We start from the raw sequence: 72089 nt of genomic DNA on the forward strand, positions 1-72089 counted from the left end.
ACCTGAATTTAGTTGAGATTACCATGTGCAATTCTCACCTCTACTGAATTAGCGAAGGAGATATGGACAAAAGGTATAAATAATTTTAAGGAAAACTTTGATGATTAAATGAAGATTATACCAACTTAAGGTAGAAGAACAACATTTTTGACAAGCAGATGGACAAATTTTGGATAGATTTTGACATTTTGACCTTTATCAGTGACGTCAAAGGGGGAGAAGTATAGATGAAAGTTGCTAAGATTATTAAAAGGAGAAGTATATTTAAGGGGAGAGATACAATAGGTAAAAATAATTGTGAAGTATATTGTAAGGGGGAGCATATGTAAAAATGGACAAACTGTAATAGATGTAGTATGGATATATTTTGTTAAAGTTTTTTTACTTAGCTGGTTTTCCCTATTTCATTGCCATCAATGCCAAAGGGGGATATTTTTAATGATTCGCTAATGGAGGTATATAATTTTTGTAATTTATGGAAACACATGATGTACATTCTTATAGGAAACCTTGTAAATAAAGATACTTAGTGTTTGGTAATCAGAAAATTGTCTAAGTATGAAATTTGGTATATAGCAGCATATTGTTTTGTTTATAACTTATTGGTGATGTCATAATATGACTAGAAAAGTTAGATGGAGATAGTATACATGTTAATGATGACATGTATAACCTTCGAAGTTAGCACAAACTGTACAGAAAAGAAATAATCATGTTTTAGCAAAATAAGAAAAAGGAATTGAAGGAAAGAATTATTTTGTTTATAAAACAATTACTTGTCCAATTAGGGCCAACATCCTAGATGGTTACTCTAAGTTGAAAAATTATATTGTGGTCTTAGCCAACCTAGAATTTTTTTTTGTAAAGACATGACATTTATGCAAAGGACATCTTGCGATGAGAAGTGGTGACCATATGTGCTAATTGTGATGTTGAGCAATTGTATGTGAAATTTTGTAAGAGCGATATATGTGAAGTTTTGTGAAAGATATTTTGTGATCCAAGATCAAGCTAAAGATTAGATATTAATAAAGAAATAATTTAGAGTACCTATACTCTAGAAGTCTGATTACTTGTTTGGGTAGTGAGCTCTTCTTGTAATTGGAAGTGCATGTTTGGGTAGTGGGCTCATCTTGCATCTATTGTACTACAAATCTAAGAGGGTTGGAATCTCCTAACAAGGATTCAAAGTCTCCTAATAGGGACTCTTTATACTAAATTTTCTCATTAACTCCTAACAAGATCCATCCTCTAACAAGGATCTTATATATCAGTATATTATCTAGTGGGTATGATCCCCACTAGGGTTTTCCTTTGGCTAAGGTTTCCCTAGTTCACAAAACATAGTGTTATGTGTTATCTTTGTGCATGGTTACTATTAATATTCAAAATTACTTTATTTCTTTGTTGTGTATGGTTTAAAGTAAGAAATAATATCTAGTTGGTGACTAAAGTTTGTAGGTTACTGATTCACCCCCACCAATAATCCCTATTTATAACAAGAGGGACCATGACAAGGGAAAGAGTAGAGGAAGTCAATATAGATAGAATAGAAATAGGGCCTATAGAGAATTATGTAGATAGTGAAATAAAAATGATGATAGCTTCAAATATTTCTAATTATTACCAAAAAATGGAAAGCCTACATGATTGTGTATTTTGTCAACTAGAAGAAGTAGTCATAGAAACACATCTAAGAGAGTTTTAAAAATGACTTATAATTTGTTATTACTAGAAATTTATATAAAGGATCAATTAGAAGTACAAGAGAAGTCACATTTAGATTATAAGGATTCTAATAAAGAAGAAATAATCAAGGAATAGAAAAGAATTAGAACATCAACCCAAGAAATAGAGGAAATGATACACTTCTTCAAATAGAGATAGATGAAGAAATTCTTACTAAGAAGTAAGGTAAGGAAGAATAGAGTGAGAATGGTAAGTAAGACCATATCGGAGACAAGTATATACTGAAAAGAGGGAAAGAATACTGAGAACAAATAGATACCATAAATAATTGTAAAGAAGAGGCTCTTAAGTCAATATATTATGAAGATCAATGTGATAAGGAAGCCACTATTCCATTAGCTACATCAAATTATTAGACTAATGTGACTATTAGAAAGAAGAAAAAGAATACAGCCCATAAATTCTGGAAGATGCCAAAAAATGGTGAGGATCGCTAGGTAAGTAATGATAACAAAAATCAAAAGGGGCAAAGGAAAATATTTGTAAACAAAGATATTCAAATGCCTATTGAAGTAGAAACATTCCTAGATATAATAAAGCCTGGGAGTGTAAATGATTAGAAAGAAAATGAGGAGAAAAGAATGGATATGAGTGGATAGATACATCAAACTATAAAAAATGGGAGGAATTTGGGGTTTTATCAGGGGAATAATGTTTGGAAAATCAATAGATTAGAGAAGAGAAAGAAAAAAATAGAAAAAAGGACTATGGATGTGACTAAAATTGAGATAGAAGAAAGGATTTAGAAGAAAATAGAAGAAGAAGAAAAAGATTCAGAAGAAGTTAATGAAAGAGAAGGCTTAATTAAGGACCAAAACTATTTGGATAACCTTGGAATAGAAATCAATCAAGAAGGTATGAAAAAACCTAAGTGTGGTAAAGAAAAAAAGAAGAGGGGGAGAAAATCACTCTAAGAGCTTAGATCATCAATAGGACGAGATAAGGATTAGAAAAATATAAAATTATGAAAGCAGGGAAGGGGAAGGGCCTTCCCATAGACCAATGAGGATTACATCATGGAATGATAGAAGATTAAATGACTCTAGCAAGAAATGTTTGTTAAAATGAAATCTAAATAATTTTGAATCAAACATAAGTTTAATACATGAAACTAAACTTAACAAAGAAGAAGGCAATGAATTAGAAAAGAAAACAAGTAATTAGAGTATGGATCTAATAGGATCTAATGAAGCCTCAAGAGGCATAGGGATATGTTGGTGAACATATTTGTCACTGTAAAAATGACCCAATAGAGTGTATGTGGAAAACTATTCACAATAGTTGGATAGGCCCTTGATATGCGACCTTCCTCTGCATTTAGAGGGGCAACTCCCTCGTATGATATAATTTTGAGGTTTTTCAAATAAATATGAAATAAAAATTTAAAATATAAATAGAAAGCCATTTATGATGAATGCACCACACAACTTCAAAGCTTTCCTTGACTAACTTAAAATCGCTAATAACAACAATCAAGATCTATGCTCTAGAACTATTACTAGCATAATGCCGATCCAAAGATTCATAAACATCTGCACAATACCATAAGAATGCTCACTCTAAAGAGAATCAACTTTTCTAACAATTTAGATTTGGGAGAAGAGAACTCAAATTACAAATTCCTTTATTTTCTTGCACCAAGAACTTGAGAGGAGTTTTTGATTACAAAGACAAAATTTGTACACACTTTCCAAATATTATCTTCTAATAAATTTTTTAGCATAGTGTTCCCTTTTTTCCAAAGTCCAAAAAATCTCCTTTACAAAGCCAAAAATGACTCCTTATATAGACATGGAGGTTAAGAACTACCTCTTCATGGTTAATAACCACCTCCAAAATATGTAGATTGGGTAAGGTTAATTAACCTTTACAAAATTAACCAGTGTGACCTGAAATTTAGATTTTGCACCTTTCGAGAGGAAGATTGGATAATCAATCCTTGTCAATATCCTTTTGATATTTGAATGATTTATTCAAATTACATCACTTTATTAACAAAAACATATCCCTCTTTTCATGAAGAGATCAAGAGCATGAGACTGTCAATATGGAGGGAACGATCAATTTGTGGAGTCCAAGATTACAACTCATTACATTGTATCTTCTACTCAAAAATTAACATCTATTTGGCACCTTCTTGTATTCTTCATCATCCTTATGCAAGGGCCAACACTTCCTCCTTTGATGAGAACATCTAACTAGACCCTACTTTAGTACACACCATGACTACAGTAGGTGTTGCAAGACCTAAAGCACAAGGGCAAGATATAACTACAATTGATATACCAAATTGAAGAGAAAGCTCAAACTCATCCATTTTAGATGGAATCCAAGACTTGGGGTATGAGCCAATACTTCTTGCTACAAACCATGTTATCCAGGTGATAAATGAAATTATAATAACCAAAGTTATAAAGAATTTTGAAGTTCTATCAGTAAATTTCTATACCAGTGCCTTAGCCATTTGTGTTGCTTCAACAAGCTGTACTCTTTTTGATAGAGTAGTCTCAGAGCCCACATGTGTAGCTCTTATGTGTAGAACTCCATTTTCATTGAATTTTCCACCAATAGCTTCATCTTCCATTCACTTGGAAATAGAGTGAGATTCCCCTATTATCATACTTTCATTGACATGACTCTGGCCCCACACAACAACTCCATTAGATGGAACTTTCTCACTAGGAATTTTTTTGATTTTATCATTACATTGGATAAACTGACTGCTAATTGTACATTTTGATACAAAATTCCCATCATTGTCATGAATAAGTAAAGTAGCTATGTCAAGTGCTAAATCCATTAGCTTGGAAATAGCTTCAAAGATTTTCCCTTTGGAAAGAACCTCCAAATACTTCCCAAGAAGAATGAAAGAAATCAACATTGAACTGGTTTCAAAAAAAATCAAAGCCTTTGAACTATGCATCAGTTGCAACCCTCAATATTGTGTAGATTGAGTAGAAATAAGTTGCATTTGTTTCTAAGGCAATCGAAACATCCATATTGGTAGAGCCATGATGAATAGCTTTGTATATGCTTGTATAAAAACACCAACCAATAATAAATTACACAGGAGTTGATAGTATCCACCTTAAAAGCACTCCAAGCATTAACATATTCACCCTCTTTAATTACCACACTCTTTTAATTCCTAGAATATACATAAAAACCATGGCTAGGACAAATACTAGTATAGTGGAAACCAAACTCCATAAGAAAGACTTATGGTACCAATTAAATTTCTTCACTTTTATTAGGGCCTCCTGACCCTCCATGCTAAAACAAGCTCACCTTGTAGTTTTCACATGTCTCATCAATCACCTCCATAAAATTTCTTAATCCTATCATTTTTGGATTGTATGACATAACTAGCTTCTCTAGTTAGATATCAAGTTCTATATCTTCTACTCCAGGTAAAGCTTTAAGAGAACTTTGAATCAATTTGATTTCACTATCCAAGAGAATTCTCTCTAGTTTGAGATGAACCTTATTTCTATCTTCCCTAGTACTAATCAAGGTAGCTTCAAAACCATTGTCACCAATCACATCAATTAACTGCCTATAGTTGACCAATTGGGGTTGTATCTAATTTTTGCTTCTTCTATTGCTAAAGTGATTGCAACCTTTTTCACTCCTTGGACCCTTTCTAAGGCAAATTCCACAGTACTAGAACATGAAGTGCATATAATTCCTTTTATGCAAAGTTGACATACATCTATAACAAATATTTCATCAACAACATCAATTAAGCTAGCTTTAAAGTTGGCATCTTGAATAGCCTCCTTGATTGATTCCTCTACACATTATCTTTCTTTTAGAATTTCAAAGAATCCATTGAATACTTTGAAGCAATATCTTCATTTTTTTTATGATAGACACATTTTCTATCATAAAGAGGCCTTTGAGATAACTCACATTTTGATTCTTATCTTTCAGGATTTGGAAAAAGGAGGTTAATAACTGCTTTAGAAATAAATGTTTGAGCCTCTAACCTTAACTTTTTTGGATGGGAGGTTAAGATTAATGGTTCAGAATACATGTTTTAGAAATTTATCTTAACCTCTTTTTGATGGAGAGGTTAATATTTCACAATGAAAAATGTGTTTTGAACCTCAAACCTTAACCTTTTTAAAGGTTAAGAAGTTAAAGTTAATGGTTTGGATTACGTGTTTTGGAATTTTATCTTAACCTCTTCAAAGGTTAATGGTTAAGATTTTGGTTAAAAATATGTATTTTGGTTCCTTCCATTAACCTATGACAACTTTTGACTCTAAAGCCAAAATTCAAAAATTTGGGTGAAGCCGGTAATTAGCTGGAGGATTTGAAATCATGAGACTACCAAGAATTGGATAAGTCTTTGAACACTTTAAAAATTGAATTTTTATGTCCTCCTTCACATTTTGATTGAAAATTTTGAAATTTGGGTATGATAAATACCAGGGTGACATAATAATATTGAACCCGTAGAAAAAAGTTTATACTAAGGTCATTATTAAAAAATTGGATGGGGAGCATAATCAAAAGTTTCAGACATAATATAAAATTTACAATCATCAATGTGTATAGGCCAATACAAAAAATAGAGAAGAAAGAGATATGGAATGAAATTAGTCACTTTATGGGAGGCTTTACCAATGAAAAATTTATCATTAGGGGTGATTTTAATGCTATCTTAAAACTAGAAGAGAAATATGGACGGATGCAATGAGTTAATTAGGTAATGACATCTTTCAAAGGTTAGGCACAAAACAACAACTTAACAGATACACCTAACAATAATGGGCTATATATGTGGAACAACAGAAGGAAATTTTTTGTTTTATAGAAAAAATATTAGACAAGTTTATTTTAGAGGAGACCTTAGTGACCTAGACTTGATTGACTCCTCAAGCATCCATTCTGCCCTTCTCAAGTTCAAACCACTTTCCAGTCAGATTTGACCTTTTAGAGTTTGTTAAACAACTAATGAATCCATTTAAGTGTGAAAAAATATGGCTCATGGATGAAAACTTCATGAATAATATAAGAAGGTGGTGATAAGTAGGTAATTGTAAAGGATCATGACTATTTTCTTTTGCCTCCAAACTTAAAATATTAAAAGAACATATCCTAAAATGGAATAAGAAAATTTAGAAAATGAAGAGAAGATTTAAAATAATGAGTAGATCATCAAAAGAGGTATGGATAATGAGAAATATCATGAAGAGAATAAATTATTAACAAAATAGACATCAATGCTAGCAAAAGAGGAAATCTACTAGAAACAAAAGTCCACAGAAAACTAGTTATAGGAATGGGACAAAAAAATAATATTTTTTTTTTCACAATAGTACCATTAGTAATAGATCTATTAATAGAATTCAAAAAATAAAAAACAATGAAGGAATTATAATAGAGGAACCTACCATGATAGTGAATATTTTAGTAGAATACTATTAGACCATTCTTAATAACTTTGATTACTCTAATCTAAAAGCTCAAGAAACTATGCTAGAAAATATTCTCCAGTTGGTCAATTTCAAAAACAACCTGATGTTAAAGAAACCTTTTACTTTAGAAGATATTAAATGAGATTTATTCACTATAAATCTAGATAAATCCCTAGGTCTTGATGGATTTCAAGCATCTATGACATGGTAGATTAGAGATTTCTTTGCAAAAACATTGGAAGCCTTTGGATTCTCTTGACAATGGGTCAATACCATTTTCAAATGTATATCGACTCCAAATATCTCATTGTTGATTAATAGAAATTATAAGGTTTTTTTGATCCTATTTTACCCTTTTTGTTTAGTATTATGGTAGAGACATTTGGTAGAGCAATAATGAAAGCACAATCAAATACAAAAATTCAAGGAGTGATGATAGCATAAAATATCCCAAAGGTCACACATTAGGAATTCACAGATGACAATATCATGTTAACATTATAGTCAAGTTTATTTATTAGTGAGACACACAATTAATCAGATGGTTAGTAACTACCAAGCTTATCTTGCAGTTTATAGTGTTAACCAAGCAATTCAGGCTCTACCAATTTCTATAGTTGCTACTAATTTCTAGGAACAATTTTCAATTTGCACGAACCAGTGTCTACCAAGTTGGTGATTATTAGTATAAACTAAGTTTCATAATGTTTACCAAGTTTCTCACTATAAACTGAGCCCTCTAGTGATTACTGAGTTTGAAACTTAAGTAATATGAATCTAGTGTTGGCTGAGCTATATAATGTCAACCAAGTGAGCCGGTTTATACAAATCTTGCAGTGATAGTGTTGACCAAGCTATGCAAAGTCAACCAAGTGATTCAATTTATATGTCGAGTTTCATAGTGTTCACTAAGTCACTAGTGCATACTAAGTTCAAACTACTTGAAAGTGATTAGTATGAGCTGGGCTTCTACATCTACCAAGTGCATGATGATGCCAAGCATTGACAATGGTTACCAAGTGTCAAAACCTCACCAAGTTTGTCTTTAGAACTAGAGTACTTGTAGTTGGGCCAACATTGTGTATTTTGGTGAAACTTGTGTTGTAGCTAATCTTGATGAATTTTAAATTGGATTGGTATATATGTAATGCATTGTATCACATACAATGCATGAATAATGGAATAATATAGAAAGATATATATAAGAGCAAAAGTGCAAAGTAAGAAGGCTATAAGCAGTATAATGAGTAGCAAAGATTTATCCATCACAACAAGGTGATCATTACACTCCAAAGGAATCTTATTCAGAAAAACAAAGTTGTAGAGCAGAGATCAGCCACTAGTTCATCCTAATAGGTGGAACAGTTAAATCCTTTCTCAAGGTAGACTTAGCAATCTTTTGTAAATCTCTTTACCAAGTGCACACTTCACTGCATGTTTGTAAATCCTTTTGCAAGGTGGACCTAGCAGTCCTTATTGCTCCTAATAGGGTAGATCATTAGAAGTGATCATTGTAAGCCTTAAATGGCTAGCTTTATACTACAATACTAAATCTTTTGGGTATCATACCCACATTTGTTTTACTTTCTATTTGGAAGGTTTCTAGGTTACCATATTGTGTCAAAGTGTTTTGAATGTCTTAATGCTTTCATTTTTTCATGCATGCAAATAGGTCAAAATACATATGAAGGATTAATTGGCTAATTAAGATTGAGTTTTATTGGTTATTGATTCACCCCTCCCCTCTCAATAACCTAGCCTATCTTGTATTTCCAACATATCCTACTAGGGGAGAGCACATTATCAAAAGCATAAAAGTTCAAACATATTATTCTTAAATAGACTGAGGCATCCAAACAAAAACTAAATGTCAAAAATTAGAGATATTCTTCATCAATAGAGAACAAGAGTTTGGAAGAAGAAATAAGTAGATAAATGTGATTTAAAAAAGGTACACTCCCATGCAAGTACCTAGGGATATATTTGGAAAAACACACTAATAGTACCAAAATGTGGAATAACATTCTAGAATCAATAGATTAAAAAATTGAAAATTGGAAGGGAGATGGTTGGCTAAGGTAGAAAGAAACCTAAAGATCAACTTAGTTCTTTCAGCTATCCCAACATACCATTTGTCATATCTATGTTTACCCAAAACTATGAACAAAAAATTGGAAGAAAAATTCAAGAACTTCTTTTGGAAAGGAATGGAAGAGAAAAAGAAATTGGTGCTCATTAAATGGGATAATATATGTAAACCCACAGAAATAGGAGGGTTGGGAATCAAGAACCTAAATTTTCAGAATGAAGCATTAGGTGGCAAACTAGTTTGGTGAATGTACCAAGAAAGAAATAGTAAATGGGATAAGATTTTGTATCATAAATACTTAAATTACCTTGACCCTTCATCAATATTCAGAGTTCACAATGCACCCAAAGGATTAGAGCTATGAAACTTTATGATGAAATGTTTCAAGATTATTAGTAAATTCTTAAGATGGTATATAGGAAAGGGGAACAAAGCCTTATTTTGGGAAGACTCCTGGAATGGGCATCCTCCCTTAGACTCTCTCAACCTCCCAGTCAGTTTGAAAAAATCTCTAATCAACCGATGTGGGAAACAATTAGTCAACTAGAAAACTCAAGAAATGGTAAATGGAGAGATTATATAAAAATGAAAAAAAATGAAAGAAATAGATGTAATGAACGAAGAAAATGAAATATTGGAAAAATTACAAAAGTAGAGATGGATCAATCATATAAATAGAGAGGATAGGCTAATATGGGGGGCCTCTAAAGATGGGAAGTATAAGGTAAAGAGAGGATAAAAAATTATAACCTCATCACAAAGATGGGTGAAATCATGTTTCCCTTTAAAGCTCTGTTGGGACTCATCATGTTTACCAAAAGTAGGATTATTTCTATGGTCAACAATTCAAAAAGGATTCCTACAATGAACAGATTTAGAAAGATGGGTTTTGAGGGACCATCTAGATGCCTGTTATGTAAAAAAAATTCAGAAACATTGGAACACATATTATATCTTTTTCCTTTTGCAAAATCTTTGCAGAGATGGCTTAGGAAGATGTTAAATTGGTCTTCAACACAAGGTAAGAATCTAGATCAACACTTAATGAACTCACCTACTAAAAATATTAGTTTGGTATGTGATAAGTTGTGGTATGTTTCCCCATCAATCTTTCTTTGGGAAATCTAGAAAGAAAGAAATAAACATATTTTTGTTAATTTTGAGCTCAACATCCAGTCCCTTCTTAACAAAGTAGAAACATGCATAACCAAAGTTATGATTAGTTATTTAAGAAAAAATGCTAAAGAAGAGGGATCCTTTTCAAATTATAATGCTAATATGAAAAAGGAGTTGGATAAAGTTATTTAATCCACCTTTAATTTAACCTAAGAAAAACTCTAAAGCTTGAAAGCAATGCAGATTGGTTCTGTATATGAGCAATGTTAGTATGCTAATAGAAACCAAATTTAAATAAAGCTTCTACAAACTAAAAAAAATTCATAAACTTCAAGATAAACTAAGATGAGCTCTCAATTGAGAATATGAGCCATTAATGGACTCTCTCAATGAGAAGCTCTCTTGTTGAGTGTCTTTTTCTAAATAGATAGGATGTATGCTCAAGCTTATGCTTCAAAAAGGGCTTCAAATGGAGTTGGAATTTGGGTGTGAGTGTATGGTTTTGATGTAAAATGGCTTCTTAAAATGGCATTATGACTTTACTTCATGGATTGTGTTAAAATAGCTTGGGAGAGGATTCCTTAAATAAGCAATGGGCTTGAGGGATCATGGGCTAGGATGCAAGGATGGGGAAAAGCTCATGGAGGGCTCAGATTGCATGAGAGGAGAGCACATGGATTGTGCTTCCTTACAGCCAATCAGGGAGTGACACATGTCACAGGGTGAGAGGATGGAGGAAAGGGGAAGAATGAGTCAAAAAAGGAGGCTCAAGGGATAAAATCTTCATAAAGACCCTCATAATGGCTTGTAAGAGCAATAAAAGGGCTTTGGAAGAGTCATTTATGGCCTAGTGGGCTTCATAAAGTTTTATGGTTGGGATATTTTGAGGGAGATGAGAGGAATTTTGACTTGGGCTTGATTAGGAAGGTTTTAAGCTTGCTTAGGCTTGTGCAAATGATTAGAGGATGGATTAGGATGGTTTAGGATTAGCTTAGGGATAGGCAAGTGGATGGCATTTAATGAGGGTGGGTGAAGGAGGAGATATTTGTTAACTTTGGCTTGGGTTAGTAAGTCTTAACCCATTTTTAAGGAATGTGACAAGGTTAGGAGGGGATTAGGATTAGGTCTAAAGACATCTTCTAGAAGAGTTTAGACTTTGGATGAGGATAAAGACTTTCTAGAATAGTCTAGAATTTCCTAGGATGAGGATGAAGACTTTCTAGAAGAGTCTAGAATTTCTTAGGATGAGGATAAATTAGATTTTTAGGAAATAAATAAAGTTTTATTTATTTCAAGGGTTTGGGTTGAGGAGATATTTATTAAAACTTTTTTAATAAACATGAGGATTAATATTTAATCTTAATTAAATATTTTGAGTTGGGATTAGGGGTAGGAAATGATGGGATTAGCCTTTAATTAAAATTAAAGAAGGATTAGAAGATTTTGGAAGAGGTTAGTGGTCTTAAGGAAATTGGCCAAGTTTTGGGCAAAAAATAATTTTTTTATTTATTTTGGGTTTTTTGGTCAATTTATTAATTAAATAATTAATAAATAAGGAAATAATGTTTAAATAAGATTTAAACATTTTTGGGAGGGATTTCTTAATTAAATATTTTTAATTAAGATAAAGGGATTTAATGGCATAAAAATAAATAAATTAATTAAATAATTAATTAATTAATAAATGATGATGTCATCATGAATTTTTCAGAAAATAAAAATACTTTATTTTCTAAAGGGTTTTAGGTGTCTACATTTTGCCCCTCTTTGATGTGATGCTGCAAGTGGCATGGCATCAAAGAAAAGAAAATAAGATGCCCAAGGCTAGAGCAGAAGAGGAGAGAATGGACTGCAAGATGCCCCCTCAAGAAGGTGGCGAGGAGAGAAAGCGAGGCTCGACGACTTCTTGAAAAGTACAAGAATCCGAGCTGAGCAAGAAGACTCAGATTGGCTTAAGAGAAGAGGTTTAGTTAGCTCAAACTCTCACTATTGGAGAATGATAAAGGGAGAATTAGAGGCACAAGAGGAAGCAAGCTTAAGTTCTCAGAGATTGCAGAGGATGAAGGAGTGGAGCGCTATAAAAGGAATCCAGGATGGGGAGATGGATGAGGGGATTAAAAAGTTCATGCAATAGGATTTCAAAGAGTCAGATTGGTGGAAGATGGGTTTCGGAGATCCCTAGGACTAGGATTATGGATCTCGAAAGATGAGGCTTGGTGGATTGATTTGGATTGGTGGATTCCTAAGACTAGGATTGTGGATCCCTAAAGCTAAAGGCGAGGAGTGATTCAAAGAGATATTGATGCATGAGCTAGGGTAGGAGAGATGAATGCTGGATATGGATGGGGGATAATGGAGATGAAGGAAAACCATTGAAGCTTTTTGAGCGGGGGGATACTTCAAAGAGAAGTACCACCATGTAGTTGAGCACTAGATTTGCTATAGGACTGTTGGTTAATCGCCAAGGTTACCAAGAACATCAAAGCCTTTTCACCAACTATCCAGAGGACTGACAAATTGACTCAAAACAAACACATAAGGATTGCCCCAGTATCACACATGAATCCCAGAGGAAGCAGTGTGGAAATGACACTGGGTAACCCACAAGCAGAAAAGAAAACAAGAAAACAACATGATCAAGACCTTACGCTCTGACTGCCCCATTCGTAGTGTACCATGATATGGAAGATTGTGGAAACCTTGAGGAGGGAACAAGGAGATTGCTTGGAAAAGATATTTCAAGATCCAATATGGAAGAGTCCAAATCAAAAGAAAGCAAAAATCCAAAAGAGAACCGTTTGCCAACGAGATGGGTAGGACGAGGCACTAACGGACCAAGATCAGACATGAGGAAAGCTATATCCTGCAAGGACCTATTGGAGAGCACCTAAGCTGGTGGATTTGGATGAGTGATGCATCTAGCAAGTTGAAATAAGAAAGATAACACTTTGGTGACAGGAAATCTAGCTAAAGGATGCATTGGAATAGCTAACCAAGATGTGCGATGGGTGCAAGATACTGATCAAGGATGAACTGACACAAACGCTGGATAGATACAATGGTACTAAGCTAAAGAGGATGTACAAGCTGACGAACCAAGATATTTACAAGCTGAAGCTGACCAAGATAGTTACAAGCAGGAAAAAGCTCAGGATGATAGGATAGCGGGATGGTTCGATGTTGTGAAAGATGCGAAAGCTAAGGGTGGGGTGATAGAAAAAGATATGGATTTGGCAGGATGCATCCAATGATGATGAGAGATTTTGTGACCAAGGATAGCTAGAGGATCAGGATGAGATGGCTGGATAGGATGGTAGATAGCTAGGATTATGATGGATATAAAGAGATGACATTGGGTTTGCATGAGGATATCCTAGAGCTAGATACCAATGACAAGGGAGGATGGAAAAGACAAGATCTCCAAGGAATATAGTGCCCCCAATTAGAAGATAACATGTGGAAGGAGGTCTTATGATGGATGTGATAGGATTGAAGCTAGGATGGAAAAAGCTGAAGGGGCTAGAGAGATGGATGATAGCTGGGATGGTTGGCTAAAGCTGCAGGAGATAAGTGGATGGTGTGAGATGGAAGATGGAGGGTGGAGGATAGGTGGATAGATTGGAAGATGGAGTTGGATGTCAAGAGATGACCAAAAGCATGAGGGTGATAGGCTAAGCTGGGGATGGCAGGATTATGCATGACACTTGTTTGCCAAGTTTTCATCATAGTACTTGTCCAAGGCGCTTGAATTGCCAAGTTTTCACTAGTGGACGCTTTATTTTTCTTTATTTTTTTTGAATTTTTGACTTTGGACTTAGCTAGAATGATTTTGGCTTTCTTCAGCTATTTTGGCTTTTTTGGGATTTTTCACTGGCTGTTGGAATGTTCAATTTTGTTGCTAGCTGTTGGTACACCAGATGTGTGATTTATGTAATAGATTGGATTAGATGGGATTGATGGTAGGAAATGGAGGGATGAAAAGGTTGGAAAGGAGCATGATATGGGGATGCTTGCAAGAGCAACATTGGAACATGTTGGGATAGGTGTGAAAAGAGCATATGGGGGATAGATGGTAGATGCGGGCGTGATGGAGGATTTGTGGAAGCGTGCTTGGGGATATAGGCACCCAAGATGGAGTTAGGAGATGGGGGACATGAGTCACTGGATGGAGGATTAACGATGGTGGATGCCATTATGCATTGGGTTTCAACTTTTTTCTTTGGGATCCACATGGTTTTGGATTTTCTTTTCATAGGATTTTGCATTATTTTGCATTCTTTGATTGGATTTTTCCTTTTTGGAGTATGTCTTTTAGAATAGACATATGATTGCCTAGGATGTGGATTTTTAGCTTTATGCATTTTGAAGTTGGAATTTACATTGTTGTAGTAAGCTTTGGGAAGATGGTTAGGAGAAGCTTTGTGAGATGGAGAGGATATGGGAGAGCGTGTAGGGGGATGGTGATGGATGATGTGCGTTGATATGTGCCTTTGCTGATCTTGCATAGGAATGGAGGGAATAGGATTTGAATGATGGCTAATAGGAGGATGGAGGACGGTAGATTTTGGGACATAGGGACCCAAAATGGATTTAGCGGATTAAGGGGGGATATGGTAGGTTGTTTTAGGTTGCAAAGATGGTGGAGGGGGGATGCCATAAGATTTCTTGAAGGAGTGATGGGAGGCTGGCATGGCGGGTTTGGAGATAGGCTTGGTTTGGGGGTGTGGTGTACCAACACCTTTAGATGGTGAGCCTTTGGATACATATCCAAGACCATGAAATCCTAGATTTTTTTGTGCAATAATAGGCTTTCTGATTCCTTGCTCTTGTGGTCCTAAACCTTGACCTTGATAATGCCATCGATTGAGCATTTGAACTAGTTGAGGATAGTTTTTGCTTGCAGAAAATGGTGGAAGTGCTTTATCAGATGCACTACAATAGGGCGATATTATTCTTAATTCTTTTGCTGAGAGGAGGCCACTATGGATGAATGTAAGTGAACCAAGAGGGTATATTATAGATGGTGAAATAGCTTGGATAGGTGGTAAGATGGAAGCATGGAGTGGAGGAGATGGTAGGATAGGATCTTGATTTAGCTGATGGGATGAAAAGATATCTTGTAGTAGAGGAGGTATGGCTTGAGGTTTTGGAGATGGAGGGGATAGTGACTACACTATGGATGGAAGACATGGTATGATGATATCTTCATTTATGCTTTGGGGGATGTCAACATGCTTTTGGGTAGGATCTTGATAGGATTGGTTTGGAGTGGATGGTGCGATAAGAGGTGAAGGGATGGACTCTTCAAAGGAAGTGGATGGATAGATGAGATATTTAGTAGTGGAGATGGGTGAGTAGAAGATGGATGCATAAGGGTCATTATGTTAGATTTGGGAAATGCTTGGAGGTGATGTGGATAGGATTTGGAGAGTTTTGACAGATGGTGGGATTTTGATGCTTGCAGAAAGTGGAAGGATTTTAAGCAATTTGATGGATGGTATGGGGATAATAGCTATGGGAGATGGAGGTGATATTATAGATGGGGAAGCTTCATTACTGACTACTTCACATGGTTGGGTTAGATGACATGGCTTATCGACTGCTGGAGGCAACTTTTCTTGTTTTTCCTCTAGGAGATTCCTTGGAGACTCATGTGTCGGAGGTGGAGGTGGATTGACAGGAATAGCTAGTGTGATGGGGGTGGAAGATTGGAAGCTTGGTTGATTGGGTGATGGAGGAGAAGTTGGGATATCAGATGGCATGACAAGATAGTTTGGAAGAATGCATGGATTTTTTGGGATGCTTGGGGGAATGTTTCTAAGGCTTTCAATATACCTATCATAGTCAACAAGATTTTCATCATCATTGGAATAGGAGGTGGTGGGAGCAAGGAAAATACGACCGAACACATCATGATAGGTTTGGGATTTCATGTTTTGATGATGAGTCAGATGGGGATGGGGTCTTGCATATGGATGAACACGGAAGCTCATGGTTGGATTTGGATTAAGCGCAAATTTTGGATTGGTTGATGAAGGATTTCCTAGGGAGAGTCAAAGCTGTATGATAGACCTAAGGAGGATTGATTGGAGATTTTTGGCTTTCCTGTGGATGGAATACTTCAAGGGCATTTGTCAAAAAGTGAGAGTTTTTCTTTCCTATGCACTGGATTGGTGGAGATTGTGTCAACTTAAGGATAGACTAATGATCTTATGGGCATGACACAAGATTGACCACTTGTAGATCCCAACCTTTAGCTCAAGGTGATGAGGGATAACAAGTGACAAAGCTAGATTACCCTAGACAAAACTCTGTCAAAGGGATAACCTTGGTGAGGCTGGTGGATTGGTCGGATTGATTGGATAGCGAATTCTAGCAGAATGACAACAACTATCTAAAGGCTTGGGTGTGATTTTGGATTGGGTTGCTAGTTGGCTAGGGGGGATGATTTGGAGAGACTTTGGATTTGGGATTGTTCTAAAGTAAGGAACTAGATAGATTCGGTTGCAGCAGGGGAGCTTGTATGATTTTCTGATGAGGCAGTGACTACGCTAAGTATGCCTTAAGCTGGGAGATTTTTACTTTTTTGGGATTTTGACCAAAGTTGGAAAACATTCATTCAAAATCTATGAACAAACAAGCAGACAAAATTTTGGAGCAAGCACATCAAACACACCAACATCCTAGGAAGCTTTGTACAAGGATTAAATTTGTTATAGCTAGGGAGTCCTCGATATACGCAAGGTACGTGAGGCCCAAATCCCTAGATGAAACCAAAAAGATGTCACACAGCTGAGAGGAGCGGTAACCCACTTCTCCTCTTTCACTTCTCAAGGGTATAAAGTTCCTTGAGGCTTAGCCCGAGTGACAAAAGCTTGATTCTAAGAGAGGTGTCTTTGGATTCACCTCCCAATTTTTATACTCCGCCGGAATGCTGGAGTTGAGGTCATCCCAAGGGGTGATGAAATCCCCAAGCAGGCCTCTTAAAAAGTGTAAAACAAGACCACATACATGATCTTGGGCTTCAAAAGACACGCGTTTATTCCAATTGATGATTTAGATTTTGTAAGCTATGATTGAAGACACTTGTGATTATGGCATACAATGTTCATTCCAATTTGACAACATCGTCAACATAATGAAAGTCGAGAGATCGTCAACATAAGAAATGCGAGTGTCATTGAAAATGCGTCCAAACCATGCAATGTTCATTGATTGTTAGGCATTCAAGATTGAGTGTGAGTTTTTTTTAACCGCAAAACAAAGATGTGTGAAACTCGATTGCCAAGCGCACGCCCGGAGGCCCTCCACGTCAAGATTTTTCCAATTTTTATGCCCAAATGAAGTGTGAGCAAGATTAATGCGCATTCAAGGAATTTTTTAACTTAGAAAAACCACTAAAGACCCAAGTGAGTGGAGTTTGATCTTTGTGGAGCACTTAACACCCTCTTAGGTAGACCCATCCCCATAGATGGCGCTGAGATTGCAACCAATGGTTAAATTGATGGGTGATTAAAGAGGGTGAGTCCAACTACAAACTTACTCAAAGCGTCTTTATTAGTTTTTATAACTTAGAAGATTTTAAAAATGTGGATTCTTTTTATGCCCCAAAAGATGATTATTTGATCTATGGCATTCAAGATTGGATTTGTTGTTTTAATCATGCATTCATAAAAAAAACAAACTTGATTTTAATCCATGGCACTCAAGAGTGATTTTAGCAACATGCATTCAAAAATAAGTGATTAAACATTCAAATTTTTTCTTTTGAGCATTCAAGATTGAGATTTTGTGTGTTGTTTTAAGAACTTTGAGGTGCTTTGTTTTAACCTTAGATCATTCAAGATTGTTTTGGACTCAAAAGTGAAAATGACACTTTGGACTTTGGTTTTCATTCAAGATTTTGTGTTCTAGTTTGCATATTTTAAGCCCAAAAATGATATTCCTAGATTGTTTTGATGCATGAAAAACCTAAGAAACATTCAAAATTTTGCAACAAGACATTTGTTTGGAACAAATAACAAAGCTTTTAGGACAATTTTTGGCAACCATTTAGACTCTTAGTTTTCATGAGATTTTTAAAAGAACTTTAAAATATTTGCAAATGAGGTTCATTTTATCCTTGATTGATGCTTTGAGTTTGATTTAGATTTTAGTGTGCACTTAGTGTTGATTTTGAACCTTTTGAAATGGAAACTTGAAGTTCTTTTTAAATTCCCAAAAATGAATTGTTCCTAACTTTGCATGAATGCATCTAAAACCTTAATGTTGCAAGGATGCAAATGATTGGATTGGTTTATTTTCACTTGTTAAAAGATTTTTTCTTTTCTGCAAACTTTTAATTTTTTAATGGATTTAAGTATGATTTGGGGGTTCATTTTAAGCACTAAAAAGAAGTGTGTATGATTTTGCTTCCTTAAAAAAAATGGCCAAGATCTCCCACAAGAAGAAGAAGAAGAAGTAGATGGAATAAGAAAAATATAGACAAGAAGAGGAAGAAGAATTCCAAGTGCTTTGTCCACCTATAAGCTTGAAAAATCTGCAAATACTAAGAGATAGACTATGAGTTCCTTTGTCTTCTTCATGCTCATGTGGACCTACAAAACCAATTTATACAATCCTACCAATCACAAAAAAAAAAAAAATTAGTCAAAATTAGCAAATGACATACAAAACTTGACTTAAAAAGCTAATGAAGATGACCCATGCGGGGTCCCACCGGGTGTGCCAAAATGTATATGAGCAATGTTAGTATGCTAATAGAAACCAAATTTAAATAAAGCTTCTACAAACTAAACAAAATTCATAAACTTCAAGATAAACTAAGATGAGCTCTCAATTGAGAATATGAGCCATTAATGGACTCTCTCAATGAGAAGCTCTCTTGTTAAGTGGCTTTGTCTAAATAGATAGGATGTATGCTCAAGCTTATGCTTCGGAAAGGGCTTCAAATGGAGTTGGAATTTGGGTGTGAGTGTATGGTTTTGATGTAAAATGGCTTGGGAGAGGATTCCTTAAATAGGCAAAGGGCTTGAGGGATCAAGGGCTAGGATGCAAGGATGGGGAAAAGCTCATGGAGGGCTTAGATTGCATGAGAGGAGAGCACATGGATTGTGCTTCCTTACAGCCAATCAGGGAGTGACACATGCCATAGGGTGAGAGGATGGAGGAAAGGGGAAGGATGAGTCAACAAAGGAGGCTCAAGGGATAAAATCTTCATAAAGACCCTCATAATGGCTTGTAAGAGCAATAAAAGGGCTTTGGAAGAGTCATTTATGGCCTAGTGGGCTTCATAAAGTTTTATGGTTGGGATATTTTGAGGGAGATGAGAGAAATTTTGACTTGGGCTTGATTAGGAAGGTTTTAAGCTTGCTTAGGCTTGTGCAAATGATTAGAGGATGGATTAGGATGGTTTAGGATGGTTTAAGATTAGCTTAGGGATAGGCAAGTGGATGGCATTTAATGAGGGTGGGTGAAAGAGGAGATATTTGTTAACTTTGGCTTGGGTTAGTAAGTCTTAACCCATTTTTAAGGAATGTGACAAGGTTAGGAGGAGATTAGGATTAGGTTTAAAGACATCTTCTAGAAGAGTCTAGACTTTGGATGAGGATAAAGACTTTCTAGAATAGTCTAGAATTTCCTAAGATGAGGATGAAGACTTTCTAGAAGAGTCTAGAATTTCTTAGGATGAGGATAAATTAGATTTTTAGGAAATAAATAAAGTTTTATTTATTTCAAGGGTTTGGGTTGAGGAGATATTTATTAAAACTTTTTTAATAAACATGAGGATTAATATTTAATCTTAATTAAATATTTTGAGTTGGGATTAGGGGTAGGAAATGATGGGATTAGCCTTTAATTAAAATTAAAGAAGGATTAGAAGATTTTGGAAGAGGTTAGTGGTCTTAAGGAAATTGGCCAAGTTTTGGGCAAAAAATAAATTTTTTATTTATTTTGAGTTTTTTGGTCAATTTATTAATTAAATAATTAATAAATAAGGAAATAATGTTTAAATAAGATTTAAACATTTTTGGGAGGGATTCCTTAATTAAATATTTTTAATTAAGATAAAGGGATTTAATGGCATAAAAATAAATAAATAAATAAATAAATAAATTAATTAATTAATGATGATGTCATCAGAATTTTTTCAGAAAATAAAAATACTTTATTTTCTAAAGGTTTTTAGGTGTCTACAGGTTCCACTTCCAAATGGATGGAAAAAATTAAAATTTGATGGAGCATGAAGAGGAAATCTAGGAGTAGCAAGGATAGGATGTGTCATTATCTTAGAAACAAATTAGACACTCGAAAGAAATAAACCTATTAGGATAGAAAAAAATAATATGGAAAAGTTAGAAGCACTTCAAAAAGGGATTTTTCAAAGTTTAAAGTTAGGATAAGAAAATCATAATAGAAGGGGACTCTTGAATCATTATCAATGCTCTCAAAAAGAGAATGACACTGAATTTGACCATTAATATGAAAATAGAGACAATTTTAAATATAATAGACAAATTTGAAGAAACAAATGGGTTTTGTCCTTGGTAGGCAGATTTTGGATTCTATCGTGATGGTACATGAAGTTATTCACTCTGTTGAAGTAGGAAAAAGAGAAAGTTTTCTACTTAAGCTAGACCTTTCAAAGGCCTATGACTAGGTGGACTAGACTTTCCTTGATTTTGTCTTCCAGAATTATGGCATTGATCAAGATGTTTGCAAGCTTATTTCTCAGCTTATTTCTACTTCATTGCTTGCCATTATGGTCAATGGGGCTCTTTCTAATTTCTTCAAACCTTCAAGAAGTTTAAGGCAAGGTGACCCTCTCTCTCCTATTCAATTCATTATTATGGCTAAGTGTATTGGTAGGTTAATTGAGAAGAAAAGACAGGAAGGGAGACTAAGAGAGATCATGCCCTCTTCTGGAAATGTTTCTTTTACTCATCAAAAATTTGTGGATGACACTATTAAGGGAGGGGAAGCTTCTTTAAGGAGGCTAAAGTGATGAAGGATCTTCTAGATGTGTATATTAGAGGATTAGGCCAGCTAATTAACTAGGAGAAGAGTTTAATTTTCTTTATCAATACCCTTATTTATAGGCAAATGAAGATAGCTAGGATTCTTGGGTGTGGGATTGGTAAGCTACCCTCAAGCTATCTTGGTCTCCCAATGGGATATAAGCCTCCTAATTCTCTCTGGAATGGGATTCTTGATAGGTTTAGCAAGAAGTTTTTTGGGTGGAAAGGAGCCACACTAAGCTAGTGTAGTGCTTGCCCCTAGTTTGCATTTATGTTATTTTTGTCAAACTCTTTTAGGATAATTTTATGTTTAATGATTAGTAGTATTGTTTGGTGATTATCAAATATTGTCTTAGATTCAGTTGATTTTTACTTTATATTTCATATATGCATGATGATTATACACTATTTTCAGATATTGATGGTTTATTATCACATGTGTTTTCTGATGGATACTTACCCCATACTTGCATATGTATGGTGTGCGTGTTTATTTTCTTTATATATGGTATTTATGATGTGGTTAAGGAAGGGAGTCGTAGTCACTTGCTAGTCGGGATCTACATGATGCACCACTTCCTGCCATTGCCTGTTTAGCTTAGAATATTGTGTCTGTACATGCGTGGATTTTATGCAGGTTGCAAGTACCAGGTATCGACTTCCCTGAATTGCCAGGATGAGTGCACCCTATCGCATTATCTCAATAGTAAGAGAGGGGAGATAAACTCTTAAGTCCAAATACTAAACCCTTTAGCCAATTGTCCTAATTGATAATTAGGACAAGTATCTGAGTTAAATACCCTTCGAATGCATCAAATGATGTAATTTCATGATTATAACCCTTTGTTGATTTAGTATGTGTTTGCTATGTTGGGTTTTTGTATGTTGTCTTTATTAGTCTTTGGTATATTTTTCCTATTAATTAAGTCTAATTAAAAGACTAATTAATGATTTAATTTAATGAGAAATTATTATGATATTTGAATATTTAATTATATTTAATTAATTGAGAAATTAATTAAATAAACAAGAATTAAATTTGAAGATAAAGTTATAAGTTTAAATTTAGAAATTGATAATATTTATTAAATTTAATAATAATATATATTTAGAGTTCATTTTTAGATAAATGCTAAATATTATTATTATTTAAGTTAATAAATATTTTATCAATTAAGTTTCTAAAATAAATTTAAAAGTGAAAAATATATTAATTAAAAGATTCCAGATCGCATGATGTATGCATGAGGTTAAACAAAAGAAATTAATTAAAAGATAAAATAAGTGAATATAATAATGTTATTTTAATTTCATAAAGTGCACATGTGATTAAAGTAATAAATTAATTAAAAATAGAAGTCAAGTGAAAATTAAATAAAGTAATTTAATAATTTATTTAATGTGCTTAAAAAGATAAAGAAAAGATTAATAAAAAAGTTAATATGGAGTTAAGGGTGGTGAACAAGAAGTTCTCCTGGGGTGAACACATAATCAGTGCCTCGAATCAAGGAGAGAACTCTTTATCACAATTAGGGGGTTCATTATTGAGGGACAGGAGGAATTGGAGATAAAAAAATTAGACTTGAATTTTGGGAAGAAATTTTTAGAGACACGAATTTTTGGAGACGAATTTTGAACACAAATTTTGGAGATGAATTTTGAGAAATGAAATTGGAAGTGAATTTTGAAAGGGAATTTCTGGGAAAGTTTTAGAGAGAGAGATTTCTAGATAGGAGCGATTTCTCTCACAATCTTTGGGTGGTTGCGATTTTAGCATCAGAACCAGGTAGGTTCTTGAGTTGCTGATTTCCCCAGTTAAAATTATGTTGTTTAGATAATCCTGTCTTCTTCGTGCCTGTTGAATGGCTATTTGGATATTTATGGTGATTGGTGCTTTCAATTCTATGAATTTTTCAGTATGCATGTTAATTTATCTTTATATGTAGAGGTTGAAAATTCTTAAGAAACCTTGTCCATTAATTTTGTAAATTAGATATTTAATCCGAGAAGGGTTGAGATTTAAAAAGAAAACAAATCTTAAATGTTTAAAATTTAACTGAGTAATTCGGGTTTTCCATTCTAAATCTGCATTGGAAAATTTTATTAAAATGAAAGAGAAGAAATTTGTTATATAAATTTCATATTGAAAAGAGACAATATTCTTTTAAAGAAAATTTTAATTTAGAATTCGAGTGGTTAGTTCTATCAGATTAAAAATCCAATCATTTATTATATATATTATGGGAAAGGAAATTGTTTAAAACAATGTTTATAAAATTAAATATATTTGAAAAGAATTAAATATAATAATTATTTTTTTTATAGATAAATTTTTAAAGAAATAAAAAATATTTTTTTTCAAAAAAATAAAATAATAATAATTTATTAAATTAACTTAAAACTTGATTGGGCAGGGATTAACCCGTACCCTGTCCCCACTTACCTTCTAACTCTGACAGTGTACATAGGCAGGTTTGTACCCGCATTAATTGCAAGGGGCATGTGCAGGAGGCTTTAATGCCGACCACCCTTTTTAAGGAGGGCGCACGGCTATCACAGTCATACACTTGCGATTATATTAAATCGCAATTGCTTTTTCATTATAGTTTGAATGTTACAAAGTTTTATTTTAATATTAATTATTATTAATTTTAATAAAAGTTTTTAATAATTATTAATTTAGTTATTATTACATTTAAGTAATAGTTATTAACAATTTTAATAATAAGTAAGTATAATTATAATATTTATTAATAAGATTTTTTTATTAAAATAGTGATGTATTGAAATATCGATGATGATTATTTTATTAATAAAATCATTATTAATTTTATTAATTAATAATTGATTGATAATTATTGCGATATTAATATAGCAATGTAATTTTAATTAATTAAGTTTTATTGACAATAAAGATAAAACTAATAGAATTGTAAATTATTCTACCAACAAGAATTGTTTTATTGACTTAAGTTAAATAGATTAATCTTAGGTTATTTTAGGACATTGATTCTAGCAAACAAGGGTAATTCTATAAACAAATGGGTTATTTCGAGAAATACATTGAGAATCTTATACACCTGAAACAAACTTTGAAACGTAAATTGAAACTTAAACTTTAACTCTGTATTTTCAAATCAACCAACTGCGAGACTATCTTGTTCTATGTGTTCTCTGTGTTTTGGGTTGATTTAGTTTGACCAGTCTTAGGGCATTTACCAGAGGCTTGGGGTTATGCAATTGTGATGTTGTGATGTCTTGTTTTCAATATTTTTAACCCAACCATGGTGATGTGTTGATATGCTCTATGATGGATGTTTTTACTGTTTATTATTATTTTCCAGTTTCCTTGTGTGGAGCTGAGGTGTATGTATTGAGTTTCCTGACTTAACCATTTTTGAGTCATCGATCAATTGTACTTGGGTTACTTTCAATCACTTTGAGAGGGCTGAGATGTTTTGGATGATTTGTTCTTTATGATGTCATGTTGTGACATGTTTTGACTTGACCATTTTGGAGTCTTTGATCAGTATTGTGATTTATTATTGGGATACTTTTTGGTTGCTCGTTGGAGAACCATTGGATATTGTGATTTATCATGGATGACTTTAGTTGCTGATAGAGAACTGTTGTGATCATTATGATTATTATTTGATGCTTTCTAGTTGCTCGTGGAGAACTGATGTGATTATTGTGGATTATATTTATGATGTTTTTCAGTTGCTTGTATAGGACTAAGGTGAGTTTATTATGATTTTTTGATTGAGATTTCATGAGCCTAGGGTAGGTTATCTATGTGTAGTGTCGGGAAGTGGCTTGCAATGGGGGTCGGGGCCCTAAGAGGTTTCCTGGAGAAATGCATTGTAAGTTGTTTTAATAAGTGATAACATTTACACTAAATGGGGATTAAAATGAACCTAATAAGATAATTGTATGTTTCTTCCATGCTTTGAGTGCTAGTACAGACTAGGATGGGGTAGAGAGAACACTTGGTTGCGACCTTGCATTTCGTAGTATGCCTCATCAGTACGAGAGGATACTAGTGGCCGCAGGAACACATGGGAACCGAGATTCCTAGTGGATTTCTCGGGTAACTTCCAATGTGATTCATGCAATGACACTTTCCTGCTTGCATAGTAGGTTTCCTACGTGTCTTTGTGTGCCTCTGGGTCTAGATGTCTATCTATGTTCGAAACTTTGAGTTAGTGTACTTTTAGGATTTTCCAGACTTAGAGAGTACTTGTGTTTTGTGTTTTGATATCTTATTTGGGACTTGAGACTATCTCCTTAGTGTGGTGGGAGTGGGCCATTTAGGTTCCACGCGGTCGGGTGGTAGTGCTTTTTACTCTTACCATTGAGATCCGTTCGTGGTCACTGTGGCTGGAGCTTTCTTGGTTGGCATTTACCTTCATTCTGTTCCTGGATTATTATGATGGATGGTTAGATCTTATGATGGATGTTTTATCATTGTGGATGTATGGATGTATCATGTATGGTGAATGATTTCATTTATTTTATTGTACTTTGTATCATGGATTAGAGGGTGATGTATTGCTACTTTAACAAATGTATATTCTTTTAAGCCTTTCATACCCTGTGACATGTACCGTGGATGAATGAGCATTCCCAACTTAATTTGCCAAGAGGCATTCGAAACAAATGTATATTATATGGACATTGGACTTTCTTATTATTCTTTCATGTGGATATGATAGTTTTTAGACTTAGGATTAATTATTTTTAAATGTGACTCAATGTCTTGGGATCCTTAAGGAATGTAACCTATTATGTATGTTTGTTTATGATTACATGTTATTGCTTCCGCTACTATGTGTTTGATGTGTATGTTATACTTTCTTACTTTAAAATTTTTTTTTTAACAAACTTAGAAAAACTTTAGGTTAATTCTTTTGGATCCCTTGGTGGGGCGTTATAGCTAGTTAGGTAAATGTCTTTTGGTTAAGTCCACTCTTTAGAATCTCTTGATGTATGCCTTGAGCCTCTTTGGGATACCAACCAAATTTACTGATAAACTGGAAAAGATCTAGAGAGATTTTCTATGGTTTGGTCTTGAAGAATGTAAAAGATATCCTCTAATGGCGTGGGATAATGTTTGCCTCCCTAAAAGCTATGGTGGTCTTGGTATAAGGAAATTAAAACTTCTTAATAAGGCTCTCCTAGCCAAACAGATTTGGTGCATTTTCAATAGCATGGGGGAACAAAGAGATATTTTAGTGGAGAAGTATATTAGAAGGCCTTCTCTAAAGTTCTTTCTCAATAATGTTGACATACCCAATGGTTCAGTCATTTGGAATGGTATCCTTAAGGCAAGAGATCTAGCCAAAGTTAAGACTAAGTGGAAAGTGGGTAATGGTGATGACATTCTCTCCTAGCATGATAACTAGTTGATTCAGGGTCCTCTAATTAATAATCCTATTTATGGTAATTCGGAAAATATTTGCATCAAGAAATTTAGATTAAAAGTTAGAGACTACAAAATTGATTAGGGATGGAGAGACTTGTCTTTTATCTTGAATGATCTCAAGTTGATAATGTTGATGCTAAACTCAATGATTCTTAATAATAAGAGGGATGAACTAATATGGGAATATAATCCTAATGGTTGTTAGTCAATTACTTCAAGTTATAATTCTCTTTGGAGATTGAAAGAGAAACCTTCTTGGCCAGGGCCTGGGTGCCTGGCCTTACTCCTAAGATTAATATGTTTTTCTGTCTAGTTTTACAAAATAAAATTCTTATACTAGAAAAATTGAAGAAGAGAGGCCACTATATCCCAAATAGATTTATTTTGTATAAGCATCAAGAGGAGTTAGTTAATCATATGTTTATCCATTGTCCTTATTCTAGGGAAGTTTGGGACCTTATTACAAATAATTTTGGTGTCAGTTGGTGCAAGCCAGGTAATGTGCTCGATTTGTTTTGTCAATGAAATAGCATGTAAAAAGGCAAAAACTTGCAGGATTTAAGCAACTGGTCTTTGCCTCACTTCTACTGGGGAGTTTGGAAGGAAAGAAATAATAGAATATTTAGAGATAGGGAGGAACTTGCTTATGTTCTGGTGGACAAAATCAATAATCATATGAAGGAAAATTACCAAATTAGGAAGAGGGGAGACATTGAAGATGGGGGTTAGAAAAAGGAGAAGGAAAAGGATAGGAGATCTAAAATACAAGAGGTGAAATGGAAGTTTCCACCTGAGGGATGGCATAAAGAAAACTTTGATGGTGTAGAAAAGGGGAATCCTAGTAACTTAGGGTGTGGAGGTATTATAAGAAAATGCTATGGTGAAGGGATTGTTGCTTTCTCTTACCCATTGGGACATAAGACAAACCATTATGTTGAAGCCAATGCAACTCTCCACATGGTGAAATTAGCTTTGGATAATGGAGTTAAAAAATTATGGTTGGAGGGGGACTCAAATAACATCATCAAATGCACTAAAGGGGCTCTCCAAACATCATGGACAATAGTTAACATCATTGAAGAAATCCATATAGCACTTGGCAAATTTAACAGCATCCACGTCAGTCATGAATATAGGGAGGCAAACTCGATGGCTAATTGGTTTTCCAATGATGTAATAAAGAAAGACATGGTGATGATTTGGAATACTGGTGGGAATATTCTAGTAGGTGCAAAAAGCCTAATTGAGTTGGAAAAAATCTAGGGAGGTACAGGGGAAATCTAAAGATACTTATAGATATAAATGAGAGTATGGCTGTAAGTAAGTGCAATAATGGTAATTACAAATAGAATAGGTCGATGATGTTATTAGTGTCAAATTGACATGTTTTATGGGTCAATTATTATATGTACCATTTTAGTGGTATTGAAAGACAAATAGATGAAAATGAAAGTGATTTCCATCAGAGTATTTAGAGAGTTGAGAAAGGGTTTCAGAGGACAAAGTTTATGAGAATAGTAAGTGTTGAGATTACAGAGATGGTGGGGGAAAGAAGTAGGAAATAACCAGTAGGTGAGGCAAAAAAATGGAAGCAAAGAACTAAAATGTGGAAGAAGTTAGAAAAGGGAGGAATCGCCAAATACCTAGACAAGCTCCATGGATACAACCCTACAATTACTAATCTTATGGTAAATTTGTGGAAGGATGGAAGGGTCAAAGTTGATGGGCTCTTGTATTAGGTGACTGTAGACATCATTTCTCATATAAATAAAATTTTGGATGAGGGACTGAAGTTTTATAGAGATAAGAAGGTGTCTACAAATGTTGTGAAAGATTTTGCAAAAAATATAGAAGAAAAGAAGGAAACGGTCAAAAGTGAAACATACTATGATATGGACTCGATAAAGAAACTATGGAGGTATCTTTTTATGGCTATTATTGAGTATATATCTTTGGATACAAGATTTGATAGGGTTAGAACACATCATTTTGTTCTGCTCAATCATTTTCATTATGGGATTAAGGTCTCTTTCCCTTTTTATTTATATACTTCCATGCACAAGAATATTTTTGTGCACAAGAAAAACCCTACTTCTAATCTGGACCTACATGAGGGTTTACTTCTTTTGATTTATGAGCATTTTAATGCTCAATATAGAAGCAAAAGCTCCACCCATGCAGTTGCTGCATCCAAGGAGATGGGGAGTTCAAACTTCTCAGCTAACACAAATGATGTTTAGAGTATAAGTTCAGAGGATGAAGATGTTAACCCTTCATCTGGAAAGAAGGCTAATGTTTTTGAGAAGATATCGCCTTCGTTAACTAAAGCCTTGTGTAGGAAAAGTCCCAGTGGGATTGGGTTTAAAATTGTTGGTCAAGGAGATGAGGAGTATAATGAGGAAGGGGATGATATGGATACTGATGAATAGAATAGAGAGAAGGAGGATGTTAAGAGGGAGGAGCCAGTGGCTAAAAAATAGAGGAGATCTAAGGAGGAGGATATGCCCCTAGAGGGGAAAATGGATCCTAGGCCAGAGATCACAACCATTCCACTTTCCCCAATTCCCCTTCCTTAGGAACGTGATAAAGAGAAGATAGAGGATGAGAGTGGAGAGATGGTTATAAAAGATAGGCACATGACCTAAATTTTTTTTAATGTTAGAACCTCAAAAATGGGAATTGTGAGAGAAGCCACGAACCCCCAAAACTTGAAGATAAAGAGGGAAAGCTCCAAATGGAGGAACTCATTGATTTGGTGCTAGTGGCTATTACTAATAATGTAAGGGAAATTGGCATGAATTTGATAAATAATGTTAGAAATAATATGATTGACAATTTTAGGTCAATTAAATGGCTCTACCATGAACTAGAGGAGGTTGAAGAAAGAATGGGTGAGCTAGAAAACCAAGGGAAGAAGTTAGAAAATGAAAATTTGATAGATCAAGGGGATGGCATTAGGTTGGTTGAAAAAAGAATTCAAAATCTATAAAATTACAATCATAATTTGGCAAACTAGATGATTTTAGTTCTGACTTCTCTTAATGAAAACATCTATTCTCTTGCCAGAAAGCTAAAAGCTAGGGGTTTCCTAGAGGATAATAAGGAAAAGGACATAGCAGGAGATAGGATGGATGAGGACATGACTATGGACATTAACTTCAAATGGATCAGAAGAAGTAGGAGCACATGGTTGAGGAGATCTAGAAAGCTATGTAGTAGCAAAAATGGTGTAGGAGTTTGAAAGAAAGGTGGAGGAGTAAAAGAGGTTTTTCATTACCTATCTTTTGGACTATTTAGTTTCTGTAGTTTTCGGTTTTTGGATTTTTGCCTATTTTTCATCTTGGCCTTTTGGTTGGCCATAGTATTGTGGTTGGGCTTTTGTTGCTTATTATCAGCCTTTTGATATGTATTAACTTTTGGGTTTTTGGATACTTGTAAAACTTGTTTTTCTTATCAATTTTTTTAAAACATATTTATTGAGAGGGAAATAAAATAGTATACTTTTTGGCCAAAAAGGGTGTGGATGGTGGAGATATCACTATAATGGTACCCAACTCTTAGTTTTCCTTCATCAATTAAGCATAGTATAAAACTAGTTTGCTTAAACTCTATTTATCTTTCCCACATATTATTATATGATTAGTTAAGAATTTAATGTAATAATAATAAATTAAGGACATCCCATTTAATATTCAACTTGTTATCCTTTGTTCCACTCCATCATGAATTAGCAAGGTTTGTTTTGTTGATGTGCTTTGCATGATCTCCCTCTAGAAGCATCGTGCCCTCTTTGATGTAAGATTTCTTTTAGGAGTTATTTAAGTACCCCTATTCACTCATTTATCTAACAATTTAGCCTATAGTTCTCTTTGTGAGAGTGAAGCAAAAGGAATTACTTGTGCATATGTTGCTAGTATTGATAAGTGAATCTAAGTAGAAGGCTTAAGTTTTGATGTAAAGGGGATGATTTCTTGAAGAGTTCCTGAGTGAGTTAAGAGATAGAAATGAAAAAGGGGAACTTATTAGTGAATCAAAACATTTAACAAATAGTGATATAAACCTATAAAAGTGAGTTGTAATCATATAGATCAGAACCCTACTATTTTCTTTCTAATAATTGTAAATAGTTTGCATTGAAATCCTTTTAATATAGATTGACCTAACAATAATTTGAAGGACATAATAGTCTATGTAAATCCTCTAGAAATGAAATTAATCTCATTGTTGTTTTCACTTTGTAGTGATAAGATACTTAGTCATTATCTAGCAAAGAATAGTGTGAGCCGAATGCATAGTGCAAGCCAAGTGAATAGAGTGATTAGTGCAAGCTAAGAAAACAAAGCATATTGAGCATAATTCTCCAAAAAATACATGCTAAGTAATATGATAATTAGTTTCAAGTACTAGTATGTGTCAAGTAATTAGTGTGTGCCAAGTCACTTCGGTGTTGAGAAACTAGAAGGAGCTGAGAAAATAGAGTGTGTCGAGTGATCCAGGTGTTGAGAAAAAGTGAGTACCGAGCCATTCATAAGTTGAGTATCAATATATAAAGAGCAATGAAGGTTGAGCATCAGAGCCTATTGATGTCAAGTGAACACTCTACATCATAGATGTTTATAATCGCACAAACTATTGACATTATGGTCAATTTTTCTATTAGTGTCTCAACACTTACTGAAATGGTTACATTGCTACTAAGCTCTACAATTGCTATCGAGAACCTGAGTTAGCTTGAAATGTTTACAGAGCTACATAGTGTTCACCAAGCTTCATAAACAAGGTACAATGCAAATTAAGCATGATAGAGGCTATCAAGCTATTTGATGGAAGTGAAGAAGATTGTAGTGATAACTGAGATATGGTACATTAACCAAGTTATAATGTATCTACCAAGGTTGTTGTGTTAACATATGAATCCAGTGTTGATCGAGTCATGCAATGTCAACCGAGTGATTCAATAGCTACTAAGTTTCTCAGTGTTCACAAAGTCACATAGTACTAATCAAGTTTAAGCTACTTGGAAGTGATTACTATGGGTTGAGCTTCAAGTTCAATAGAGTGCCAAAGATTTTTGAGTGTTGATAGTGTTTTTCGAGTATCAAAACATCACCGAGTTTTTTTTTACAACTTGAGCTACAATAGTTGGGCCAACTTTGTCAATTATGATGAAACTGGTATTATAGCCCACTCTAGTAAGTTGTGATTTGGATTGCTAAATATGTAATACATTTTATCATATCCATGTATGCATGCAAAGAGAATATGATGAGTAGAAGTGTGAATTGAAGAAGGCTACAATTAGCATAAGGGACAACAAAGATTTATCTATCATAGTCAAGTGATCATTACATTACAAGGAATCTCAACCAACAAATCAGAGTTACAAATAATAGATCAGCCACTAGTTTATCTTAATAGTTGTATCAGTTAAATCCTCTAATAGGGTAGACTTAACAGTCTTTGCTAAATCTCTTAGCCGAGTGCATACTTCATTGTTTGTTTTAAAATTCTTTGATAAGGTGGACCTCATAGTCCTTATTTCTCCTAATAGGGAAGATCACCAAAAGTAGTCAATTATAAGCCTTAATAGGTTAACTTTATACTGTAGTACTAAAGCTTGTGGGTATCATCCCCTCCCCAATTTTACTTTCTAATTGGAAGTTTTCTGGGTTGCCATTTCTTGTGTCAAAGTGTTATTTATGTTTAAATACTTTTATTATTTAATACATGCAATTAGATCAGAATATTAGATAGAGGATTAATTGGTGAAGTAAGATAAAGTTTTATTGGTTCCTGATTCACCCCTCCCCCTCTTCGTAATCTTGTCTACCTTATATTTCCAACAATTGGTATCAGAGTGTTGGTTCTCACATCAAAATTTTAATAACTTGAGAAAAATATCAAAAGCAATGGATGTATACTAGTTAGATAGGGCTATTGGAAATGAAAAGTTGGATATGAAATTGGCCACTAGACAACTCAAGAAAGAAAAGAAATGACTCTCTCAGTGATTGAAAAGAAGGAAAGATCTTGTAGTACAAATGAATGATAATCTCTATACTAAAGAAAGAATTGAAGACATATGTCCAGAAAAAAATTTAGATGAAGTTGATGAAGCAATTAAGGACCTATTGGAAAATAATTCCAATCTTCAAGAAGAAGTCAGAAAGATAAAATAAGAACAAGAAATCCAATCAGTCAGACTATGTGAAGTCATGGAAGAAAAAGACAAAGCCAAACAAGAGATAGAAGACAAGAGTAATGAAATTCAATAACTATCCCTTCAGCAAGAAGACCTCATTCATCAACTGATTAATACAAATGAAGAGCTTATAAATCTAAGATTAGAGAATGAAATATTGTAGAATGATCTTAATATTGAAAAGAAAACATATGAAAGAATGATGAAATATCAAGAAAGAATTGATCAATTGAATGAGCAAAGTTAGTAGAGACACAAAGGAAAAGATGGAATAGGATATACAGAAGAAGGTGAATAATCTAAGCAAGGAGCTCAAAAGAATAAAAGGCCTACTTGCAATCATAGTGGTAAGATAGGTTATACATCAAACATATGTTGGAGTAATGGAAAATTAAAGTTCAATAGAAAGTGTTATAGTTGCAATAAACATGGTCATAGAGAAGGTGAATGCAAAGAGAAACCTAAGTTTGAAGGTAAATGTCACAATTGCAAGAAAAAGGGACACAAATCCTTAGAATGCAAAACCAAGTAGTAGAACCTAGCAAAACAAAATTTTGAAAGAAATATTTGAATGGGATTACAATGCATGGTGTAGATTTCACTACTATGGTGAATTTGGGCACATTGGAGCCAACTATGTGAAACATCATATGAGGAAAAGAGATACTACAAAGAGATGTTTTATTTGTACAAAACCTCCACATCTTGCCAAGAATTGTATGAACATAGGTAGAATTGAAGATGAAAAGAAAGTAGGACCTAACAATATAATAAAAAAAATGAGACAATAATGGGTACCAAAATCTTCAGAGAATCCAAACCAAGATCAATAAGTGAATGACATCCAAGTCAATGAATTGGATGACTCAATCATTTCAACTTAGTTCCTTATGTAGATCACTGGAATTGTGATTCAAAAGAAGTAATATAATATTAGTTCTAGCCAACAAGAAGACAAATCTAATCAAAATTAAATATGCACAAGGATCACCAAGTATGATGGCAAGTAGGAGACCTTACCGAGTAAGGTTGGGTCACAAGACCTTATCGAGCAAGGTCGAGTTGCATATTTTTTTTGGTTATAGAGTTAGTAGTTCCTATCGAGTGTTGATGAATCTACCAAGTTATAGATGTCTCTCAAGCATTAAAGAATAAATTGAGTGGAGGACATCTTGTCACCGAAGGAGTATGAAGTATGAAACATTAATGGTGATTGAAGAGAATAAATTCATTAAAAGGGGAAGAAATCAATTGCATTTTTTAATTATGAATTTCTAGAGCTATTTGTGAAGAATGAATTCAAAGCCCCCAAGAAATTTAAGTAATTTTTGTTGAAGAATTCTTGATGTTTTTACTCTACTGAGCATGGAATCTTCTAGTAGCAAAGTGAATAAAGGTTATGAAATGTTAGTCCATGGAGTCGACTACAAGGCACCAAATTTTAAGTTGAGTCTAGCAAATGCAAAAGTGTTCAACCCAAAAGGTATTACTAGTACATGACATATACTCCTTTTAACACTTTACAATTTAGGAACTTGGAACCCTAGAGATGAATGAAGCATTCAATGAATTGTGTGTGGATGGTGCATTGAAACATGGACATCAACATTTGGAAACCAAGGGTTTGACATATATCTCACGTATGCCATGAGACTTTTAGGTCTAATAGATTAGATACAATCTAATCCATGTACACAATAGGAAGTTGTGATTGGACCAACCCATTCATATTATGAAGAAAATGAATCATCCAATCACTAGTCTTACCATTCTAAACAAGGCTAAAATGACCAAAACCCTAGGTCAGATAGAACTAACTAAGAAGACTCATACCGATTGGGATGGAAGAGGTATGAATCTAGGTGGAGTAAATGACATGAAGCTAAAGTTTTATATACATGTAATTGCATAATTGCATACAAGATATACAACTCTAGTCATTTAGACAATGTATCATGTTAAGCTATCGATCTTGCATACAAGATTGTGAAGAATAACCTATCCTTTGACCTTGCCGAGTTGTTGTTGAATTAGTTCAACAAGAACATGGAGAGCTTTAGTTGATCAAAGAATAATACATGTAAGTTTGGATCACTTTTGACATGTTTATTCTTCTTTGCTCAAAAATTTTTTCCCTTCCAAAGGTACAGTAGTATGGAGGAAAGATGTGCCTATTTTATATTAGATAAATGAGTATAAAGCATAAATGGGTAAATTTTTTGATAGCATCATGGATAACTATTTTGAATCATTCAAAGAAAAGATGCATAATCTATTTAATGGTAGACTATGACAAAATGTATATACAAGAAGTAAGACTTAGAGTGACATGGGTTAATCCTCTAGAGTATGAGATTAACATTGATGATACTAAGCATACAATTGAGGCTCTACTAAATGAGCCCATGGATCCTAAAGCGACCTATTTTGGAACTTACAATGAGTTAAAGGAAAGAATTGAGCTTTAGATCAAGCTACCTCAAGCAGTAAGTAAAGGAAGGAAAAGAGTAGAGAAGAAACTAAAAAGAACCAAGCAAGCAAGTTCTCCTCTAATGCTTACTGAGGGAAAGGTGATGACATAAAAGGCGATGATGAAGTGGATGAAGAAGAGGAAGCAAAAGCTAAGGAAGAAGAGCCTCTAAGAAAGAAGGTAAGGTTATTATAATTAGACCTGCCAAATCACCCCCTACTGTATTCACGAGAAGGGTAGACAAGTCAAGAAAGAAATTGAATTTAGGTGAAGATGAAGCTGAGCATGTTATCTTCAAGAGATTTTCACCTATACTTCATGAAATATTAAAGAAGATGGATGATAGAAATAGCATGGCACATTTCAAATTCCTCAAGTATGAGTCAAGGAATGAAGAAGATAAAAGGTATATAGAGGAAGTTATTATGAACAAGCTAGGTAAATGAAAGTATTCACCAGATGAGCATACATATCTAATTCCTAATGAGCATATGTAGGCAATAAAATCTAGATAGGAAAATGCATAGAAGACTTCTAAGGACATCTATGAGTAGACATTGAAGCAACTCATGTTGAATCTTAGTAAGAAGGAGATAAAAGAATCCTTAAATAAAATAAGAAGAAATTCACTCTCAAATTAAGCACATGCATGATACTACTTAAGGACATTGAATATGTGGTAAATGAAGCTACAACTACATGGAAAAACATCCATTAGTTGCATCAACCTAGTGACTTTGTGGTGCATGTTGATGACAAGGATGATGAAGATGAGGACGAAAATGTAGAAATAAAACATGATGAGTTAGATGATGTCAATATGGATAATGAGGAGGAAGAATGAGAAGATACTAGAGGAAGCCTTCTAGAGATTCAAGACATTGAGGAAATTGATGTAGGGAAAATTGTAACAGTAGTCATGACCTTTGCTCACTCTCCGAGCATAGCCTTAGTGCAATCTAGCTTAGAGAAAACTTCTACTAAGTTGGTTGTGGATACCACTACTATACCAAGCACCCAACCAAGCTATGAATATATTCAACTGAATGTTACATTGACTAAAGTTCCCTACACTTTTTCTACCAAGAAGCAAGGTCCTCCATCATCAAGCTTGAGTGAACATCAACAAGGTATTTCTATTGTTAGTTCTATTTCAACATTTCTTGCTAGTGCATCAATATCTATAATTTTTTCTATCCCAAGTATATCCATGGCTAGTATAATGATAGTTGAGAACCAGTCTCAACTGAGTATTGAAGTCCTTGACAAGGGAAAGCAAATTATTTCCACCACTATGAAAGAAAAGGGTAAAGAAAAGGGAAGCTATTGATCTAGATCACGATATAATTATTCCAAATTGCGATATTTCTACCCTCACCCTTGATCAAATAAATACCATGGGTGAACTACTGAAGAAGACAACTAATAAGGAAAAGCTTAGAGAAGAGAAGAAATAAAATCAAGTATTGGAAGACATTAAGAGCATATTTGTTGATGCTTTGAGTGTAATACCCCAAAATTGGCTCATTGCCATGACGACCAATTCTGGTCTATTTTTGATCAACCCTAAAGTCCTATTTTAATAGCCAATTCATAAATTTTGATTTTTGCTACTTGAATTAATTGTCAAATGTAGGAAACCCTAATTTGAATTAATCATATTACTTATTTATTTCCTAAAGTATTGACTTAGATTAGTTGCATTAAACCTACTAATTAAATTAAATTTAAAAACAAAGTGCTTATACTTTAATTAAATTAAATTATCTCCTAAGGCTAATGTAGAAAGGAATTAAATTTATTTAATTTAATAATGCTTTCATTTTAATTATTGAAGGTGATTATTCAATTGACTAAAATATGCATTTAATGAGGTCATATTTAATCTTATTAAATTAAATAATCTCTTCAATTCTTCTCTTCAGTTTCAAAATGGAAACTCTAAGCGAACTATTTCTTGAATTGGAATTAATTTGGTTAACATGTTCAAACTCATCATAAGCTCAGTTAACTACTCATCACACTTAGATCTGAAATAGTTAACTTCACCTGCACAAGAAAGTTTCCATTTCAATTGAATTTTCTCTTTGATCTTGATTGTTCATCCTAATTAATCTCATCATTGATGGATTTGGGGAATTTTATATAAGAGGCTTCTAATTCCTCATTATAGAGGTTAGAATTTGAATTTCTATTGGATTGAGCATTCATTTGATTTCTAGCTTCCATATGGCCTAGCATTTTAAATATCATCTAGATTACAATGCATTCATATAGTTTGAATTTCCTTTTTTTATTAAAATAAATGGAATTTCTCATTTAGATTAATTACATGATGATACAGCTGCATAAAATCCTTCGTACTAAAAGGTTTAGTTGCCTACTTCTTAATTTGAGAGGAAATAGGCAATATCAGGCAACAGGTCGCTTTGTCAGACCTCTCAAATAAACAATCCAATGTTTATTTCAGGATGATCTTGCAATTATGGACTATGTTGAAGTGTATGTGAGGATCAAAGGCCCTCAATTTCAGATATACATTTCTAGTGACCACCATGGGGCCGAGAAAAATTATTTTTTTGGCCTCATCTACTTTATTATCTAGCATTTTAATGATTCTGTTGTACCTGCACATATAGATTTTTAGATTTTTTTCACTGAAAATCTCATTTTTGTGTGAAGATTTGAGGATTTCACCTATTTCTTAGTAGTTCATCATGTGAAAAAGTGCCCCATTGCATAGTTTCTTGCACAACACCTCATTTTCTCGCATGAGTTAGTGCAAGAGTTTGCATGAAATCTTCTAACAACATGTGTAAAATGTAGACTTTCTAGAATTTTGTTTATCATTTCAGTTGACTAACTTGTCTTCTCTGAAGCACTTCCTTTCAAATTTTTTTTTTTTTTTTTGCAACATAACTATGGTTTGCAGGATGATTGATGAAGATTCCTTGTATACAAACATTTCAAACATGAACTGACTATGTGTTTGCAGGATGTTGTCAAAGATTCAAAGTTCAAAGATCAATTTTAAACCCACATAAAACATTGTGCCTTTTTCCTACTTTCTACACTAGTATAATTAGGACTTGTGAACTTCATAGGGTGCAAGACAAGGGAATAGGGGAGTATGCTCTTTACCACTTGGAGGTCATGACCAAGGGTAAATTAGAAACTTAGAAGCCTCTACGAGATGGCATCCAAGGGAGCCAAGCAAGTTAGTGGTTCTCTAGTGTGAGTCCTCTTCTACAAAGGGATGATGATTTCCTTTTAGGGAATCATAATCTTGAGAAAGGGATAAGTCTAGATTGATTAAGCTAACTTAGTGATTAACATGTTTTGCATGTTTGGTCAAGGTGACGAGGTAGAGGTGTATGCTCTTTCCCCTTGAGGGAAATCATAAACTTGGACCCTTAGATCTAGACTACTAGTTTGAGTTAACCCTTAGAGGGCTTTCAGAGTGATCCAACCTCTGGGAATGACCCAAGTGAGTACACTCCTTTCACCATTGATTCCAACTCACTATAATAAATAAGCTTTGTAGAGTGAAAGACTCCAAAGCCATATTTTTTTCCTCTTCTTCATTCTTAATATCGCATATCAAGAATAGGCTCTATCTATTGTACTGGCTGACGCCAACCCCAATCTTGCTAGTCAAGTGTGTGCACTTTCAGATGCTAGTGTTAGCTGCTGGTCTCAACTCCACTTGCAAAGCCACTGGGGATTAATATGAATGGAAGACAAGTAAAAACCTTTAGTTAGTTGCTCCTTGGTTCACCTTCGAAAGGAGGCATAATCTTTTTGCAAGGGGGAAGAATCTCTCCTGTAGAACTAACCATAGACATGCTACTGGGTGTTTGAAGGTGGTATATGCACTTGAAACCTTCCATAAGGATGTTCATTTAGTTTATATGTTATTGATACTTTTGAATACACCAAAAAAACAAACACCCTCTAGTGGGGTGACATGGCTATGTGAGGTGCACACATGCACATAAGTTGTGGGACAAAGGTTTTTCCTTCTATACCATTTTTGGTTTTAGGGATAAAGCATGTTTTTCATTGAGTCTTAAACATGTCCAAACCTATCTAAACAAACTAAAAGTCAAGACTCCCCCATCCCTTTGAGTTTCTTTGCCTTTGGTTGGATTGTATTCGACTATTGCTTGCTTCTCATATCTTTTTGAAAACACTTGTCTTGTTCAAAACCAAATGTTGTTAAAAACTTGAAAAGAAACCTTGCTATCTATCTAAAATATATAAAAATCAACAAAAAATCTATCTAGAACAATCTGATACCCTCAAAGTCTCTTCAAAATCTAGTTTCAGTTGTCAATTAGGTCTCTGTTTTCGCACCTAGTTTTGCTAAAAAAAATTGTGCGAGTTCCTTTTGACTCTGCATCTCTTCATGCAAGTAGGAATTTCTTCATGTGACCTTATCAAGTTCTTTGCATGTCCTAGTGAGAATCTTCATATGAGATCTTGCAACTTTGTGCTTTTGTTAGAATCTTGTTTTTCTTGTTAGTATAACACTTCCTGATGTGGCTCTATGAGAGTCCTTGTGCGAGATTCCAGGTTCAAAATTGTTGTTCTGAGTCTCCACTTTCCTTGGTATAGTTTCTCGCATGGTTTTTGTAAGATGTTCATCTAGAATCTTGAGTTAAAACTCATAATTTGGTCTATTAAAGCTATCTGTGCTCAAAGTCTAGTCAATTCTTGCAACTTGTTGTCTCTTTTCTATCTTCAAATAGTCCCAAATAATGACATCTTGCTTGGCTGATGACTTGTGATCTACACTTAAACTAGTCTCATTCTTTATTTATCTTGTTCTTGTCATTTAGTGCTTATTATACTTTGTGTCATGATAGTCATAATCTTTGGTTGTTCTAGCCCTTACTTAGACTACTTGTACCTTAGTATACAACACTCTTTTCTTGCTTTTTGAGACTACATTCTAGTATGATTCTTGTCTAGGTTTCTTGCTTCTTGTCCTTGTCTATGATTGTGGCAACAAGAAGTGGAAACATGTTTTATCCCCTAAGACTTATACAAGGTCAAGGTAGGGGTTGTAATCATGGTAGAGGTTGCCTTCTAGTTTGTACACGGTTTACACCCAATTCCTCTAGTAAGGAATCTTTACAATCTCCTTCACTTGTCAGATCACCTCGGGACTAGAGAATTTTCTCTATTAACTTATAAAAAAATAGTAACCCCTTATATCAAGAGGATCCTAAATTAGCAAAGGTCCTACATCTCCAAATAATACATCTAAATTCTTTTCCAAAGGACCTTTCCAATCAAAACATACTGAAACCAAACACATTCCTACAATGGTTGATCATGAACCTGAACACAATGAACATAGTAGAAACCAAGACCAACCTAGGAATGAGAAACAAAAAGACCTTTACACTTATGAAGATAAGACAAAGGTGGAAATACTTCTCAAACACATAGAAAAGTGTTGTAAAGACAAAAACTTACAAAAGGTCATGGAAATCCTGCTTAATGAAGAGAAAGAAAAATACTTTCTCAAGCTTTCTCAAGAGGGAGTTAAGCTACCTCATCCTTTTAATGTAGAAGCTATCATCATGCCTAAAGAGGAAACTAAAAGTTCCAAACTCCAAAAATTATTGAAAATCATGCAAGACCAATAACCCAAATGATGTGAGACAAAGACATGCCTACAAAAACACACACTTTAGAGGCTCTTTGTCCATTTCCATTTGACAAGAGTATAGACATGCCTCATTTTCCAAGAGGAGTGGATTTTCCTAAGTATAAAAAATACTTTGGAACTACTAATCCTCAAGATGATTTGTGGGAATTCGAGGCCTTGTCTATGGAATTTATGCATAATCAGACATACCTCATGCATTTATTCCCAAGAACTCTAGGTGGTCAGGTTATGGAGTGGTTTTCATGCTTACCTCTTGGTATCAAAATGTTTGATGAAATTGCCAACTTATTTGTCTATTAGTATTCTCAAAACATTCAACACCCTGTTAACATTTGAGATTTGTGTAATCTTAAACAGAGGGTTGGGGAACCTTTCCTCACATTCCTTTAGAGATGGAGACAACTGTATAGTAAATTTTCACGCAAGATTCCTGAAATGGAAAAGCTTGACATCTTCATTGATAATCTCCTACCTAATTTTGGGTATAGAGTCCAACTTCAAGGTCTATGCATCTTCAAAGACATGGTCACACAAGCTATCTACATAGAGGAATTCATGGTCAAGAAGGGTGAACTTACCCTTCAAAAGGACACAAAACAAGTGTCCACTTCTAATAAGAACAAACCCATGTACATGAACAAGAATAAAGAGGTTGTACATGATGGGGTTGTTGACAACATCACTCCTAAACCTACTCAGGTAGCCTTTACTCTCACAGATAATCTCAACACAGCGAAAAATGTTGAGAAATCTCCTTCTGACAATAAGGCATCTAAAAATAAACTAAGAAACTTTTGGGTCTCACACCCAAAATGAGAGTATACACCTCTTGGTGAACCTTTGGATGTGGTCTATAAGACCTTGCTACAAAAAAAGCTCATTTCTCCATTAGTTAACTCTCACCCTTATGATCCACAACCATGCCCAACATGGTGGAAGAAACTGCATTCTGTAAATACCACCAAAAAAATGCTCACAAAACTAGTAACTATATAAACTTGCATCACAAAGTCCAAGACTTGATTGAAAATGGTGACATTGTGGTGGAAAAACATAACAAGAACTTGGATCATATGGCTTTCAAGGAACCCTTCCCATCTTATGAAAAAGGAGAGAGCTCAAAACCAAAACCTAACAACAAGGTCAACTATACATACTCTAATGATGACAATGTGATCGACATGGTTGAACTTGTGGATTTTGAGTACTGTGACATTATTACCATCAAGGGGCAAGCAAGATAATAGTAAACCCAAGACTCCATTTGTCTTAAGAGGTCCTACTTCCCAACATTTGAAAATGAATGTTTGCAATCCTATGCCAATGCTGTTACACATTCTCATGCCAAGTTGGTACTCAAAGCCCCTACACTTTCTACTTCTAATCTTGAACATCAAAAAGATAAAACCCTTTCTAGTCCATCCAGTAAAGGTGCAAAAATTGCAACAAATTCAGCATCTACCAGCTATAGTTTTCTTGATTAGTTAAAATGAACTAATGCTCAAATCACGATCTTTGAGATACTTAAAATCTCACCTACTCATAGCTAGATTCTTGACAAAACCCTCACTAAGGAAAATGTCCCTTAAGATCTTGATCTTGAGTAGTTCCGATCTATGGTACATCATCTAACCTCACCTTACTATATGTCCTTCTCTAAGGAGGACAATAATTCACTAAGTCACCCACATAATCAACCTCTATACATTGAGGTCATGATACATCAAACACGTATTCATTGGGTGCTCATCAATAATGGAGTTGGGTTAAACATTATCTCTTCTACTCTACTTAGACAATTAATCTATTCTAAGGAGTCTATTGATCCTTGTCACAAGATCACTATCAAAGCATATGACAAAGTCGAGTGAAAGTCTCTAGGTCTTGTGGTGTTGCCTCTCCATGTTGGTACTGTAGAAAGGGATGTCACTTGTTAGGTCCTTGACATTCCCTTAGCTTATGATATTCTACTAGGAAGACCATGGATACATTAGATGTGTGTTGTACCATCCACTTATCATCAATGTGTAAAATTCCCATTTCATGGCTCTGAAAGCTGTTGAAAACTTTGTACCTACTAATAGGGAATCTTCCAATTATCATGATGACAAGCTAAAGTAAATTGAATAGTCACTCCATCTGAAAGAAACTGGAATGGGTCAATATCACATAGAACTAGTGCTATCATTGGCATCTCTTCCTGAGTCTCCCTATCATTATGAGAGACCATCTAAAGTGAAGAAGCCATTTTTGTTGACACCTCAAACCAAGTATAATGGTACTTTTGTCAAGGTTACAATTCCCCTAGAGGAAAAAAGTGAAAATAGAACCATTGATGTGTGGCTTTACAAAGAGGAGACTCTAGCTAACGTTATAGAACAAACTCATAAGATTACTCTTGAGAAATATGACCTTGGTCTTATACTCATCAAATGCTTTGGCCATAAGGGAATTGGTCCTATTGGATGTAACAAAAATAGTCTAATTGATCCTATTAAAGAAATAGCTCAAAGAAATAGAGACACATCTGGTCTTGGCTTTAAGAAGGTTCCCTTCCATTTATGGATTAACAAATTCATACCAAAACCTGAGAGTTAATCTAGAAATGAGCCACAAGCTAAGTTTGACGATCAAGAAGATAATATTGATGATGAGGATCCCTATCTTTATCATATTCCTCACAATCTTGCTAAATTCTTTGCTGAACCTAATGACTTTGTGTCATGTGTCAGTACTATGGATGGTACTAGTGATTTTTCTAAAGATACTACTGATTTACATCATGCTCATTCAAAACAGGGAGAGTCTAGTTAGGCTTTATGCATTGAGTACCTGTGAAAAAATCTAGGTGATGAAGGAGAGTATGTCCCTATCACTATTGGGGAATTCTATAGTCTGATGCTATGTAGCATTGATCCCAAGGAATATGAATTTGACTCTCTTTAAGAAGCAACTATAGATAAAGACATTGATCAAATTCATGTCTATAAAAACTAACTTGATGTAGGTGAAATGTCTAGGGTTAGGTTAGATGAGTATGATCCAACTAATTTCCTTGAGTCTTTAGTTGATGAAATTAGTACTCAAAGGCATTTGAACACACTTGTAGATGAAGCCACTCTAGGTCTTGAATTGCTTGTCCAAGCATTCAATGATTATACTATTACAATGCAATCAAACCTACCACTACTATTTCACTCACATATCCTGAGCTTATAGACTACAATTCTAATATATCTAGTGAAGTCCCTACATTCTAGAATGGCTACGCTCTTGCTTGCTACTTAAATGCTATCAAACTAGTAATGTCTTCCACTAGTAAAAAAAGCATCAATATGACTAAAGATGACATCAAATATCTCAATCATACAATCAAGAAGAAGAAAATAGGTGGTTTGATGGTGAAAACCACATCATGGCAGTGTTAGAACCTAAAAAAGAAAAAATAAAAGATGGTGCTTGTGGATGAGATATTTGATGCTCTTCCCAACCATTTTTAGGAAAGATCATTAGTGGTTATAGAGCCAACATAGTCGATCAACTTGAGAATGGAAGAACATCCTCACATGATACATCCTACACAGTCACTGTCCCTAGAGGAAAAAGATGAGTTCATTTCTTTCTTTTGAAAGAAAATGGTAAACTTTGCATGGACATATTCAAACATGTAAGGGTTAGATCTTGACCTCAATATGCATCCCTTATCTATTGCACCAGGTGTCAAACTAGTCAAACATAAACTTAGGAAAATGCATCCTCATGTTGTATTGCCCATCAAAGCTAAATTGGAGAAACTTCTAGAAGCTAGTTTCATCCATGCTATTGGTTATGTTGAATGGATATCAAACATTGTTCTAGTCTCCAAGCATGAAAAATTTATCAGAGTTTGTACTAACTTCTGCGATATGAACTTAGCATGTCCAAAGGATGATTTTCCACTTCCTAACACTGATATGATAGTGGAAATGATAAGAGGATATGAGATGTACTCACTCATGGATGGATTTTCTGTTATAATTAGATCAAAATTGTACCAAAAGATCAAGAAAAGATTGCTTTTAATTGTGCATGGGGAACCTTCTTTTGGAAAGGGCAATTTACCACAATAAGACCACAATAACAAGGAAAGGGCAATTTACTATCTAAGTCATACACTGATCTCTTATGAGATGAATTATAGTGTCATTGAGAAAGCTTGCTTGGTGGTCATCCTTTCTTCCCAAAATTTGAGACACTACATGCTTGCTCACACTATATGATTGGTGGCTAAAATTGATCCACTGAAGTACTTACTCAATAAGGAAGCTCTAACATGGAGATTAACTAAGTGGGTCATGATACTAAGTGAGTTTAACATCAAATATGTTGAACAAAAGGTTATCAAGGGACAAGCAATTGCTGATTAGCTAGTGGATACACCAATGCAGAGTCTTCTCCCACTAAACATTGATTTTCATGAGGAATCAATTCTAACGGTCAAACACCAAACTTGGGTGATGTTCTTTGATGGTTCCTTCATACAACATGGATTTGGTGCTAGATTAATCTTCATTACACCATAGAGATATTCACTACCTAAGGCATACAAGACTCTATTTCCTTGCACCAACAACATTGTTGAATATGAGGCTCAGATTAATGGCATGAAAATTGTAGCTGAATGGAGAGTAGATCAATTAAACATTTTTGGGGACTCCCAACTCATAATCAACTAGGTCAATGATGTATATCAAAAAAAGGATGAGAAATTGACCCCTTAAAAATGTATGGTTGATGATAGGAAGAAATGCTTTGCTCATATCACTTTTCAAAAAATTTCTCAAGTAGACAACAAAGTGGCTGATGCCATGGCTACTCTAGCCTCTTTGCTACAGATGCTAGAGAATGATCTTCGACATGAGTTCTTGGTGGAAATGTTACTCAACCCTACCTATGATACAACTGAATCTAGGATGATCTCTTCTATTGTAGGACAAGATTCATCCTACTACCACCACATATACTCTTATCTGTGTGACCAAACCATTCTGGACAGTCTAACCCAAAATGAAAAATGTTACCTTATTCGTAATGCTTCATGATATGTCATTATTGCTGATGGTTTTTTTAGAAGAGGTCTTGATAGAACACTCCTTAGGTATCTAGAATCTGAAGAGTCCAAATGTGCATTAATTAATGTCCATGAGGGTATTTGTGGATCTCACTCAAATGGCTTGACACTAGCTAGTAAACTTATCAAAGATGGTTACTATTGGTTGCATATGGAGCAAGGGGCAATCAAATATACCAAGTCTTGAAAATAATTTCAGCTCCATGGGAATTTGATCCATGCTATAGCTAGGGAGCTCATTCCATCTACTATACTGTGGCCATTCCAACAATGGGCCTTTGATGTAGTGGGATAGATTCATCCATCTTCTTTTGATGGGCATAAGTTCATTATTATAGCTACAAAATACTTCACAAAGTGGATCAAAGTAGTCCCTCTCTCAATAGCAAACTAAAAAATTGTAGCTCTATTCATCTTGAATTACATCAGATGTAGGTATGGTGTACCTTCCTCCATTATTACTAACAATAGAGGACAATTTAAAAATGAGGACCACAAGGAGTTATGCAAAAATTTCAAAATCATGCAACATTGGTCTTCTATCTATTACCCCCAGGGTAATGGCCAAGTAGAGGAATCCAATAAGGTGATCTTTAAGATCTTTCATCGTATAGTTAGTAAATCTAGGAGGGACTCCAATTCTGATGGGTACAATTCTCTTTGCTTTGGTCTATGGAGTGGATGTTGTTCTTCCAATTTAGCTTGAGATCCACACTCTGAGAATCTCCATGAAGGGCCTCATTACTAATGAAGATTCTAGAATATCTTGGCTTCAAGAGCTAGTATTATTAGATGAACGTTGACAAGTGGCATGCAATCATCTTTGATCTTATCAAAAACGTATGTCCAAAAGCCACAAAAAAAAAGTTAAGCCATGTGACTTTCAGCTGGGTGATCTTGTTCTAAGAGAAAATCCTAAGAATCTACAATAGAGTGTCCAAAAAGGGAAGTACAAACCAACTGGCTTGGTCCTTAGTCACTACAGTGTATGGGTCTAATGCTTATCAGGTTTCTATAGCTGAGGGAGAGGTGCTCAAGGAGCCTATCAACACTGTCCACCTAAAGTGGTTCTACAACTGATATGATTTTAGAAATTTTCAGTATATATCTAAATGTCCTGAAAAGAATTCTAAAAATTAGAAAAATTCCTAAAAAAATCATTACCTTGGTGAAAACCTAGCAATAGGCACCTTGGTAATACTAAAAACAACAGAGAAAAAGATTGAAAGAAAAGAAGAATATCTGCTAAGAAGGTGAAAACCTAGTAAATAGGCACCTCTTTTTCCAATGCTATATCTTACAATGCATCTTCAAGGCCATGTATAGTTGCTTTCCTAATTTAGTTTGGTTCTTTTGCTTATGTATCTATGGATTAAGTCTTGTCATAGCTTGGGGGCAACACCCTATAGTGTCACCTTTTGAGGTTCCCCTCATGGAATCTCTCTTGTGATAATCACCAATTGTTCTAACTGTATCTGTCTACAATCATTTTTGTCACTTTTTGAGGTTCCCCTCATGGAATCTCTCTCATGATAGTCACTAGTTGTTCTAAGTTTATCTGCCTAATGTCATTTTTATCACTTTTTGAGGTTCCCCTTATGGAATCTCTCTTGCAATAGTCACCAGTTTTTCTAATTGCATTTGCCTACTATCATTTTTGTCACTTTTTGAGGTTTCCCTCATGGAATCTCTCTCACAACAGTCACTAGTTGTTCTAATTGTGTCTACCTACTATCATTTTTATCACTTTTCAAGGTTTCCCTCATGGAATCTCTCTTGTGATTGTCACTAGTTGTTCTAACTATATCTACCTACTATCATTTGTGACACTTTTTGAGATTCCCCTCATGGAAGATCTCTCTTATGTCAGTCACCAGTTGTCCTGACTATGTTTGTCTATTGTCACTCAGTCCTACTCAGGTTCTTCCTATTGAAGATTTCTCTTGACTTCAGTCACCAGTCATCTTGACTGTGTCTATCTACCATCATCCTCGTAATGAAGAGATTTCTTTCAAATATGTTATGAACATTGACACTTGACATCAATCCTATAAACACAAATTTTTGTAATCAAAATGATGAAATTGTTTGGGATATGCTGAGTTTTTTTTTGTTTTTTTGGCTTCTGCTTTATCATGTCTCTTTGAGAAAATTGATGATGTCCTTTTTAACTAGAGAAGCAATGAATGGGGGCATGATCTTTTCTTTTCTTTCTATTTGTGGTTTAGTTCTAAATAATTTGAAGCATCCATATAAGAGGGGTGTCCATTATAAGAGCCTCCATCTTGTATTAGATGGCCATGTGTACCTCAACTCCTTTTATATTAATAAATCAGTTAGGTTGGTTTTTCTCCTTTCTTGTTGGAGTGAACTCTTCATGCTATAGTAAATACTAGTACTCATCCTCCTAAGTGAATGTACAAGTCACTATTGGTATACTAAGCACATTTTTGTCTTAGGTTACAAACACAACGGTCATTATGGATAGAATACTTACTGATTACTTAGCATAAGAAGCATCTCTCATGTGTCTGTGTGTCTGCATCCAAGCAACATTCTGGTCATTGTAGCATTTGTGCTCGGATGCTTATGTTAACTTGCTACATTAAAAGGGACAAATGTTCTGGTCATTCTAGCTTCTTGTGCCTCGAATGCTTACATCTAATCCTAAAAAAACTTGAACATATGTTCATTTTCTTATGGTTGCAAAGACAGTGGGAATTGTATGATGTATGGGGTTTTGCTATATTCTCAGTGATGATAATTTTTGAAGCTTGATAACTAGACCTAGAGTTGCATCTAGCATAGGGTTGCATTGCATGAGTGCATGGTTAGATGACTACTTCACTTACATCCTTTTGATGAGGGATTGTTAGCCTCTTCAAAGTATCATGATAGTTTACGACTGCACAAGCATTTGATTCTTTGGTTCTTCCTCTTGCTCCTTAACAAATACCTGACTTTAGCAACAAAACATGGAACACTACAGAAGATGTTAGTTCATTCAAATTTTCATTTCATACATAATCTCATCATTTCATCTCTATTACACTACATTCATACATTCAATCAAATTTGCATTCATGCATCATATTTACATCTCATAATCATAGAAAAAAACATCTCATGTACAATAAGTAATAAAGATAGAAAATGACACATGCACAGGGTCCTTGACTCAAAATCTTGTATATATATATACATACAACAAGTAATAAAGATAGAAAATGACACATGCATAGGGTCCTTGACTCAAAATCTTGTATATATATATATATATATATATATATATATATATATATACATATATGTATATATATATGTATACATATATGTATATATATACATATATGTATATATATATACATACATATATATATATACATATATGTATACATATATATGTATATATACATATATACATATATATATGTATATATATATAAATGTGTGTGTATATATATATATATATGTATATATATATCAGTATCAAAAGAATACATTAGTACACAAAATGGATGCTACTCAAGCATTATCAATAAAAAATGATACAAAATAGTGTTGGCACACCAATTGAGACATAGCTAGATCAAAAAATTAGAGGAAAATCAGTCTAACTCTCTCTTCCTCCCTTACCCTCTAGAGGAGGAGGTGGAGGAGGTGGTGCTAGAGGCATATCTAGTCTAATAGCTGGGCATGTACATTCTGACTCTCATGCGTACTATGAAAATTAAGGCATCTACTCTGCCTTGTCTAGGGCAATTGCTGAATAAGTTATAAAGTAATATGCAACTCTCATCACTTGCAGCTAGATCTCATCCTACTACTACTCTACTCTCTACTCTACTCTTTGGGATACTAGCTCCAGCTATCCTCACAAGTCACAAATCTACGATCCTGCTCTACTAGCTATGTATCTGTGATAGCTATCTAGATCTATAGCTCTTTGAGCTATTTTTGCACCATGCACATCCTCTCTCACTCTCCTGAATACCTCTTATTTTTGTGCCAAGATATCAACTCCCATAGTAGGCTAGTCTAGTATAGCCTCATCACCCTACTTAGTAGGTTGCTTAGGTAGCTACTTCTCTATTGTCCACCACTTCTGCCACCTCTCACCAGTATTTCTACTTCCTGCACCTGGATCAACCCCCATTTTCCCAGTTGGTATTGGTACCTACTATATCCTATGCCTCACCTACTGAGGTGCCTATTGGGGATGCTACGGTGGTGCTTGTCGTGGTGGTCCATGTGGCCTAAGAGCTGCCATCCCCACTAGATCTGTGAAATGAGGGAAGGGATGGCTCACAAAATATGCCTAGTAAGCTAGTGTCATCCCTGTGTCTACTACCTATAGTAGATAATCCCACTATGTCATAACCAAGTTGCACACATCTATCATGGATCTCCCTAGATCCAACCTCTATAACCACCCATGGCTCAAATCTCTCACCAGTTGTGCATAAGAGCAGTACTCCTATAAAGTATCCTATGGTCATCCATACTAATGCCACACACAAGTAAGAGGGAATCTATCTACTATCTATATAGATTCACCTATTAGTGGCCATGATGAAAACATGTAGCTCAACTCCTAGGTTGCATCATCCCATTCCTTAGTCTCTCTCTAGGGCTACCATACAATAGATACTAGGTCATCAAGATGAGCCCTCCACTACTCAGTCTGCCCCAAAGTTTATTGGGTTAGTTGGCTTCTATATCTACAAATATATGGCTCCATCAACTACCTCTCATCCTCAAAAATGGGCTGCATCACTGGTAGATGTTCCCATGCCTAGATCTAAAGAACATAAACCCCAGCGGCCATGCTCTTCCTCTCATAATACATGATCTCATGCATCTCATGGAACATATGTGTGAGCATGCACTAACCCCATCCAAATCTCTCTGGTGCATCTAGGATCATCTAGAGCATCTAGCCCCAGTCACACTTTAATCCATCTTGGCCTCTATTAGGCATCAAGAAATAGCTATTAAAAATTTCCAAAAGTAAGGCCAACCTGTGGGTGGGAATGTCATTATGTACAAGCTTTTCCCATGTGATAGCCCACCCCATAATCAAGTCCTACTGGAAAATGGCCCTCAATGCCTCTATACCTACTCGAGGCACTATGTCATAGACTACCCTCAGCTCATGAAATGAGATCAACAGTATCTTGTAGATATCCTTGGGCATAATGGTCATCTCTTCTTGTGGTAAGTGGAAGGTGTTTGTTTCCAAATGGAAACACTCCACTAATGCTGTCAATAGGTTGTGATTCACCAACACTGGTGAAATCCAACATAGATATGATAACCCCAATCTATCAATATGCACCATATCAACGTCATTAAGACTCCACAACAAAGGTCCATATGGTGGGTAAAGGGACCAAAATCCAATATCATCAAAGATAACCTATATACATGAGAAAATATGACATGCAAATGATCAGTCTTTGATTGATAGAAAAACAAAAAATATAAAAATGCAATAGAAAACTCAAATTTAAACTTCAAAACTTGCAAATGACACTAGTTTCTCACGTGACATTACACATCCTCGTGCGAGATTACACATCTTCACAAGAGGAATGACTTTCTCATGTGAGGAATGATCAAGAAATCAATGAAAAATTTCTCGTAAAGGGGGTTTCTCGCATGACATGTAGGCATTTCCCATGTGAGAAAACCCACTATACCGAGTGAAGAAACACCAGGCTAGTGAATCTTCATGTGAGAAGTGATTGGGCCTACATGAAGAACAAGATCCCTATGCGAGAACTGACAAGACAAAATTCAAAAAACCCTAAAAATATGCTAAAAATGCATCATAAAGCATCAAAAATTAAATGCAAGGCAAGTTATTGACTACTCACTAGAGGTCCATAGTTCACCAACTAAATATGTGCTTGAAATGATGAGAAGACATGAGGACCACCAATTTTGCCTCAAAGGTCTCTTATTCACTAAAGACTAAAGTGCAAATGATTTGAAAATGACCCTTTGGGCCCTTATATAGGTTTTGACCAAATTTTTTAAAGTGCTCTGATCTACACAAAAAACAACCCTTGGCTAATTTCACTACTTTGAATCCATTTTTGAGATCGAATCCAAAATTTGACACACTTAAAAAGCTCAAAATTGCATTTTAAAATTTTGGGACTAACATGATCGAATGCTTTTGCAGTCCAATTTTTTTGATACTTTCTAGATTTTGGAATCTTTTCACATCATATTTTCCTCAAAATATTTGAATTTTTCTTGGAAAAAGTCAACTAAATTCAAATATGGTCAACCTTTGGTCAAGCTTGGTCTTCTAAACCTCAAAATCACTTCAATTTGACTTCAAATTTTCTTCTAATCATTCTGATCTCTTCTAGGATCTTGTCAATCATAGATTTGATCTGTATCTCTTGATACATTGCTTCACATCATATTTTTGGTGTGTCATCTTTCAATTTTGCTCCCAAGGGGGCAGGATGATTACATCATTAAACTTGAATCTCAAATCAATCTGAATCCTCATCACTCAGGGCATCTTGTTCCCCTTTATCTGGCATTTTTTTCATCTATCTTATCTTTTTGTTAGCTGATCACACCTTATAATAGTCATTATCAGAGTTCAATGGATAAGTATAAAGACAATCTAAATCCCAACTCCTAAAGATCAAGCCTCATTTTAGGGATGATTCTAAAACTAATAATTAGATCTTGTTATATTTTATCATCTTGGTATCTAGGTGTTCTATCTGGATCCCTTAAGATTAAGCTTTGTTTTGGAGATAATATTTAAAAGCTTATTAATCCTAGGTATCTAAGTGTTCTATCTGGATCCCTTAAGATTAAGTTTTGTTCTGGAGATAATCTTTAAAAACTTATTCATGCTCGGTATCTAGATGTTCTATATAGATTCCTTAAGATTAAGCTCCATCTTGGAGATAATCTATAAAAGCTTTGCAATCTAGGTATCGAGATGTTCTATCTGGATCCCTTAAGATTTAGCTCCATTTTGGAGATAATCTTTAAAAGCTTATCAATTGGTCTCTATGTCATCAATTTTGGAATCAATCTTATCAACTCTAGGTATCTAGATGTTCTATTTGGATCCCTTAAGGTTAAACTCTATTCTGGAGATAATCTTTAAAAGCTTATTGATGGGTTTTCCATGTCATAGAATTGCAGAACCAATCTCATTTCTTGATTTGTGCATCATGCTTTCTGATCCTCTTTGAATTGAACATGCTGGTCACACATTCATTCAAAGAGAGGCAAAATGTAATAACCCAAAATCAGCTCATTGCCATGACAACCAATTCTGGTGTATTTTTTATCAACCCTAAAGTCCTATTTTAATTGGCAATTCTCATTTTGATATTCACTACTTGACTTAATTGTCAAATGCACGACACCCAAATCTGTATTAATAATATTACTTATTTAGTTGCTAAAGTATTGACTCAAATTAGCTGCATTAAACCTACTGATTAAATGTAATTTAAATATAAAGTGCTTATAATTAAATTAAATTAAATTATCTCCCAAGGCTAATGTACTAAGGATTTAATTTTATTTAATTTAATAATGATTTCATTTTAATTATTGAAGTTGATTATTCAATAAATTAAAATGTGCATTTAATGAGGTCACATCTCATCTTATTAACTTAAATAGTCTCTTCAAATCTTCTCTTCAGTTCTAAAATGGAAACTCTGATTGAACTATCTCTCAAATTGGAATTAATTTAGTTAACTCGTTCTCACAATCATGTGAAGCTCAGTTAACTACTCATCACACTCAGATCTGAAATAGTTAACTTCACCTACACAAGGAAGCTTCCATTTCAACTGAATCTTCTCTTTGATCTTGACCATTCATCCTAATTAATCTTGATCATTGATGGATTTTGGGAACTGTATATAAGATTCTTCTAATTCCTCATTGTGGAGGTTAGAATTTGAGTTGCATTGAATTGTTGTCGAATTGAGTATTTATTTAATTTCTAGCTTCCATATTGCCTAGCATTTTAAATATTATCTAGATTACAATGCATTCATATAGTTTAAATTTCCTTTTGTTATTAGAATAAATGGCATTTCTCATTTAGATTAGTTGCATGATCATATAACTACATAAAATCCTTCATATTAAAAGGTCTAGTTGCCTGGTTCTTGGTCTGAGAGAAAATAGGCAAAATCCTTCTAGTTAGAAGGCAATAGGTCACTCTACTAGACCTCTTGGATAAATAATCCAATGTTTATTCTAGGGTGATCTTGTAGTTAAGGACTATGTTGAAGTGTATGTGAGGATCAAAGGCCCCCAATTTTGCATATACATTGACTATTGAGGTTGACAGTACTCAACCCATTTTGGATTAGTTAGTAGAAATTGTCCACAAATTCAATGAAGACTTGAATGGATAGGAGAAGCTACTACAAAGAGCTGAAAGAAAGTTTGAGAACATAGTGTTGGAACTAGTTACACAAAGAATTACAATATATCAAGTAGAGTTAGCTACCATTCTTGTTACACTAGAAACCTCTGTGAATAATGTTGTTTCATTGTTTTTCAAGTGACACATCTATCTTTACAAAGGAATCAAGGAGAAATTATCCAAGATAGATGAAGAGATGAAGAAAAGTGCACATTAGCTATCACTTGACCCAAGTTACAATTCTACACATTACACAAGAATTAGATATCTGACAAATCTACAAGCTGAATTATTTAAGGAAGAAGCCAGGATTTGAACCACACTTGTAGACATCTAGAGCATGATTCTTCCAAACATGGATGCATTGCAAAAATACATTGAGTATGCAAAGGCTCTTATCTATCACAAAAACACCATAGATGATCACATGATGGAATTATCAGCAGATGTTCATATTGTATTGCATGCAAGCAAGGTACTATAGGAGAATTGGGACAAGACAATGGTACTTATTCTAAAGATATATTTTGATTTCTTATCACATTTTGGTATTATCATGTAGATATTATACACCTTTGGCATTTATGTAGATATTATATTGTAAAGGAAGAGAAAGTATACTATACTTCATATATATGAATATAGGAGATTGTATGTATGGGGAGTAGTATAATATTATGAAGAAGTTTACAAAAGAAAATTTGAAAAATTAAAAAAATAGAGCATGTTACCAAGCAAGAACAACAAATAGTCAAAATTGAATTAAAGACATAGAATGTTAATTTAGTTTTTTGAAGTGTAGAATTTTAGTTTGATAAGTATTTTTGTCACTAATGCCAAAGGGGGAGATTGTTAACATTATGGTAAATTTTTCTATTAGTGACTCAACACTTAGTCAAATGGTTACATTGCTACTGAGCTCTATAGTTGCTACCAAGCACCTAATCAGTTTGTAGCACTTGTTAAGCTATATAGTGTTTATCAAGATTCATAAACAATGCATAGTGTAAATTGAGCATAGCAAAGGCTTCTATGCTATTCAATGGAAGTGAAGAAGATCATATTGTTAACTAAGATATGGTATGTTAAACAAGTTATATTTAATCTACCAATCTCATTATGAAATCTAGTGTTGAAAAAGTCATGTAGTGTCAACCAAGTCATTCAACAGTTGCTGAGTTTCTTAGTGTTCACCGAATCATATAGTGCTAACTGAGTTCAAGCTACTTGGAAATTATTAGTATGGACCAAGCTTCAAGTCCAACAAAGTGCCAAAGATTTTTTAGCATTGACAATGTTTTTCAAGTATCAAAACATCATCGAGTTTGTCTTCATAATCTGAGTTACAATAGTTGTGCTAACTTTGTCAATTATGATGAAATTGGTATTATAGCTAACTCTAGTGAATTGTGATTTTGATTGGTATATATGTAATACATTGTATCATATCCATGTATGTATGAAAAGAGAATATGATGAGCAAAAGTGTGAATTGAAGAAGGCCACAAGCATTATAAGGGACACCAAAGACTTATCTATCATGGTTAGGTGATTGTTGCATTAGAAGGAATCTCAACAAGCAAATCAGAGTTGCAGATCAAAGATTAGCCACTGGATCATCCTAACAAGTGTATCAGTTAAATCCTCTAATAGGGTAGACTTAACAATCTTGGCTAAATCTCTTAACCAAGTGCATACTTCAATGTATGTCTATGAATCCTTTAGCAAGGTGGACCTCACAGTCCTTATTGATCCTAACAAGGCAGATCACCAAAATGATGTATTTTAAGCTTTAACAAGTTAACTTTATAATGTAGTACTAAAGCCTGTGGGTATCATCCACACCCCAGTTTTACTTTCTAATTAGAAGGTTTTTGGGTTACCATATTTTGTTTCAAAGTGTCATGAATGTTTAAATGCTTTCATTCTTTCATGCATGTAATTAGATTAGAATAATATATGAAGGACTTATTGGTGAAGTAAGATAAAGTTTTATCGGTTCCTGATTCACCCCTGCCCTCTTAGTAACCTTGTCTACCTTATATTTCCAATAAAAGCTAACCATTTTTGGATGACATGAACATGAATTTTTGATTATAAGAAATGAGGAGGGAGTTATATTATTCATCTCTATGCTATGTATGCAACCAATCAGATTGAGGGAAGCACTATCTAGCAATATGGATCAACCACATGTAACTCCCCGCCAACCACATGTATGCCCCGCCAAGGGATCCAAAAGAATTAACCTAAAGTTTCACTAAGTTTGCTAAACATTTTTTTTTTTAAAGTAAGAAATTATAACATACACACCAAACACATAGTAGTGGAAGCAATAACATATAATCATCGACAAACATACATTGTAAGTTGCATTTCTTAAAGATCCCAAGACGTTGAGTCACATTTAAAATTTAATTAATTCTAAGTCTAACAACTTTCACATACATATGAAAGAATAATCAGAAAGTCCCATGTCCATAATATACATTTGTTCCAAATGCCTCTCGACAAATTAGTTCAAAATTCTCAATCATCCACTGTACAAGTCACAGGGTATGAAAGGCTTAAAAGAATATACATATGTAAAGATCAAGATACAACATCCTCAAATCCATGATACAAAGTACAGTAAAAATATATGAAACTATTCACCATACATGATACATCCATACATCCATAATGATAAAACATCTATCATAAAATCCAACCATCCATCATAATAATCCAAGAACATAGTGAAGGTAAATGCCAATCATGAAAACTCCAGCCACGGTGACCACGGAACGGATCTCAATGGTAAGAGTAAAAGCACTACCACCCGACCGCATGGAACCTAAATGGTCCACTCCCACCGCGCTGAGGAGATAGTCTCAAGTCCTAAATAGGATAACAAAACCTATAATCATAAATACTCTCTAAGTCCAGGAAATCCTATAAGTATGCTAACTCAAGGGTTCCTAAAAGGATCGACATCTAAATCCCAGAGGTACCACAAGACACGTAGGAAACCTAATATGCAAGCGAGAAAGTGTCTTCGCAAAAGTCACGTAGAAGTTACCTGAGCAATCCCTTAGGAATCTCGAGTCCCTACTGATCCCTGCGGCCACTAGTATCCTCTCGTACTGACAAGGCATACTATGGAATGCAAGGTCGTAACCAAGCGTTCTCTCTACCCCATCCTAGTCTGTACTAGCACTCAAGGCATGGGAGAGAACATAAAATTATCTTGTTAGGTTCATTTTCTCCCATTTAGTGTAAATGTTTTCACTTATTAAATCAACTTACAATGGGTTACTCCAAGCAGCCTCTTAGGGCCCCGATCCCCATTGCAAGCCATTTTCTGACACTACACATAGATAACCTACCCTAGGCTCATGAAATCATAAATCAAAGAATCATAATAAAACCACCTCAGTCCTATACAAGCAACTGAAAAACATCATAAAAGATAAGCCACAAAATTACATCAGTTCTTCATGAGCAACAGATAAGCATCCAATAATAATCATATGATCATGATAGTTCTCTATCAGCAACTGAAGGCATCAATGATAAATCACAAAATCCAGTGGTTCTCCAATGAGCAACCAGAAAGTATCTCAATAGTAAATTACAATACTGATCGAAGACTCCAAAATGGTCAAGTTAAAACATGACATCATCAAGAACATAACAAACACTTCAGTCCTCTCAAGTGACCAAAAAAAAATCCAAGTATAACTGATCGAGACTCAAAAATGGTTATCAAATATAACTGATCAAGACTCGAAAATGGTTAAGTTAGGTATCTCAAATACGTACACCTTAGCTTCACACAAGGAAACTGGAAAGAAATAACAAACAGTAAATACATCCATCATAGAGCATACTATCACATTACCTTGGTTGGTTTGAAAAGATCGAGAACAAATCATCATAACATCACATTCACAACCCCGAGCCTCTGGGGACAACCTAAACTAGTCAACGCTAAACCAACCCCATAACACTCAAACATAAACAATATATAGAAAACATCATAGTCTCACAATTGGTTTTGATTTGAAATATATAGTTGAGTTAAACAATAAGGTTTCAATTTTCAGTGTTTATTTTCAAGTAAAAAGTTTTATAGTTCAATTTGATTGATAATATACTATTGAGTAAATGTGAGGTTTCCATTTCCAGTTGAACGTATGTTTTAAACAGATAGAACCCATAGTTCACCTTTACAAATTAACCCGTTCCTATCTCCAAATGAAAAAACCTAATTATCCCTAATTGATTTTAAGTCAAAGTCCTAAAACAATCTAAGGTAATAATTAAATTATTAATAATACTTGTTGAATTAAAATCGGTGTTATAGTATTAAACTTGCTTAAACAAATTTTTGATTTAATTAATCTTAATTAAGTCAAAATTTAAATAAGATTAATTAGTGATACATAAAGAATCATATTATATTTATTAATAATTTATTTATTTATAAAATTATTAATAAATAATAATATAATTTCAATATAATTTAAAATTTAATAAATTTTAAATTAACTAATAATAATATTAAATAAAATAATTCTATTTAAAACATTTTTTTTAAAAAAAATGATTTATAAAAAATTTAAATTGTGATTCACTTTATTTAAATAAAATACGACGTTTTTAAAGGCCCGCCGGCCTGTCGTCCACCTGCTGTGGCAACGTGGGAAAGCGTGTGGGGCGTGGGAAGTGGTGGCCCCGCCCCACCCAAAAATATTTAATTAATTAATTAATTAATTAATTTTTTTTAATATTTAAATCTCTAACTTTGTTTTTTAATAAATGTATAAATAAATTAAGTTTATTTTAAATTAGATTTATTTAAAAATATATATATATATATATATATAATAATTAATGTTTATTTTAAAATTAATTTTATTTAATTTTTATTAAGACAATATCCTCAAAGGAATATATATATATATATATATATATATATATATATATATATATATATATATATAGAAGTTTCAATTTTACATTCAAAACCCTTACTCAAATCTTAATTTCTTAATCTAGAAAACAAGGGTTCTAATAACTCTTCCAGTCTCCATGAATACAAAAATTATTGATGAACAATTAATGAATTCACAATATTGAAAGGTTAAAACTTTCATCACAGAGAAATCCGATTTACAAACCCCAGACACGAAGAAGACAGGAAAGGATAATTGCGTAATAAATCAATAATCAATAACACAAGACCCTACCTGATCCTGATGCTATTATGCAATCTTCAGGAACTGTAAGAGAATTCGCTCCTCTCAATAACCTTCTTCTGGAAAACTTTCTTGGTATCAGCCTTCTGAAATTTGCTTCCAAAAGTAGTCTCCCACAAATTCCCGTCCAAAAACGTGTCCCAATTTGTGTCCCCAAGAATGAACCCCCAAAGTTGTGATAAGCAATTTTCTCCTCAAATCGGGGCACTAATTGTGCGTTCACCCGAGAAGACTCTTTGCACAACTGAGTTAACTCCAAATTAACCTTTATTATCTTTTCTTTTATTTTGCATTCAACTTTCATGCACATTAAGTTGAATTATTAAATAAATTTATTTAATATTCCACTTGACTTCTATTTTAAATTAATTTATTACTTTAATCTTATGTGCACTTTTAAGAAATTAAAATAACATTATTAATTTCTATAATTTAATCTTTTAATTTATTACTCAAATTTAAACTCCTGCTTAGATCATGCGATCTAAAATCCTTTAATAATTTAATGTCTTTCAACTTTTTTTTAAAATTAATTTTAGAAGCTTAATTGATAATATATTTAATTAATTTAATTAACAATAATAATTAGCATTTATTTAAAAATGAACTCCAATTATATTATTATTAAATTAAATAAATATTATCTTGTTCTAAATTTATCTTTGAACTTTAATCTCCAAATTTAGTTCTTTTATTTAATGAATTTCTCAATTAATTAAATATTAAAGATATCATAATAATTCTCTATTAAATTAAATCATTAATTAATCTTTTTAATTAGACTTAATTAATAGAAAACACATCAAGGACTCATATAACAACATACGAAAACCCTACATAGAAAAGCATATACTAAATCAAAACAAAAAGGGTTATAATCACGAAATTACATCATTTGATGCATTCGGAGGGTACTTAACTCAGATACTTGTCCTAGTTATCAATTAGGAGAATTGGCTAAAGGGTTTAGGAATTGGACTTAAGAGTTTATCTCCCCTCTCTTACCATTGAGACAGTGCGATAGGGTACGCTCATCCTGACAATTCAAGGAAGTCGATACCCGGTACCTGCAACCTGCATAAAATCCATGCATGTACAAACACAATATTCTAAGCTAAATAGACAATGGCAGGAAGTGGTGAATCGTGTAGATCCCGACTAGCAGGTGACTACGACTCCCTTCTTTAACCACATTAGAAACACCATACATAAATAAAACAACACGCACACCATACACATGCAGTATGGGGTAAGTATCCATAAGAAGCACATGGAATAATAAACCATCTAACTAATCATCATCGATAACTGAAACCATTGAATAATCATCATACATGCATGAAATATAGAGTACCAAGTAATCTCATCATATAATAAATTGAGTGTAAAACAACATCTGATAATCTCTAAAATAATAATACTAATCATCAAACATAAATTGGCCTAAAAGAGTTTGGCAATGATAACAGAAATGCAACTTAGGGGCAGGCACTACACCACAATCATTGATTGTGACCTAATTTCCTCTCCATGATGTTGATAAAAGAAGTAAACCCTAAAGGTAACATATATTGTGAAGGAGGATACTAAGAAGAGTATCTTGTGTAAAAGAAACATGGAGAAGATGGCTAAGACAAAGTTTTCCAATGAAGAATGAGTCTACGAAAAATAGAGATAAGTAGTGAAAGGTTAGAGAAGATAGATCTGATTAGGAGGATCAAGAGATAATTAGTAAAGATGAGATTTGACATCAAGAAATAAGATGCTAACAGTAGGCTTTTGTAAATCTCTTAACCGATTGCTTACTTCATTGTGAGTTAAAATCCTTTAGCAAGGTGGGACCTAATAGTCTTTATAATCCTTTAATAAGTTAGACCTTTAATAGGTTAGATCATAGTTTATGATCAAAACTTTGTAGCCATAATACACCACACTTTATAGCTACAGTAGTGAAGATTTGTGGGTGTCATCCCAACCCTAGTTTTACCTTCTCCTTGGAGGGTTTTTGGGTAACCAAAATCTTATGTGTTATGTGTTAATTTATTTCATACTTTAGATGTGATGAATGGTTACTTATTTTAGTTTACATGTTAAGTTATGAGATGGATCAAGGTGAAATTTTTTAGTGGTAAAAGTTTTAAGTGTTGATTCACCCCCCTCCCCCTTAGAACTTACTTTTCCATTGTTAATTCTTAAAAAAATTCTAAATAGAATGATCAAAGTCCTTGAGCAAGGCTGCTCCTAATAGTGTGATTAAGTCCTCTAACTAGGTCACATTTAGTAGTGTGTATTATAACCTTTAACAAGGTTGGCTCCTAACAGAGCTCACTTTGAAAGAGTGAAAAAGTGGTAACATGTTGCCGGTAGTTTTTCCCAAATTGGTTTCAATGTAAAATCATAGTTTCAAACTTGTGTTGAATGTTTTATAGGTTTTACATTTGATGAGGTCTACATTTAGAAAAATATGTTATGTTTAGGATAGTAATTTTGTTTATCGGTCTAGTAGAGATTGAGCAATGATAGGCTAAGAAGAACAATGAATGTTTTGATGTTTAATTGTTCAAATGGTACTTATGGACCTTGAGTAACTAATTCACCCTTGCCCCTCCCCTCTAATTTATTCTAATAATTCCCCCCCCAACCCCCTTGCCCCCCCCCCACTCAGTTATTTTAAACATTTTAACAAGAAGGCATTCTAGTCAATACGTCTGAGCTCTATATCTCAAATTTCTAAATGCTCATTTCCAAATCAAGTTTTATTATGCACTCCTTGATATTTGAAGGAAAATGGTTTCAGTAAAATATTTGTTGCCATAGAGGATGAAGATGACGACATTTTATCTACACAAAAGGGAAACACTAGCATTATTAATGATGGAAAACTAATACGACCTTTGGAAAAGTGGCCTAATAGGCATAAAACTGAGAAAAATAGATGGAAACCCTATGAGTGCATAAATTGTGCATATGTGCATCTTTTGGACATAGCAGACCTATGCATGTGCACAAGGTGCACAATGCATAGCTTTAAGGCTTGTGCAAAATGCCTTAAAAATATAGTACACATGTTGCACTCTTTGCGCACATGTCCAGGTGCATAACATGTGCATTGTGATTTTCCTTGAAGGGGGCTCATTGAGTTTTTTGTAAAAAATATGCATCTTGTAAGGGTGCATATATACACACCTTAATTTCACCTTAGAGTAAGATTAATGTAGGTGTAAATGTGTGACATTGGGCAGATGTCGAGCTCACGAAGGTACAAAGGTGTGGTTCTTAGTGAATTTAAATGAACAAGTGAATAGTAGTGAGGAGAGGATTCCTTATTTATAAATGGTGGCCCAAGAGGGTCCACACCTCTGAAGGTGCACACGTGTATGTATGCATGTGCACCTCCTAGGTTGGAGGTGAGTGAGCATGTTGCACACTTAGTGCACATGCATAAGTGTGTAACTATTTTTTTGTCCTTAGAAGCAAGATTTTAGTTTTTTGACCTTCTAATATTACTTGGACTCACCTGATAGGGCACTATGAACTGACCTAGACTCAAGGGGAGATCCTGCTCCATTAAGGTGCTTGAATGGGTGCTTTGAAAGGGATCTCTCACTTGAAAAGAGGGGGTCCTCATTTTGGACTCAAAATGGGGCATGTGTTGTGAGACTACAACATTAACTACACAATGATTCTAGATTTTATTCTAAAGAATGATGAACCTAATAATACTTAAGAAGATAACTTAAATAATGACACTAAAATAAATACTATAGGGTAAACAAATTACAAAGTTTTTGAGGATGAAGTTGGCCCTAATCACAATAGTTGTAAGTGGTGATCTTGATAAGGGGGTAAATAACTTCAATGTGAGCTCTCAGTTTGTTGATCTTGCACTCCCACTCTACTTAGAGTGAACTTTCAATGCCCTCTCTCTCTCAATTCAATCTAATTGGTTGATTCTTGAATTGGGTGCTTCTTTCTTGTGTTTGGATTCTATTTCTCTATATACTCAAGATGTCTAAATATTAACCCTTTTGAATTTTGGTTTGGATCATTTTGACACAAGGACTCGTCTTTATAGATTTTCTTGATATAACAACTTTTAAATTAGGTATTGATTATGGTAATTATACCCTAGCTTTGGTTGGATAACCAATTTCTTTGGAACATTTCTAGGGTTTTTGTGAATGGAGTGGCTAACAAACTTTTGGTACTCAATGATAAAGATTATAGTAAAAAAGTGTAGGATGTGTGATGAGGCTAAAAGGAATCTTGATAGTTAATGTATAAATGGTCAATAAGCATGTGGTTTACTCCTTTCCTAAGGATTATATTGTTGAATTTTTTATCCCACTCAATTTGTAATTCTATTTTGAGTCCTTTCTCAAATTGTAGTTCTTTTGCAAGTCTAGAATTGGAGCATGCTAGTTTTTGCCATGCATAACCTATTTCTTTCTAGGCTAAGGATGGCTTAATATTGACCTTTGTAAACTTGGGCTTCAGTTTGTTGGATATGAGGTGACCTCTCTATCCACAAATAAAAATTATCAATAATAAATAATCTCTTGAATAGATAAAACAATGATACTATTTGATTGATATTTTCAACAACAAAAAATCCTAGAGTTGTTGTGAATGAACTTGCTAAAAACCTTTCGGTACTCAAAGATAGATTTATCAGTACTAAATAAGATATGAAAAGAAATAATCTCTTAAAGGACATAGTAACTTTGAGAAAGATGAAAAAATAGTTTTTGCTAATTTTATTTTTTGGAAAATAGGACCAAGAATAATGTATGTTCAACAAATGTTTCCATGAGGATGAATCACAATGCAAGAACTTCATAAATACATTATCCCTAAGGTAAAATTGGCTCATTAGAATATAGCTAAAAGGTAGCTCCTAATTTGGTTTCTAATTAGATTCATGGAGCCCTCTTGAATGGTTTTTACGCATGTGACCCACTTAAAAATCTATTTTGACCATGCTCAAATCATAGGGAAGTTTTCCTACCTTAGAATACAATTAGAAATGCATTTTGCAAACTTGTGTGGATATAAAATGAGATTTTTTTCAGTACCTTGTTTCTATACTAGCTGGGGAATTTATTGGTGTTAAGTTATTCTTTGATGGGTTAGCACTTCCCAATGAACAAGCCTCTCTAGAAGTACTCCTAGGGTTCTTGTGGATGTCTTTTTAACAACATTTTGATACACACATCACTTAACTAACTAAATTCTAAGATGCAATCAAACAAATGAGCCCATAAAAATGTTGTAGTAGAAACACTCCTAGAAACACACAAATTAGTTTTTTCTTTCCAAATTGAAGAAAATTTTCTACCTATGATAGAAGACACATATGATTAAGATGTAATGTTCATTTTTTCAACTTGAAAATGTGTGTGGACAACTTAATAAATCATTCAAGGGTCAACTTTATAACTCAAATTGTGAAAAATTGGAAAAGAATGGAATAGGATCATTTTAACCTTAGCCATTCAAGATCTGTGTATTCATTTTAAGCCCAAAACAAGGTGTTCACTCTGCAATATCCTTTAACCCTTATGCATTCAAGAGTTGTGATTCTTTTTAAACCTAAATAAAAATATTTATTGCTGGTTCAATTGTCCCTTAATCATTCAAGATTAGATTATGATATTGCATTGTTAATTTTATGACCCAATCAAAATATGATTTCAAATTATTTGAACTAATCTAAATGGACATAGAAGAAAATGGCATGCACAGTGAGTAAACTGGCTAGCAATTAAAGTGCACTTTTCCACAAGTAAAAAATTTGTTCTTGTTGTCACAAGCTTATGTTCCTACAACTTCAAAAAGCATGCTAAAAATACGTGAAATTAAAACTAGTGAAACCAAAAATAGACACCCCAAGCATTTTAAATAAAACATGTTCTCTTAGTATTCCATTCTCATTGGCCAAGTATGTGTTCCCACTAACATAACTTGGATTCCTGCCATAGTGGGAATGTGAAGAATTATCACAAAGTATGAATAGGAACAAGCACATGATAAAAAGATTTTTTGGGTTTTTTTGTCAATCCCACAAGTGCAGGATCACATTCCTATGGGTTTGTACAATCATTCTTATGACCATGGGATCATTAAAAATTGTAAACTTTTTGTTGTGTGAGATGTGATTTGCATATTGGTGTTGCCTTGGTTTCTTCTTCCATGTCAAACCTACAAAAAAATGAAAAAAAGCTTGCAACAACAACACTAAAATGTAAATATCAGATATGTTAGTAAAATAATACAAAATGAAAAGAACTAATAAAGATAAATGAATGACCTATGAAATAGGTTCCCACCGAGTCTGCCAAAATGTATGCGATAACAATATTGTGCCAAGGATATGAAATCAACATTAAACATCCAAAGACTAATAAAATAGAAACCAAAAGAAAAAATTCAAACCTTTTATATTTTTGTATTCTCCTTGATGTGTTGATATGATCATGGTTATGGATGTGTGCTCAGTGGTATGCTTGATGCTTCAATAGTGCATGGAAATTGATGGATGCATGAGAATATGGATATAGAAAATAGGTATTTGAAGGTAATTAGATCTTAAAATGGTATAATAATTTTACTCAAAAGGTGGATGATTTTTAAGGAGAAAAGGATTCAATTTATAGGGAATTGGGTAAGGAGGAGACAAGAATTTCTAATGGATAGTTAACTGAGTGAAGTGTGAGATAGGCTTTAGTTGACTTTGATGGATGAAAGAGATAAAGTTCTATGTTTAGAGGTGGAAGAGGGTAAAGTGGTAAGAGAGGGGACTTGGGCTTGAGTAAGAGGGAATAAATTATGATTTGATTCATGCAAGTGATTTGGAGAGGGATTATAGACATTTGAAGAGGAGGTGATGTGTTTTAGTTAAGGTGGGTGAGGTGGCTCAGTTGACAAGATGATGTGGAAGGTGGATGAATTTGTTAGAGAATAGGTTGTTAGGTGAGTTTAATTAAATAAATAAATAATTTAATTAAAAGGGGAATTAATGGTGCATGGGTTGATTTTAGCTAACTGTTGGGTTGAAGGTGAGTTTGTGGTTGAAGAGATTTAATTAATTAAATTAATTAAATAGAGAGGGAATTTAGGATTAAATTAAATAGTTTTTGCATTTATTTAATTAAATTAATAAATTAGACTATTAGTTATTGTTTAATTTATTAATTGAGCTATAATTAATTAGTTGAATTTATTAATTATGGGATGTTGCTTAAATAATTAAATATTTAATATTTAATTAAATTATGCTTTAGAAGATGAATAAATTTTATTACAAATTTATCTAATTAGATTTAGGTGTCTATAGTGTGTACTATGCATGTGATGCATATTGTGATGTCATTTATGATGCATATTCTATAGATGTGATACCTGTTGTAATGCCTTTGGCAAGACCAAGATTAATATTGCAATGTCTATTATGATAGGAAGCTAAATAATGTGACGACACACACAAGTGATAAGCAGTGCAATTTATGATGGCTATTTTTGTTGAAATTGTGAATCTAACCAAAAGTTTGTAAACTTTCAATACATTTCTTATGATGCATATAATCATTATACTTTTCACACATGGGTGTTATAATTGTGACACTTAGCCATCACAAATTACTTACAAATGTACTAGTGTGGCATTTTGGTTACTATAGGAGGTTTATAAAGGATTTTACTTAGATTGCAACACTATTATACAATCTCATGAGGAAAGAAGAATATTTTTCCTAGACATCAGATTGTGATAACTCCATATAGATGTTGAAAGAAGTCTTAATTAAAGCACCTATATTGAGAGGCCCTAATTTGAGTCTCTCATTTCACATTCACATGGATGCCTCAAATTATGAAATAGGTTTTATTGTTAGATAGAACTAGGGAGTAGTGGAACATGATATTTATTAAACTAGCAAAAACTTTCAAGGAGCATAATTAAACTATATTGTCACTTGAAGAATTGCTTTCTCTTATTTATGCTCTTAATAGGTTTAGGCATTATAGAATAGGGTATGAGATCTTTGTGCATAATGATCATGCAATAATAAAAAATATGATGAACAAGCCTTCTATCTTAGGGATATTAGCTTTGTGGTTACTCTTAATGCAATAATTTGACATTAAGATAATAGGCAATTCAAGAAGGGAAAACATAGTTGTAGACTTTCTCTCTTGGTTACAAGTTCCATTGATCCTACAATAGTTGATGATAGATTTCTAGACAAGCATCTCTTCTCCATATTATATTAGAATCAATGGTATGCAAATATAGAAAGCTATCTTGCTACAAGAAGTAATCCAACACTTTTCTCCCCAAAAGAGAGATGACTACTAGCTAAGAAAAGTTTCATTTTTTCTTAGATAGTCAGGTGCATGCTTTATAGATGTCTAGATTATGTGATACATAAATGTATTTGTGAAGATGAGACATATGACATTCTTCATGCATGTCATGCTGAGCCATGTAGAGGTCATTTTATAGAAAAGAGGACAACATTCAAGATTTTGACCATAGGTTATTATTGGCCTATGTTATAGAAAGATGATGCAAGGTATCAAGAAATGTGATAGATGCTAGTAGATAGTACAACCTACCAAATAAAATGAGATTCCCTTGCAAACAAAGATAATTCTTACATCCTTTGATAAATTTTGTATTGATTTTGTAGGACCTATTGAATCTTCATCAAATGGAAAATTTTATATATTGGTTTATACTGATTATGTTACTATAAAGGTAGACGCTGAACCCATGAAACATGTTAGGGATAAAAATATTGCTGAATTTTATATGAAGCTATCTTTACCAGATTTGGTTTCCCTAGAGAGTTTGTAAATAATCAAGGTGCTCAGTTTACATCCAATCTAACCACTTCCTTAATGAATGAGTAGACCATTAAGCATGGTAAGTCTTCTCCTTAACATCCATAGGCCAATGGTTAGGTAGAAATAACTAATAGGGAAATTTAAAAAATCTTGACAAAAGATATATATCCATAAGAAAGATTGGGTTGTTCACCTTCCTGAAGAAATGTGGGCCTATAAGACAACATAGAAAACTATGATAGGCTCCACGCCTTTTGACTTAGTTTATGGAAAAATAGTTGTATTGCCTATTGAATTTGAGGACAATACTTTTTGAACATTTATTTTACTAGAAATTGATCTTAGTCAAGCTCAATATAAAAGGCACTTGCAAATTCATGGCCTAGATGAATACATGAAGTCTACTCTATAGAATACTAAGATAACTCAACCACAATGAAAGAAAAAAAATGACAAATTCAATAAAGGGAAGCAGTTTGTTGTAGGTGATTGGGTGCTTCTATATAATTCTTTCTATTAACATACACTAGGGAAATTTAAAACTAGATGTTTGGGTCCATATGATATAGTCTAAGTCTTTGCAAGTGGTTTTGTGCATTTTTCTACTATATATCTTATTTGTCTCAAACTATTGGTCAACCATCACCAACTCAACCTCTATTACAAACCAAACAACATTTTCAATTTCAAGAAAATCATAGCACTACTACAATAGAAGGAATTAGGTCAAGTGCCCAAATTCTATCATCTCTTTCAATAAATATAAAGACAACATGATAAACCTTTCACTTTATGTGAAATTACATCTCCATAATGATTTTCCAACTCACCTTCAACCATTTTCATCATCTACCTCACCATATCAATTCAACATGAGGCCCCAATGCAACACATGCCATTCAATGATTATAACAAGCTAAGTGGTACTCTACCATCATACATATATGTATATCATTTTATTTCCTAGTTAAGCTTCTTATCATATGTATTACTCTTGTACATGTTGGCATTTCTTGAGTTATTTTATTTTAACATGGATTGGTAGTACTTTTTCTATGTCATGATGTATGTCATTCATTAAAAAATCATTTGTCTATATGATTTCAAGCTAGTGCACTTTGGCTCATAAAAATAAGTTATCAATGAAGATCATGTTAATCACACATACTGCTGATTATGACAAGTAGTGCTCTGAAACCTTATTACAACTTGTGTTTTAAAACCTTCATTTTCTCTACTAAGTGTTTTTTTCCAAGATAAGTGTGAAAATTCATCTCATTTCTATATCTGAGCTATGAAATATTTGAAGTGTCAAACTACTTTCATATCCAACATGGGTGGTGAGTTGATATGGTGTGAACCAACTATTCATAATATAATCTTAAAAGACCATGAATATCATCCATTGTTTGAAAAAAGGGTTGGATTGATTATTTTTAGAAGCTAAATGTGTATGATGAAAAAGTTTCATTTCAATTCTTGAATACATTGCATAATAGAGAAGCCATAATTAAAAGTTTGAGGGTTGAATGCAATGAAGATATTATTGTACAAGTATTTGGGTTGTCTCAAGAAGAAGAGAATTTTGTAGAAGATTTGGACCCATGATGTGCAAGAGCTCAATTTTCTTTGCACAAATACAAGAAATTGGAGGTTTATAAGAAGTAGGGTACAAGAAGACTTTCTTTTCTAGCACCCTATTGTTAGTATGCATATCCTATTATGTAGTGCACAACCTATGAAGGTCAATTCACATTTTTGCATGGAGTTCACTTCAAATTTTTGAGATGTTCGAGGTACGGTAATAGGCCCATTAATCTTCCAAATTTATTTTTTTGTTTTTTGCAAAAGAGAGTGGGGCTAGTACAAGATGGTAAGTGCAATTTCATTTCCCATCACTATTTAATAAAGGTACTTGCTAAAAGGGCTTTACAAAAAGAATCTGTTGGTTCTTGTGGCAAATTTATGTTACCTGATGAGTATGTACCTAGACTAGTTGGTCCAAGGGGACAAGGGGTAGGTAGGAGAATGCAAACAGAGTGTGGTACTACAAAAATAGTGGAAAGCTTTGATCCATATTCTTCTACTTCCTCTACGTACCCTAGGTCCACCAAGGGAAAACCATCAAAAAAATATCCTCATAGTTTGAAGTCTAATAGAGGGAAAGAAAAAGTACCCTCTCCTTATAAAATACAAACCCCTTTATCTGATATAAAAACTAGGGCCTCATCTAGAAAAAAGAAAGAAAATTTAGTTGAGGAAAAAGTGTTATCATCAGAAAAAGATTAGGATAAGGAAGAAACTCACACTACTAAAACTCCACCTCCTCTTAAGTGGAAACACTCACATAAAGAGACTCCTACAAAAATTGTTATAGGAGAACCCTCTAGTAAAAGAAGAAAGAAGACACATAGTTATTTAATTAAGACATAGTTATTTAATTAAGACATCCATGAGGAGAAGTGTGAGGTTTTTTGAAAACCCTAGTTAGATAGATTCCCTAGCTCTTTCAACTATTAATGTCAAGTCTTCTAAATCTTTACAAAAAAGGATGATTGAGTTAAATGTGAACATTAACAATTAGGAAAATGTTACACATGGTATTAATGAGAAAAAATAGGATATTGAGTTATTAAAAGTACAAAAGGGGAACAAATTCATAAATAATTGGGACATGAGCATATGGACACTAAAACAATTATAATTGAAGATGATCAAGGTAGTTTGGATTTAGGAAAGAAGGTTTTATGTTTAAATAAAGAAGTACATTACCTGAATGCATAAAAATTGAAAACTCTTATGAACATGAAGAATAATGGCATAACAAAATATTATATTCTCTAACATAAATGATCAAGAGGAAATTCCTTCAACATAATTTGGAAGAGGTCTTTTTGATTAAAACTATGAGGTTGATTGAAATTTTGTGTGTAAGGTAGTAGAATAGATATTAAATGGTTGCACTTAGATACATTGGGCCAAGTAGCACAACAATGTGACTTGGAGAATCAAGAAGTTCAACAGAATGAGGTGAACAATCTAGAAGACCAACAAAATAGCATTGAAAATCTAAAAAGGTTAATTGCGTTAAGGCCTCACCACCAACGTAGAAAAAAAAATATGATGAGGAAAATGATACTTTAGGACCTATGTAGATTACTTTGGGAAATCAAGGACCCTTACCACCATTGAATCTATCTATGCCATTAAAGGTAGGAATTGGTTTGTACTAGAAGATGTTAATAGAGAAAGAAAATTGGAGAGAGGATTGAAGGACAAG

General features: G+C 33.8%; 1 pseudogene; it reads right to left on the reverse strand.

The window, feature by feature from the left end:
• Positions 1-3857: 3857 nt before the first annotated feature.
• LOC149572462 (putative copper-transporting ATPase HMA5 pseudogene) lies at positions 3858-50441 on the reverse strand (annotated as a pseudogene).
• Positions 50442-72089: the final 21648 nt, after the last annotated feature.

The sequence above is a fragment of the Cupressus sempervirens genome, chromosome 2 (assembly GCF_028749045.1).
Source record: "Cupressus sempervirens isolate cs-2001-9-10 chromosome 2, ASM2874904v1, whole genome shotgun sequence".
NCBI lineage: Eukaryota > Viridiplantae > Streptophyta > Pinopsida > Cupressales > Cupressaceae > Cupressus > Cupressus sempervirens.